General features: G+C 48.1%; 3 protein-coding genes across 5 annotated transcripts; 2 read left to right on the forward strand and 1 right to left on the reverse strand.

Moving 5' to 3' along the window:
* The first annotated feature begins 2,225 nt into the window (after positions 1–2,225).
* LOC128726149 (uncharacterized) lies at positions 2,226–3,802 on the forward strand. The gene is made up of 4 exons (XM_053819939.1): positions 2,226–2,784; positions 2,876–3,146; positions 3,218–3,364; positions 3,445–3,802. Exons 1-4 carry the CDS (start codon positions 2,226–2,228, stop codon positions 3,800–3,802), a joined length of 1,335 nt encoding a protein of 444 aa, XP_053675914.1.
* A 1,441-nt stretch (positions 3,803–5,243) lies between these two features.
* On the forward strand, positions 5,244–16,353 carry LOC128723145 (ceramide transfer protein). Of its 2 annotated transcripts, XM_053816860.1 has the most exons (8): positions 5,244–5,477; positions 5,798–6,096; positions 6,159–6,389; positions 6,472–6,532; positions 14,013–14,129; positions 14,216–14,773; positions 15,195–15,330; positions 15,405–16,353. In XM_053816860.1, exons 1-8 carry the CDS (start codon positions 5,244–5,246, stop codon positions 15,530–15,532), a joined length of 1,764 nt encoding a protein of 587 aa, XP_053672835.1. In that variant the 3' UTR covers positions 15,533–16,353. The 2 variants fall into 2 exon arrangements, with proteins under 2 accessions (XP_053672835.1, XP_053672836.1); XM_053816861.1 differs by lacking the exons at positions 5,244–5,477; positions 5,798–6,096; positions 6,159–6,389; positions 6,472–6,532 and adding an exon at positions 11,690–11,815.
* Positions 16,354–20,128: 3,775 nt separating this feature from the next.
* LOC128727204 (cell adhesion molecule Dscam2) lies at positions 20,129–28,852 on the reverse strand. Of its 2 annotated transcripts, XM_053821085.1 has the most exons (14): positions 28,429–28,852; positions 27,761–27,888; positions 27,510–27,646; positions 26,390–27,276; positions 25,230–26,309; positions 25,011–25,163; positions 23,796–24,941; positions 23,396–23,545; positions 23,147–23,317; positions 22,926–23,029; positions 21,542–21,620; positions 21,305–21,451; positions 20,429–20,603; positions 20,129–20,354 (listed from the first exon to the last, which is right to left on the reverse strand). In XM_053821085.1, the coding sequence occupies exons 1-14, from the start codon at positions 28,850–28,852 to the stop codon at positions 20,129–20,131; spliced, it is 5,007 nt and encodes a 1,668-aa protein (XP_053677060.1). The 2 variants fall into 2 exon arrangements, 1 of the variants encoding a protein (XP_053677060.1); XR_008410836.1 differs by lacking the exons at positions 20,129–20,354; positions 20,429–20,603; positions 22,926–23,029; ... (7 more) ...; positions 27,761–27,888; positions 28,429–28,852 and having other exon boundaries at positions 21,388–21,469; positions 21,542–21,969.
* Positions 28,853–70,882: the final 42,030 nt, after the last annotated feature.

Here is a 70,882-nt window from a genome sequence, read left to right on the forward strand (position 1 = left end):
GATGCAGTTGAATGCAATGTGCAATATGCTAGATAAAACGGTCTTTATTATATACTCATAAAACAATTCAACGTGTTTATTGCATTTTACCGTCAACAGACAGTAAAAATGTATTCCCCGGGAAGACACCATCCTCATTTTGCAGGCCTCATAAAACCACTCTGACATAAAAACGTGACCACAAAACGGTGTGTCCAAAAAGAAAAAGGAAACCAACAGCAAACCCATTCTTTAAATTCCGGTTATATTTTGTTTGCCCATTCATCGTCCTGATGCACGTCCACGTATACGCGATTTCGTGAGCCTTCCGCGATTTATCGTCTCATTTCATGCTCAATCGGATTAAATTGATATCGCCCTGGATGTGCGTTTCTCTTTTTTTGCCTTCCCCTTGGCTTCACTCGTGTGATGAGGGCCCTCCCCTACATGGATTTGGGGACGTGCTGGGCTGCATCCAGACGCCTGAAGGTCTGAAAACACTGGCCAACTGAAGGTGTTGTTTTCGATTATAATGCACCTCAAATTGTCCGTAATTCATGGGTTCGGGACGAAATTTATTGCACCGTAATAAAACAAGCAACGGTGAAACTGCAAGTGCATGGAAGTAGGTTACTTTTCGTACACGGTTTTTTTTTATAATAAAGTATTATCTTCCTGTCAGCATAATTATTGCTCGAGACGAGACCGCGGAAGAGGACAAGTACTGCTATATGGCAAATCTTTTGTCCTTCCTCTCTGTCAACTCAAGTTCAAGGTCGATGCACGTGTGTGTGTGACTGAAAGGAAGGTTTTTGATGGAGTTAATGAATTACCGTTGGTCGATTATTGCTTCGTGTGTCAAGTACCGCATGCAAGTGCAACGTGCAGTCAGTTATATGCACTTTATTCGCTCGGGACACCGCAGAGAGGTGAAATTGCAGACCCAAAATAAGGAGGTCATCCAAGGAGTTATTGACGACCCCGTTGTGGTGCCTTCGTCGTCATCGTTGTCATAGCAACGTACGGTTCGTCCTAAATTTGCGAATTTCACCTTCCTCGAGAAGCCTGCGGAAAGTGTGCCACTTTCAGGATGTGTTCAAGCGCGTCTGCGAGATAATTCTTCCGGTGGAGCCGGTTCGGTTGCCCCAGAAGTCCGCTTTTGGGGAGGATTTTTGGGAATTTTTTAAACGCTACCAATGAGCGATGTACGCGCTCACAGGTACACGAGAAAATGACCCTCGCCCCGTTCGTCCCTTTGACCCGGAAATCGAAAGTACCGACGGTGTCATAGATCCCATGAACTGGAACCGAAGCCAGAAGCGTGGAAACTTGCCTCGAGAGGACCCACGCCGATGGGAATATGGGATGTCTTTGGAAGATGAAAGCGCCATTCGTCGCCAGTACCGGAGTTTTGGTATGTTTTCCTGCCCTTACCATTCCACCGGGCGGTGGAAAAGAAACTTTCGTCTTCACTTCACCAACCCGGATCGTGGTAAAGACGAAAAAGAACACACGCCAACAGGCTATCGGTTTCTTCTTCACTCGGTCAGTGCCGTACTCGGTGCAGTGGACCCGGGAATGTAGGTTCTGGCCGACCGATCAGCGGCCGATCGTGACTGGAAAACTGGTTTTCCCGGACGTGTCCCCGCACATCTTTTCTTGTGACCCTTCGCAACCCGTTCTACGAGGCCCGTTGAAGATGCTGAATGAGTGTGAGGGTTTTTGCAGCGTCGAGGCGCATAAACCATCCGCTGCCAAACGGTTGATCGTATCGGGGCACGTTTGCAGCGCGAATTCAACCACGGTAGCAAGGAGTTAAGCTGTCCGGGAGGGCTGGGCTAGTTAGCTGCCAATAGTTAGCGCCGTACATGATCAACGAGCTGGGGCCGGCTCGAGGGCGGACAGCTGTGAGCTTTGCAGGGTAATAGGGTTCATAATTTACGGTTTATTACGTGAATACGTGAGAATGGGCCATAGAAAGTGAACCCAATGTAAGCTGATGTAAGGAGCGCTAATCCGGGGGTGTATTTGCGTTTAAATAACTATATTAACGGTTGACCTTGTTGGGACTTCAATTCGTTTCCATTAGCTGCAGAGCAGCTCTAAAAGATCCTTATCACGTTTAGGATATTTGAATGTTTCAACGGTTGTTTTTTTGCCATTGGATATAGTTCATTATATCTATTTTTAAATTCCTTTTTTCTCAGTCCTCCACCCGGTACTGTACCAGACATCAATCCTCAAACATGGAGATCCGGTGGACGCGAAATTCGCTATTATTTCTGCTTTTGGCCCTCGTCGCCATCCCTATCTCTAACGCGTCACCGAAAGAACAGCTGCTGGAGATAGAAAACAATGCCTCAGAGTCCGATCGAAGTCGGAGCACCACTATCGGGCTAGAAAGCGGCACGCAAACCGATTCCGGCCACACTCGATCAGTAGACGAGCTAATTATCGCGCGTGAGCCAACGGAGGCGGCCACGCACGCGGTAAAGAAGCGCCTGCTGGGCAAGGAAGGCAAAAAGTACCGGAAAAAGTACGTGTCCGGAGACGATTATCGAAAATCGATGCCACACGCCGGACAGACGGTGGATGCCGAGGGCAGCGAGGAGCCAGCGAGTGGAACGTCCAAATCCAACGAACCACACAGCAGAAAGAAGCGCCTGATCTGGGTTACGGATGATGGCCGGCTAGCGCTTCCACCCGGTACGTCACTGACGATCGCACCGACGATTGCGCTGCCGTTTGTGCGTTACCCACCGACCGGCTTTCTGTCCAACATTTCCATCAGCTTGCCCATAACGAGTGAGTACCCTTGGGCGGAAGCAGGATCCTGGTTTCTCCTGCGTGATATGGGCGTTTGTACGATGTACGAGTTTTTTCTCCCCCTTTTTAGTTGACTTCGATAAGCTGGGACTTACGGATAACCAGAATCCGCTAGGTGTGTTACCGCCGCTATTCGCGCGATCCATGGGACAGGCGGCCGGATCAGTGCTGGCGGACTACGTATCGGACTATATGAGGTTTCAGAGGCGCAAGCGTAGCATACCGAGTGCCTCGAACGATCACTTCAAGATCACCACCAACAGGTTGGATGAGGATGAGACGGAAAAACCTCTGCCGCAGCTGCCGACAGAGCATAAGCATGCGTTCCACGGTGGAGAACGGTAAGGATGAGCTTATGCGATGCGTATTTTGAAAGTATTTGGGCGAATTCTCACAACTCTCGTCCCCACAGAGCATTACTGTACGTGGTAGTTGAGGATTTCATAGCAAACTTTGGACTGGATGGGAAAGCATGCATGCTTCGTGCCATATGCGAGATCCACTCGAAATCGATCGAAAAGTTTGGTCTGATCGGAGAAATGTTGAAGCTGTTCTTTACGTGAGGATCACACTATCACTGGATGTTTTGTATGGCTACAGGACATGAAATGATTGTCGTTTGTTTACTCCTTATTGCAGAGCATCGTTATCGCCATATTCCGAGCATTTAGACGAGTACGTCACGGCAGAAAAGATCGGACGTGGTCAGGATGGTCCTGGCGAGTGCTTCCCGTATTACAAAGACTGCCCGAGGAGTTTGTTCCGATCGTCAAACAACTTCCAGCACATGTATCGGGAACAGCAGGAGCACCGAAGTGAAGCGGAAGATCGCAACCTCGACGAGGATCGCCATTTTGAGAATGAAATTCCAGTAGATACGGGCGAAGCTGAGTTCGCAGTGCGCGAGCCACGTGCCGCTAGCTCATGGAGCAGTAACACCAAAGAAAACACGATCGTGCAACTAGATCACCATGATCTGGCAGAGATGGCAATGTAGGAAGTTCAGCCAACATGTGGGCAACAATCTCGGGGGTTTGTAGCTTATGCTGCAGCGTTGTATCAATCTAGGGATGGAATGGTAAAAGTCCGACAAATGATTGGGTATTTAGTAGTTTCGATCGATAATCGAACAGGGTTGTTGTAAATCTTTGTGAGGTATAGTGAAGGGAACTTGTTATCGTTTATTTGTTGCTTAACGTAGGGGTAGACATTTCGATATATAGAACGATTAGTAATTTATTCTTTAGTATTAAGCACAAAACTGCATTGGCTAAAGTTAAGTGTTACGTTTGTTTGCAATCTCTCTGCCGCTACGCGGCAAAATACGGTCAGAGATGGTTGTTTTTATTCATTGTAGCTAATCGCAGCAAAAAGTGCTCATAGTTTTGTATTATCTTGGAAAAGAAATAAAACTAAGTCGTGTAAATATGATAAAGTCAAGTCTTTATTTAGTTGTGATTCGTTTCAGGGATAAATGATTGAATACGAACATTGAAAATATTCGTTCTACGAATAATCTTTTCACGTTGCGTAACTAGCTCGATGTGATTTGTAGCTTTCAACAAAAACTTTTCTTAAAATTTACACAAAAAGAATGAGTGGATTTCCGTGCATGTAATGAGCAGATGTGTATATTAAAATTAAAATAATTTAACGGATTTTTACACGATGGTGACGGAATTTGAAAAAAAAAAGAAGCTGTCAAATTGACGTCTCTCCTGCCTCTGTGGTATGGACATGCGTGTGCGTTTGTGCACGATTGTTTTGGTCGGTATTTTAGTTGGTGAAGAATTTTGTGATTTGTTGATATTAAATAAACTATAACCCTTAAGTTGTGTATAAAAATCGCTAGAAATTATCAACAGGCATTAGAATAAAAAGGAGTAATCCAAATATGGTACCTGTATTGGGTTCCTAGGAGGTTGCAACACATCATCCAAGAAGCAGAAGATGTGTTTTGGTGTGATAAGAAGCCGGAGAGAGAAGGAAGCAACTAAACAATAATAATACTGCAGAATCTAATCGTGGCCGTGAATCACTTGTTTGAAAAATACTCCCGATGACTTCGCCAGCGCGGCAAAACGTTTGGTAGTGTTCGAGCGCCTAAAAAAGAGAATTTTCGTCCGAGATAGAAATAGACCCTTCGCGTACGCGTACGCGCGCCTCATCCCAGTCGAACGGTTCGACTGAATCGGTTTTTGTTTTGCTTCCACAATTGCTCTCGCAACCATATCAGCAGCGACGGTGGCGACGGCACACAAGTGCATTTTGATAGCTGAACGCAGGGAGAAAGTTGTGGAAAGCTCATTCGGTTGTTTTGGGAAAGCGTGTGCATGGTTGTTGCGATAGCATCAGTTGACCGGGAGTGAATCAAATCGCGAACAAATTCGCCACCGTGCCAACGCCACAGAGCAGCGGCACCTCGATTCGGACGCGCAATGGCCGACGATTACTACGTGCAGAACAATTCGAACAGCGATGACTCAGAGATAGAACTCAACCTGAGCAGCCCGGAGTTGAAGGGATATCTGAGCAAGTGGACAAACTACATACACGGTTGGCAGCCGCGCTTCATCGTGCTGAAGGATGGCACACTATCGTACTATAAAAGCGAACAGGACAGCGATTTCGGATGCCGGGGAGCAATCAGTCTGCAGAAGGCAACGATAAAGGTGAGCCTTGCGCCCAGTCCAATCGCCGGTTAGGCAAAGTTCAATTAATCATACGATCGTTGCGACCTCGACCCCCCGGGCAATGATAAGTGCTATCGGTGAAGCTCTCAGGCGCGTGGTGATGTGTCGAAATTCCGTTCCATTTGCTACCCGCAGAAGAGTAAATTTATAGCCGATGCAATTGACACCATTAACCCTGGCGCCATGTGATGGTCCTGCGGCAGCTGCATATTTCCAGGCCGTATTAGAGAATGCAACGAATTGACGCACATTGTCTTACTTCATTTATGTTTATTTCATTTTCAATTTACTCCGAACAGTCGCACGAATTCGACGAATGCCGGTTCGATGTGGCGATCGGACAGAACGTGTGGTACCTGCGTGCCGAAACGCCCGAGGACAAACGGAACTGGATCGAGGTGCTGCAGTCGTACAAAACGGACATCCCAGAAACGGTTAGCTTGCGCCGGCATGGGAGCACCATTTCACTCCAGTCCACCACGCTATCGACGGCGAGCGGTAGCAGCCTGAAGCGGGTCAGTCGGGGATTGCGAGAAAAACTGCACGAAATAGAAACGTTTCGCGATATACTATACGGACAAATCGACACGCTCCAGCGGTAAGGTTACGCTGCCCAATCTCTCTGGTAGCTGAATAATGCAACTGACGCCCATTTTACAGCTATTTCGACGCACTACACGCCAGAAACGAAGACCAACCGCCGCTGGATCTGGGCGACGGGTTGAATCCGATCGACTTTAAAGGGGAAGCGATAACGTTCCGTGAAACGACGGCCGGTGTTATCATCACACTGCAACACTGCCTGGATATCATCTCACAAAAAGAGGAAAGTTTCAAGAAAAAGCTCGATCAGGAGCAGGAAAGGCGAAGAAAAGCGGAAGAGCTGTACAGGTTCGTATCTGTTTGGAGAAACGAATTGCCTCTAAACCGTAAGTGTACTTATGTATCCTTTTCTCTTTGCTATGTTCGGTAGAATTTGTAAAGATGAGCTGGCAAAGAACCGGAACTCTGTAATCCCTGGGCCTGATTTGGAGGTAAGTCTGATACGGATAACATTACGCATGAAACTGTTTCCAAGAATTCGAATGGCTTATGATGATAATACAATGTACCTGTCGTATGAACCAGGTAGACTATTAAATACCATTTAATCGATTTAAAACTTATCGGTTGATATCTGGCCATATGTCTATCTTAAGTAGCACTAGAGCATGATGGTTTGTTTGTCGTTAAACACTTTCGAGCGTAATGTTCGTTATCTCTAGAGAAATTCTACAGCTATCATTGGTGTTACGTTTATTTGAACTCCTATACGAATACCATTGATTGTTGCGGGCAGAGATAGTTTTGTATATTCCAATATGTTTTAATTTTTATCAGTTTATCATATAAACTGTGAGAGCTTTATTTAAACAGCTGTGCGAGGAACATATACGTGATTTATTATTTCAACGTAATAGAGGTTTCACGCCACAAAGCATTTGAAACCCTATCTTATGTGTTTCTCTGTGATGTGTAAGCGTACTTCCGACACAGTAGCTTATTGAAGAGTGCATTTACGCAAGTAAAGCATTTTCAATATCATTTGTCGCAAACAACACATCGTTTGAGTTCTCCGTTCTACCACCTCGTTGCATGTATCGTTAACGATTATTGGAGTTCAATAGCTAGATAAACAAGGTACCAGATAAACAGTGGTCGTTCGTCACTCACGGGGAACGAAAAAAATGCTTTACGACCAAATCAAACTAATCTTTCTTACAAAAACCTCTAGCTCTATGAAAAACCCCGTTGATGGGATGATAAGAACCGCTTCCGATGGCTGGACTTGACCTTACATTTGCCACTCGCCCCAAGGAAAGCACGAGCAGTAGTTAACAGTCCCTCCGACCTCGGGATTGTTTTCGTTTTTTAGCATAAATTTACCCACTTTTACGTGCTCCGTCACTGGGTACACCGGTGCTTGCGAACGCCTTTGGGACTTCCCGCGCCTTTTCGATGCCCTTCGGCGCAACCATGCTGACCATGCGGCGTGCCCTTGCGGAGAAGCTGCTGAACACTGCACGGCTACGGCTTAGCAGGCCCCCATCGCACGATAAGCGAAAAGGCAGCGCCACAAAAGCGAAGCGATAAAGCCGAATGAAATACACATGCGATTCACCGTGGGACTTACCAAAATTGTTTGTGAACAAACAATCGCGATGGAAACTGAATCTTAAAGTGTACGCGCGGTGGGCTTTGCGCAAGTTGAGCTTTTGTCACCCATGAGAAGGGGGAAAAACACACACACACACACACACACACACACACACACACTTTTGACCGTTGGTACTGCGGTCGGGGTGGGCATTATTTAGAGAGGCATCTTCGTATGCACCGTAGGGCGATGGCACGCGTCGGGAGAGCCAACGTAAGACGCAGCAAACGCTGGACTGTTCGTCGACCCGCGCAACCGAAGGAAACCAGTTCCAGGATTATAGGTCATGGTTCCCGTCGAAGCATAGGATGTCTGATTTGGGGGATTTTTTTTGTTTTGGCCAAATGAAAGGCCCAGTTTGGGTAACATTTTTTTTCCTATTTCTCACAACCCGATAATGCTCTCTCCGTCCTGCCGGGTGTTATGATGACGAACTGGAATGCTAGCATGCGGTCAAGTCAAGCGCACCGAATTTTCCCCGACTGCAGGTTCGACTCTCTTCCAAGCCGAAACTTGTTTAACGGTCGTGTCTCTTCGGTGTGAGATTCCGGACCATGATAGGCCGCTCGTGTCATACCGATCGTACGATCGTTCGACGATCGATGACCGTCAAATTTTAAATTCACTTAACGTTCCTCGTACCCTCGTTTCGCTTTCCAGCGTACGCGATCGAACGCATGGCCGCACGCATGGCCGGGTCTGTGCGTAATCAGAGTGGCGTGCGTGTCGCTGGTGTCTGTGTTGATTGGGGGTTGGTTCATCTCCGGTTCGTGAAGTCACTGGCACCTGATCTTTCGGTGGGACTACCGTTGAAATCGCACGCAGTCCCGCTTATGGGCGGTTCCCTCCCGATCCAGTTCGTTCGGTTTGAAAACGCTAATGCGTTTGCTTTTGTGGGGCCACTTGTGGTCTATTCTAGACCCTGGAAATTTTTCATCATTCACCGCCTGGCTGCCGTTGATGAGCTATGGTGGTTTCGCTGGGTAAATCTAGGCGTCGTCTGAGGGGTTACGTAAATGATGGAGCGAATACGAGATCAATCCCACGAGGGTGGGACAGAATATAATGTAAAGGTTTTCCGATCAACGACCGGTGAACCAGATTTCGCTGTCAGGGGTTCGTGTCTTATTAAATCTTTCTTATTTTCGGTTGCTCAGCGAAAGGCAATCGATAAGCTAGGCGTACAAATAAAGGCAATGCAAATTTTACGAGTTCAATTCGATAAAGCAGGGCTGTCCCTACATCTCCAACGCTCTGATTGTTGTGTGATTCAAAGTGAAAGGATGCCGGCACGACACACGACGAAGTAGGTTAACTCCCAGGGATGTTGGATAATTTTCGTATTTTGTTTTACTATTCGGCGAAATTCACGCAATGCTAATGGATGAAAATGAAATGATCTCGATTTGGGCGATCGTAGTGATTCTCTGTCAACATTACGTACAATATGTAGGGCATGAAAATGAGAATAAGGATGCTTCTTTTTTAATTTCGTTACCATTTTTTAACTACTCAACAATGTTTCCACAAAGCATGTCTGTAATGAATCTTCCAGGGTCAGTCCAGCTGGCTCCCAACAACATACAACACTCGTTTCACGGGGAAATCCAGCATATTCCCGTCTCTGCAACGGCCACATGTTGATGCAACCTTGAGCGAGATTTGAGCTGAAGTTCATTTATCTCACCGCTTGCCTCATTGTTGATTATTCCCCTTTGTTTGGATCTCTTTCTGGCGTCGTGTGATCGCTTCGTTCCTCTTTTCTCTATGGGCTATGCTATGCTACTTCGGACGCCTTTCTTAGCATCATTTTTCTCGAGTCCCCCAATTCCTCGCGCGGTCGCTACTTTCGAACGAAAACATTTCGTTTCTGCTGCGTTCGGGTTATAAACAGTTGTTATGTAATATTTGGCGAAATTCGCCGAAACAGCTGGAACCTTCTTTTTTTTCTTTGGTTTGTTAGTATGGATGGATTTTAAGCATGTGCTTTTGGAAGAGGTTGCGCGGCACGTTAGTAATGGGTGGTTGGCAGTTTTTTGGAGGGGCGAATCATGTCTCCACTAAAATGAGCTTTTGTAAGCTTTATGAGTAACCGAATGCAAATGAAGTTCTAGCTTCATTAGCATTCTCATCCGGTGTGGGCTTATTGATGTAATGGCTGATATATTCCTTGGCAAAATTCGCACTTTTTTTAAATTTCGAAACATTATAATACTCTTAAGTCGCGTATGTAACGTATTATTGAATAATTATTCAAAACATTCCCCGTTCGACGAAGTAATCGTCTGTCTGTTTAGTGAAGAGTTATGTCATGATCACTTGAGATAGCTCATGATATCATTCTCGGTGAGGAAGATAGCTATGTTCCGGTTTGTGAACAGGCCGGCTTAGATCAGGCTTAGAGATTAGAGTACTTTTTAGTGACAGTGAGTAAATAATGTGCTGTTGAAGTTTTGGGAAAAGTATCGATTAACGTATGTTACTTTTTATCCCCCCCGTTCGTTCGTTTCATTCCAAGTCGATCGGTAAAATTCGACTCGTTGGCGCTGATTGAAAGGAGCATACAAATAACACGGCTTCTACCCGCCATAATCGGAAGAGTATTAACTACGCCATACTGGCGCTCGAGCGTTCGAGATTGTATCGTAAAATTATTGTTGCATCTAGATGGAACTCGCTCGGTTCGAAAACGCCGCCACTCCCAAAGGAACACGTGGATAAAGGCGCATTTTGGTGGAACAATAACAGCGTGGCTGATGAATTCAAGCAACACGCCGGTACCTTCTGTACATCGAACTGCCGTAAATCTAATTAAACTCGTGGCTATGATTGAAATTTTTGTCATAAAACTCAGCACCCGGCTCGGGTGGAATTCCTACGATCGAGTCTAATTGCTTTATGACCCCACGTTCTACGCCGCGGCCATTCCAATTGGTCGGGGTGCTGGTATAGGTTAGCGTTGTAATGAAAGCGAAGCCAGCCGACCATTTGGTAAGATGCATATCGAATTGTGTACAATTGCCTTTGCATCGGCATCATGCTGTTGCAGCGGGTGCATGTGCAATGGAAATGTAATTATCAAAACCCATGCCTTTCTTGTGCCAGTGCGAGTGTCAGTACGAGACTTGATCTACAGATTGTACGATGAAATTTGAAATTAATTATACCAACGATATGTTACGACTTGCAGAAGTTATAGCTCTTGCAGGAAGAGCTGTCCACGTGTCCTTCTGATATTTCAAATCGACAAAATATTAGGTGATGAAGAGGAATCGATCGATCGTTTGATCCGCATTATGGATCATGATCATAACGCTTTGAGCGAGTGAATAATTGTTTTCCACCATTGCATTTTGCGCTGGAAATCGTAAATCAATAGCGGGCGGCGAGTTTGCTCGGATGTGACGCACTTTTGTAACCAGCCGTTACAACATAACGTCCGTAAAAGCAATCGGCAGCAACGCCTCCAAACCCTCCAAAGCACCGGGGACGACAATAAACGGCCAGCCTGTTGTGCCGTCGATCTCGCGAACAAACCCCCCGAAAGCTCGCGCTCTCTGGTGGCGTTGTTCGACGCAGTAAAGCACACAGGCCCAGGCATCGGTTTGGTCTCCCACTTGGGTGCCCACTGTCACTTTCCGTCGTGCCGTCGTTCGGATCAGATCGCGCTTCTCCAGTCCGTTATCCGCGCACACGGTGTTATCCAAATTGGATTGTGTGTTCTGTGGCCACTGCCACTTGTGTCTCTCTGTGTGTGGGCACGTCGTGAAGTGCAACACGGACGCTGGGTTTTAAAAAAAGAGTCGGTCACTCCCGTGTGCCCTCTGTCTCGCCGTTTATCGTGGCCCTTTCCCAATCCAAGGACATCGTTCCATGGTCACGCGTGTCGGAGAACTTTTACCGAAAAGCGAACCTCCACCGAACGCGGCTACGAGTGCAGTTTTCCGCAGCTAATGAAGCATCACTAATAAGAGAGTGTATCTTAGCAAGAAAAGTTTAATTGTGTGGCTGTGTAGCGGTTTGGTGATCTTACGAGTGAACGAAAAGAAAAGGACAATTTAGCAACATGCCCTCGCTGACGACGGCCCGATTTTTTAAAGGTCTTCTGCGGAAGGAAATAGTAGGTGTTTGAATCAAGTGCAACTTTTGCGTTAGTGTTCGTCAACTGCAGTGCGAATATCGTTTAATGCCGTGTCATACCGAGTTGGTCTTATCAGCACACGAGCTGCAAAATGTGTTTTTTTTTGAAAGAGCTTTCCATGTATTTACGTTAACATGTTTTTTTTTGCGATTTTTGTTTACAAGCCACCCTTAATATTGTTTCATCAGCATGCCAAGTGCATCGTCCGTGATGACAAATGGTGGTTCGAAATGGATCCAAAAACATGTTCTATGCAAACACGTTGCTCTGCGTTGCTCTTGCATTGCTTTGCTCCCCAGCCCGATGCCAGGAAAGCTTCCCGCGTTGGGTGCAGAATTAAAAGCATGCCTTGCAAAATGTAAACAATTATTTCGACACCTTCGACGACGACGCCACCCGGTTGTGTGTGTGTTTGAGCCGCGTAACCCTGGCCCAGTTCACCCGGTTTGGCGGTGGGGGACCATTTTCCACATTGCCAACCATCATCAAGTGCATTATGCTGGCTTTGGGGGGCGCCAATTTCGCCGTGTGCCATTGGCACACTGCTTGGTCCGGGTGTTCCGATAACGGAGCAAAGTTTGTTGGGTGCTTTCTACGTAGGCGAACATTTGGCCGGTTGAAATGTAAATTTCGATCGGGGGGCGCCTGAGAGTGGTTTCAAACGGGCGGGTTTTCCTGCGCTCGGTGAGGAATTAATGAAGAGTAATGAATGTAAATCATTTGTTGGGCTCTTGGTATCAGCGTAACTTATGTGTTAACATGTAATTTCCATTAAAATAGGTCAGTTTGTTGTTACAAAACTGTTTAGAAATCGGTTTCAATATGCAGCGTATTTTCTTATCTATTTTTTATTCGTATAAATCACTTTTGAACAACATTCAAAATTCATTCCATTATACCTCTTTTTTTGTAGAACTTAGAATCACAATTTATCCTTCAAAATAGGTCAAGAAAAAAAATATGCAAAAATCCTTATCACCAACGAGAGGAAACTAACAAAAACGCATCTCTTATGCAAAATCAAGCCAAGGCTAAGGTCATTCGGCTTTTTTTCTGTATGCATAGAAACTAGATGTGATCTTTTCCTGTGCGACATCGAAACCAGTCAAGCGCACTCGGAAACGCATCCGGAAAGCCAAGATTTCGCCTTCACCATCTTCGCGTAGGCCATCATTTGGCTTTGACCAGCGATCTTTTGCACACACGCGGTCTCGTTCCGTTCGAAACGCTTCAACGAGGCGGGGGGTTTAGATCCGTGACATCCCTGCGAGGCCGCACAAGGCTATCGGGCGAAAGCGTTGATTAATTAACAGCCGAAAAACGTGAACTTCACGAAGGTTCGCTTTGCATTTTGACCCGAAGGTTAGATCGCTAGTTTATTGCAGGCTTAGCTGCGCTTAGAGTCTTAGATGAATAACGAACCGATCGAGTGGCTAACGGAGTGGAAACCTTCGAGCACGTGATACGCACCCTAAAAGCCGCTACATCGCTGTGTCATTTCTCATCTCCCAGATGATGGCTTCAAAACGTCCAAATTCATAATTTGTTGTCTCACCGTAATCACTCGAATATCTCATCAAACACACGCACAAGGGAGGGAATCCTTTGGAGAGCTTGCGCGTGCGCTTAAGTATTAATATTCTGCGCAAGTTCCTCACTTGCTAATGGCGAACGCGTCCGCGACCCTGCCCATGCATGGTTCGAATGCCACCACCGCCCGGGAATCGATGCTGTCACCGGCGATTATGAAAGCGGCTGGCTTTGGGGACCTTTTTGTTTGAGTTAGGTTTCATTTTGCTTTTTTTTTAGGATGTTTCAGGCGGCGAAGATGGTGGAGAAGAAATTTAGTTTCGATTTTACAAAACAGGAATCATTCTTCTCTCGGCTGAGCAGCCAAACGTGAGCGTGTGCTGTGAATGCCAACTCGTGGTTTCATTTCTTCGATTTGCCATGGTTTTCGTAATGTAATGGAGTTGCAACGATTTGATTAATTATCGAGACACGCTTCCCTACACTTGCATGACGTTAAGTTCTGTTTTAGCGCTCACAAATTAGGGATGAGTCTGATCGATTGATCGGTTCATTGTTTGGAATGTGATTTTTTAAGCACAATGGAGACGGTTGTCGCATCACGCTTTACTAATGAGGTGTGTACTTTTCCCATTCGCACATTTAGGAAGGGCCCCACTCAACCATCCCGGAGGATGAATTCTTCGATGCCGTCGAAACGGGCCTGGATAAGATCGAGGAAGATCGCCAGCTACGGGTTAGGCTGAAATATCAATCGCAGCTGGTAAAATGAAGCGTGTTCTCACGCTCACTTTCATCATTCGAATAAGATGGAAAAATTGATACTAATGGAGCTTTTTCTTTGTGCAGTCGCAAATAAGCAATGCTGGTTCCGTGCACAGCCCCAATCCGGAGGCGGAGGATGAAATTCCACAGCTGGCGGAAGATTTCGGTACCGGTGCGCAAGCCAAGAGCCACAAGCTGTGGCCAGAGATTGACCGGATCTGCACCGAGCAGTTGACGCAGGCACGTCAGGGCGTCGGTGAGGACGGTAACGGTTGGCAGCTGTTCGCCGACGAGGGCGAAATGAAGATGTACCGGCGCGAGGAAGAGGTGGACGGGATGGTGATCGATCCGCTCAAATCCTGCCACGTGGTGAAGGGCGTCACGGCCCGCGAAATGTGCCATTATTTCTTCGATCCGGCCTACCGGAACGATTGGGAGACGACGCTCGAGGACGTGCAGATCGTGGACAACGTCGCACCGGACACGCTGGTCTTTCTGCAGACGTACAAACGCATTTGGCCCGCCAGCCAGCGGGATGCGCTGTTCTGGTCGCACATGCGCCGGATCACCGACAACGTGGACACGGGCGCCAACGACGTGTGGGTCGTGTGCAATCATTCCAATCAGAACGAAGAGTATCCGGTATGTTGGCACACATCGTCATTTTTAGCTGTCTCACATTTTTATTGGCACATTGCATGTCGATCACTGATCATCGTGGCACGACACACGGTGGTGCCATTTTTTTCTTATCTGGCATGCGTATCTTGTGCACTCTTCCGTGAATTTTGGGTTTATCGTCGCACATCCGTAGCCTCTTATATAAAGCAATACTTATTACGCGCGCTGCATTATGGAACGATGCGATCTCTTTGTGGTGGGGTGCACTTAATTATTGCGTGGTATAAAACGACGTGCTTGTGTGATTAGAAAATGCTGATAATATGTCTACGACACGTTACTAAATTTCCGCATAACGTTTTAAAATACTCTACTTTTTTACGCTTGTTGTTTAAACGTTTAAGGATGCTTTTTTAATCGATCGATTTCGTTTGTTTTCCAGCCCGCTAACCAAGGCAAATGTGTACGAATCTATCTGACGGTGATATTAGTTTGCCAGACCTACCTGACTCCGGGCAAGGACAGCAAAACCGCAACCCGAGACGATCTGACCTGTAAAATTACCTACTGCTCCACTGGTAAACATTACTAATGCCGCTTTCATAAGTAGATTCGCTTATGTTCTGTTTTTGTATTCTTTTTCCTGCCACAGTTAATCCCGGCGGTTGGGCTCCTGCAACCGTGCTACGCGCTATCTATAAGAAAGAATATCCAAAGTTCCTTAAGCGTTTCACCGGCTACGTTGTTGATCAATGTAAAGCAAAACCGATCATGTATTAGAAACGTCGGAGGTTAGGCTTTTGATTTATTTTGTTTTAGCTGTAAGCGATCTAGATGTTGTTATATATGTATACAAAAAAAACATAAACGCGCATGCATTATATTTTTACCCCCTTCTACCCGTATGGTATGTTGAACCGTACAGCTTTACAAGGATTCGAAAAGGGAAGGAGGCAGAGAGAGAGGGAGAGATAAATTGTATATTTAAGCAATGCGAATTGCCTCTGGAACGTATGAATGAAGGAGTTAGTCCTATTAGCAAACCTGTCGAACATATCTACGAGCGAGTCGTTAGGTGCGGCAACGAATAAAACGTATGCGCGCGTGTTTTAGAGTGGGTAGTGAAGCATAGCCACCACCAAAGGTGTTTATTTGTGCGAGTGAAAACCACAACGTGTGGGAGAATATATAGCCGGATTTTTGTTTCGTTATCAAAAAAGAATTTGTATAGGAACTGGCTTTCATGAGGTTCGTTATATCGTGGCTGCTTCTCGGGCGTGGTAGCAGAGACAGATAAAATAGGCAGACGCAGCTGGATAGGGCAATCGGAAGGGACACCGGGCATCGGAACCGGACGAGCGCAGGAGCCAGGTCTTCGCGATGTTTTTTCACAGTGAAACATTTCAATCGAACGAATGAGCTGAAAACGTTGGTGGGCTGATGGTGGTTGAAATATTTCATACTTCCTGCTAACAAATCAAAATCCATTGAGGTGTCGTCTACTCCTCTGAAAGCGCGGTAGATCTTCCTTCCAGTGAGCGAAACAGGTGTGCTAAGGGAAATAGGTTCATAAAATAAACAGCATATAAAGATCTGGTTTACAATCGACCGAATGTTGTGTGTTCTGTTTTTTTTTGTTGATAATTGATGATAAATCGAGACGAAAAGGGTGGTAAGTTGGCGAGTGATGTGGTTGCTTGGATGATAAGATTCAATAGATAGATATGGAGTTTAAATTTCCTTTGAGTTGATGAAAATCACCGAATAATAATTTAAATAATTTTCGAAATTTTTCTTATCGTTTGGAGTTGAAATTGACTTCCCAACGTAATTACGCCTATCTTTTAGTCAAAAAGTATGACGGATTCATTCTATGAAATATTTCAAGCGTTTGAAAATTGTAGTGTCGCCTATTCAATTTTCTAAAATTGATGCAGTTTATTTTAGAAAATTGCCTCCTCTTGGCTGGTATGCACTCCTGTTACTTTTGCTAAAATTTTCACTGTTTTGTCCATGCGAAAATTTATTTTCTCCTTCATTTTTTCCCATTCGTTATGAAAGATGCCAAGTTCATTTAGTTTTATTTCGGACACATCGACAGGACGAGACGAAAGCTTGCTCTTCGATGTGTTTTACCGTGCTTTATTTTATCGTCTTTTCTGTAGATTGATATTCATTCTATTGTTTCTTTGTAGGTTTGTTTGTTTTTCTTCTTTAATATTTCTTTCACAATAATACTTTAAAATTGTCTTTCATATCGTCATACTGCATTCAAAGTCCCACGCTTACGGCTCGTGATTTCGATTCTCTCCCCTCGATCATGCACTTTGTTATGCGATTTTTTTTTAAAGGATATCAACAAACACATCCGATTGATCGACTTCCATTTCACAGGTCTGCATCAAATTTGAGTTAATGCGGTAAAAGATATGATATCTTTCGATCATTTGGAATGATGCGTTACAATGTATGTTTGTTTAGCTTCTGAATGAGATTTTCCGTTCTAATGTTGATGCAAGCTGTGATGCCGGAAAGGATGAGTTTTCTCACATGTACCAATAGTTTCCCAAAGGGATATGCGTATGTGGTGTGGCCATTCTTTTTTTTGGGTTAGACTTGAGCGCGTTTGATGGTAAATCAAATAAAGTATTCAGTTTTCTGTTGAGTAACGTTCGTGTAACGCTTATCGTAAGAGCTTTTAACTCGTTTTCCCCTTTACACACGTTTTACATTTTGTATTAGTTTGGTGTAGAAGTCTCACCTTGAGGTTGGCAATCGCGTTTTCTTCTGTATCCCTTGCATGGTTTGGCTTCAGTGATATTCAGTGGAAAAAAGGGAAAAACCAAATCCCCACCACGCTTCACTCACGTACGTGAATGTTTCAGTTTAATGCTACCGTTTGGTTTTCCCAACCATTTTCCTGATCTTATCTACCCTTACCAGCCTGCCCGTTCAATAAATATGTATATACAAATATAACATGTGTCTTTCATTGTCATATAAAAGAAAATGTTCAGCAAACGCAACGAACAGATGGTTCAAAACAGTCGATCCTTCGTTTCATCGTTTATGCTACACATGGGTTCATTCGATATTGTCTCATTGTTTTATTTTTCATTGTTTTAACCTAAGGTTGTCGCGATCCTGGCCCTTCCGATGCTAGCATTTCAATCTCATTCGATCGTTCAGCTTTCCCACGGTTCATCGCCAATCGATCGCTTACATGCTAGCAGGATCAGCGAGGATCCTTTTCGTCCCAGGCTCCCAGTTCTCTTGAGTTTGGTTTCATAGGTGTATGAGTGTGTGCGTGTGTGCCTGGGAGGCTGAGAAATTACGATACCATGGTTTTTTTCTTCTTCTTTTGGCCTATTTATACGTTTCATTTCAGGTTGTTGGTTATTATGCTTCGCTAGTTTGATCCTTCCATCTGTGATCTGCGATGTGTCGGGAAGGAAGTGTCGGAGTGACATTAATGAATTTACAGCGTTTATCCTTAAAAGGGAACAAACAGAAAATAGAACTAATGGTTGTGTGTTGGAAAACATGCCGTTCCGGGTGTGGAAGAAACGATCAAATTTGGCTGTTACCGGTAAGTGGCTTTTCGCGACATGTACATTGTTTTTCGTTATCCCTTTTCTTTTTACTCTAAATGCATCTATTTCACAACTGTGTGCTTGTCCACACATCAGAGAGAGAGAAGGATATGTAAATTTTGGAAGTTGGGTAGTGTTTTTCTCGTGTTTTTGACTGATACAACGTGAGTGTAAGGTGTAGTTCATGTGTAGCTACGTCTAGAAGCTTCAGTTCGGGTTTTCCTTGTTTCTTTTTTTTTCATTTCTAAACAGATTTCATCCGGACATTCTCTAAAGTGGGTCACATTGATCCTCGATCCTGTCGCATCGGTGCAAAGGAAACAATTCATGTTAGCATCGAATTTTATTCGGCAATTTAGAGAAAGGAGTTTGTGAATTGAAATGACAGTTTTAACTAGCATTTTCTTTTTCGAATACAAATCAGCGCGCGTATGTGGGTTGTGTGTTACAAGGCACTGCTAAAAACGTGTAAGCAAAACCGTTTGGGGAGCTGAAACTGAGATAAGCCACCAATAAGGGAATGCTGCAAGAGGCTCTGTTGCATCCTTATCGTCATGAATTACGAGCAGCAACCATTTTGTAATGATACTCTTTCATCTGCTTAACGAGATGGAATGGCAATCGAATTCATTTTACAGTATTTTTTTTTACATTCGTACGGTAGCTAGATTGAATTTGAGAGAGATAATGAGCGAGCACGTGGGCTTAAATTCCAATTCGTAACGAGTGCTGTTCATAACAAGCGTGTCCCATATTGATACACCCAATAGCATGGGGAAACAATTTTAAACCATCACCATTTAACTAACAGATTGGGTTGGGTTCTAAGCACTTCCGTTCTGAGGACAGCCGGTTGGCTTTTCTTTTGTTTAACCAACGCTGGGGTAAAACTATTCCTTTTATGTTTTTTGGTCCAGTTTTTAATGGATGAGGGAGTCCGAGAAAGGAGACTCAAATGCACTAGAAACTCGAAGTAAACTATTCGAAGAGTTCATCAAACGTAACACTATAAACGGTTGTGGCTTCCCAGAAGAAAAAAAACACAATAAGGGCAAACGTTTACATGATCCACGATCAAGTACGATCGCTTTTAGATTACCCGTGGCAAAACGGGGGAACCGACTTGGGTCAAAACACGTCCGATGGGGCATTGTATTTCTTCACTAGTCTACGTCTCTTACAGAGTTTACATGAGAATGAGTGCTATTTTCTAATCCATTTGTTTACACTTCTGCTACCGCTCTTCCAACAGTACTATCTAGTGGGAGTGGGGGGGGTGGGGGGCTGGGGATGATGATAAGGAGGTTTGTCTTTTATGTTTTAATTTCACGTTCGCTATCGACTTTCCCGAGCCGCCCCGAGCACAACGGTCGATTTAAACGCCAACAAAAACAAATTCTTGGCCCTCTGTCCGAACGCTAGTCCTTGCTGCCTGGATTATTTTCTTTTCGTTAAGTTAACCTATCTCCTTATCGCGGTGTATATTCAATTCTCGTATTCATCGTTAGTGTTTGGCTTTGAGTTTGAGTGGTCTGTAAGCGAAATGCAAAACCTTGCCCGTGGCGTTTGTGCGCACTTTGAGTGGTGTGGTGAAGCCAAACTTCGTACTCTATAAAAATATACGCGTATAAAACATTTGCTCTCCATGATGATGCTAATGATGATGCCGAGGGGGAAGGTGAATCGAAGAGTGCCCCCACTGGCTGCCCAGCTCGAGGATCATCGAGGATCTAATCGGGGTGATCGTTGTAATGCGACCAGAGCAAAGCGACGATGCGCTGGCTTACACGTTGATCTGAAACGCTTCCCGTTGCAGTTTCTGATTGGCACGTGGTCGAGGCGAATGGTTGCTCGATTTCTTGCCCACGACGTTGCTACCGATCTCCGTTGCGCTTCCCAGACTGGAAGGATTAACGGAGGATACGGCGAGCGTTGCGTCCCGGCCGAGTAGGTCCGAAAAACGGGCCGGCGGTGTTATGTGATCGGAATAGTTGGGATAGTTCGATATGCTGAGCGGAAAACGAGCAGAAAACAGAGCGGTTAAACCGGCGTGGTGACCGTGATCGAGATGTGCTTCACTCACCTGAATGTAGTTTCTTCGTTGTGGCTAGAGTACCCGCTAGAGCTACGCACATGCCGCTTCGGTAGGTTTTGCGACTGTGCTTTGGCAGACTTTCTCGGTGGATAGGGTGGTTTGGATTTTCTCGATATGCTCGAGGGAGAGTTTTCGGAAGACGAAGACGTTTCGTCTTGCGTGTCTGTGCGGATAGATTGTGTTTCGGTTTTGTTTTGTTTCATCCACGAAGAAAGAATAACAGGAGGATGATAGAAAAGGAAGATGAAAAACAATAAAAACAAAAAACCAAATACAAGATAAAGAATAATATGAAGACACACATGAGTAAACATGAGGAAGTCAATGTAAAATGGAAAAGAAATTAAAAATTAGAAGAACAACAAAAACAAATCAAACATAATGTCAAGGATAATATAAAGAAACACATGAGTGAGAAGGTCAACGTAAAATTATATAAAATCATCAAAAATATAGCCAAGAGATAAAAAATATATTATGAGATAGATATGGAGAGAAAGAGAGAGAATAAGAGAAGAAGAGAAAGAGAGAGAGAGAGAGAGAGAGAGAGAGGGAGAGAGCGTGTTTGTGTGAGTAAAAAGCAGAAATGAAACGATTGCGCGATATCGTACATCAAACATTTAGTAAAGGATTTGAAACTCAGGAAACTGATAACCGTTTGCTTGATCAACCAAACTTTCGTCCTAAAAGGAAGGAACGTTTTCAGAAACAGAAAACACGAAGGATACTTTGGCCAATCGAAAAGCGCAGTACAAGCGACTAACACGCGCGCCAGAAAATTTTGAGCAAAACCTTAAAACGAAAACAAAAAACAAAACCAAACAAAAGAGATGAAAAGGGGCCGTGCAAGCTTGCTATACATACCACGATGGTGACGGTAGTTGGACTGATTGGAGCGCGAGGCAATATCGTTATCAGATTCGGAACCGAGTGTATCATATTCTGTAATCGGTATATGAAGTGTTAGTATCTTCCTAACTTCGGAATCTGTGGATCCGGGATTGTCTGATTCTATAAATTGATTTATATCTAGAAATGGTCGGCTTTATGGAGAAAGACAGCGAGCAAACATCAAACGGTTATCGGTGCGAGCGTACTCACCTATTGGTTCCGAGGTGGCCGGATCTCGGAGCCGAGATCCGCCCTTTCTGCGCACCTTCGTGTACTCGGGCTCTTTGTTCTACGGGTTTTTGTTTGATTTTTTTTTGTTATTGGTGTCATAATTGTCGTAAGTAAGGGCGGTTTTTTTTTTGTTTGGTTTTTGGTTGGCGCGGGATTTGATTTTGTTTGGTTTTCGGTCGATCAGGTTCAGGCCAGCAGACGAGACAGAGCGGAAACCGCAGGTTCGCGTCCAGCAAGGACCGAGTTTCAGGTTTGTCAGGCAACGCAAGCGCGACCGCAGGAGGCGATCGGTTAGAAGGCAAACACGGGACACGGGCCAGGATCAACGGGCGCGACAGCAACATGGTCATGTGATCATGAGACGTGGGGGTTTTTCGAAGGGGGTCGATTTTTGGTTCATTTAGTTTTTTTTTCATGGTCGATCATAGAGAAAAAAGAGAGAGAGAGAGAAAGAAAGAGAAGAGAAGAGAAGAGAGATAGAAAGAAAGAGAAAAGAACAAAAACACAACATTGGGACATTGATATTGCGATAATTTCGGTATTATTTTTCGACGATTTGCTCCTCGCATGGCGTGATAAGTGAACGAGTCGATGCTACAGGCTAGAGAGGCTCGAAAGTTGATCGCTAGATTGTGAATGATCGAAGATGACGAGGTGGTTGTCGAGATAGAGAGAGAGAGAGAGAGCGACAGAGAAAACAAAGGAAAAACAAAAAATGGCGACACAGCGAATGCGATGGAACCAATTTGGGGGTGGAATGATGACATGGAGGAGTTCTATGATCGCTTCATTCCAAGCGATAAGGATAAGATTTTATGAATGTCCTTAAAAGGCACCCTTTGGTTAGTATAGATCGATCAGGTTGTGATAGATCACTTATGTGAACGATCGTTTTAAACATAATTAATTGATAACTGTGTCGTTAGTGGGCAAAGAAAAACCAGCGCAGGAGGAAAATGTAACAACGACGATGTTGGTGAAGATGTGGCACGATCATGAGTGTATGGCGACGATCGTGCACACTAGGGGTGAAAGATAGATGTAGCGATACGATACACACAACAATGGCACAACTGGCTAGAAGATAGAATGAACACAGATGAATGACAGAGCGTAACGGAAAAACATGACGTGGGTGGTGTGGGCGGAATACGCCCACTGGGTGGGGGTGGATGGAGCGAAAGGGGTGACGGATGAGGGTGGATGGAATATTTGGTTTAGGATGGGTGAAAAAAGGGGGCGTTTTGTCACGCCTCAAATGAGAAATAAGTTAGAAGAGAGAGAGAGAGAGAGATGGCATAGAAATTAAACTTACATGATAGCTTTCGGTTTTAACATCATGATACACAAATGATCCTCTTACCGAGTGATATGGTCCACTGTAGACATTTCCACTGTATGAACTTTCGCTGTACGTTTGCTTGTTCAGCTGAAAGGTTGCATACGGGCAAATGTCTTCAATATACTCTGCAACGATAAGGGACGCGGTCAGTGTTTTGGCGCTAAACCAAACCGCATGCGGCTCGATGGGGTGGAACGAATAAAAAGGAGCAATAAAGATGAAATGATCGGAAAAGCGATTACCATTTCCCTCGGCTTTATAGCTGCCCGAGTCTACGGAGTTGCTGTTGCGGCTTGCCTGCTGTGCCCGCACGGCCAGGTACTGCTGATCCCGGTTGTGCTTGTTCTGGATGTTCGCGATCGACGGTGACTCCGACATCGACGTCGACGGGATGCGGTTCTGGTTGTTGAGTTCTGGGAAAGTGAATAGAAAAGACGTAATCTCTGAGAATCTCCGATCTCGCGCGGTGGTTGATCACATTTCAAACTTACTTCGTTTGCGTATTAGCAGTGCTGCGGCCACCAGGGCGAACAGTATCAGAATCGAGAGACAGAGCGGCAGGATGACCTTAAAGTTGGCATAGAATGGGTTTTCGCCCATGTGCGGTGACACTGGGTTCGCTAGTTCTGGGTATACCATCACTGGAAAGAAAAGGTACGGTTTTAATACCAGCCCAGCACTATAAGATCGTATGCCGAAGGTTAATTGCTGACAAGAAACCGGTACCGAATAAGGATCACAAAGATCAAAATGAAGCCATTTTTGCTAGTGCTCTCAGTTCTGTTTTTTATACTGGCTTCTCAGTACTGGCTGCATACATTTCATAAGGAAGTTCCTCGTTCTTTACCTCTGTCTTGTAACCACATAACATTAGCATAACATCGCTCTTACCTCCTTGCGTGGTGAGCGTGGTATAGTTGTAGATCGCCATCGTGGCACCCGCGTTGTTGTACGCCGTCACACGTAGCTGATACTTCGTCGCGGGTTGCAAATCCGTCACCGTGAAGATCCGTTCAGTCGCCTCCACGTGGCTCGCAACCATGTTCCACTGCGATCGCCCATACAACCTGTTCTCGATCGCAAAGTGCAGAATGCCACAGCCACCATCACCCCACGAATCAAGCCAACACGTCACACTCGTCGAGTTATTCGTGATCATCTGCGAGTGTTTCGGTTGCACTGGCGATAGACCTTTCGTGTGCGAATGTACAATGTCACAAGGCAACCCCGTACCGATCTTGTTATACGCTGTGATGTACAGCTGGTAGCGCGTACCACACCACAGATTCACCAGCAAGTGCGTGTTCGTCTTCGAGTCGATCTGCAACTCTTCCCAATCGCCGTTCTCACGCTTGTAATTGATCACGTACCCAAGCACCGGTGAACCACCATTACGATTATCAGCCCACTCGAGCAGCAGACTGTCGGTGTACGTGTTCACGATCGTCAGCGTCGGAGGATCAGGTGGCACACGGATGCGGATTCTGTACACGATCTCATCCCGACCCCAGGTGTTCTCGACACTGCACGTGTAGTTGCCTGCATCCGCGTGCTGACAGTCCTTGATGTAGAGCGTACCGTTCTTCGCGATCAGCTTGCGTGTGCCCGTATCCATCGGCTGATCATCCTGACGCCAGATCGTTACCGGAGCTGGAACTCCCACCTTCCGGCAAGGCAACACCAGTGTCTCCTTCCACGGGGTTACGATCTCCTGGCTGAAGGAGACGATCCTCGCTGGTACCTTGTTGTTTGGGGGAACTGTGATCACTTCGGACTTCTCGCCTTCACCGACCTTCGTTGAGGCCGTAAGCCAGAATTGGTAGGTGGCGTGTTCCTGTAACCGCACCGTTTCGTGACTCTCAGCGTACGGGACGAGTGAGCGTTTGTGTGTGCCTTCGTCGCGGCCACCATCCACGAGTGACATGTAGAAGGTGTACCCAGTGATGAGTCCGTTACGGTGCGTCGGTGGTAGCCAGGATATGATGATCTTCGTGCTGGATGATGGGACCGCTTTCATGGCACGTGGCGCACTCGGCACTGGAAGAGAAGATGGAGCAGCAGCAGGAATTTTAGTACCCTGTTTTTAGTGACCACCGCTCAACTTACCGTCTTCCTGGGTGATACAGTGAAACGGGTTCGTTCGTACGCCATCTCCAACCTTGGTGAAGGCCAACACCCAAAACGTGTAGTTGGTAAATTTCTTCAGGTTCTCGAGTGTGAGGTACTGGTTGTTGGTTTTCGATGTGTATGGTTCTTTTTCTGTGGATTCGACACAAAGCAACGACGTTAGTGATCCATCAACCATCAAAATCTCACCATACTCACCGTAGAGATCGTCCATTTCGATGTACGACACTTTGTAGCCACGGATCTTGCCATTCTGTCCATCCGCTGGTGGTGGCGACCAGGTGATATAGATCGAGGTCGAACTGAGCACGTCACACTTCGGGCTATCCGGGGCACTAGACGGTACGTCCTCGAGCGTTCCAAGTGAGATCTCCTTACTCGGTGGTCCACTACCCTGGCTCGTGTACGCTTGTACCACGATATTGTACGTCGTGCACTTGTTCAGGTTTTGCAGCGTCGTTTCACCCCCGAAATGGCTTCGTACCTCGACCGTTTTGAAGTTGAATCCTTGCGTTGGATTTATCTCACGCTCGTTCGCACTCGCAGCTATCTGATAACCGACGTAGTACCCCAGGAGGTTTCCGTTCCACTGATCCCGATCGGGAGCCTCCCAGGAGAGGAAAATTTCGGTTGAGCTTTTCGGTTCACCCTTGATGTTGAGTGGTGGCCCTGATGGGACTTCCTCCAGAGTCGTCACTTGAATCACCTCCGAATACTCAGATGCACCGAGTTTGTTCTCAGCTGAGATTCGCAAATGGTACGCCTTAGCCGGCTTGAGGTTCTGCAACGTGATCACCGTCTGCGTGCCAGCGACGGTAATATGTTCTGCCGACTGCCACGGTTCCGTCACCAGCTTGTACTCGACGTTGTACTTCTCGATCGGGCTGTTACCTGCGAATGGTTGGCTCCAGGAAAGCTGCAGCGTGCGAGACTGCTGCGAGTTGATGCGCAGGTTTTTAGGCGCTTCCGGGACCTCCTGGATCACTAGGTGGATCGACATCTCGTCCTGTCCGAATGCGTTTGACGCCTGGCAGACGTACACACCTGTATCTTGCCGGTAGGTGTGCGAGATGCCCAGCTCCGATACCATACCGTCGTCCAGTACCTGATCGCGGATGTTATACCGGTTGTCGAGCGATTCGTCCAAGTGCTGCTGTGAGCTCTGCATCTTCCACTTAATGTCGATCGGGTTGTCACCCTGCACGTTGCACTGGATGTGGATTTGTTTGTTGCGTGGTGATGTGATTTGTTTATTCTTCGTTGTAAAATGCGCTGGCACTGGGGAGAGGAAAGAAAAAATAGGACTTTCATCAGCAAAGCTACACCGATGATCCTTTGAGGCTAGTTTGTGCACATACCGTTCACTTTCAGGAAGATAACCTTACTAACACCCGTCCCGATGGAGTTCTTGGCTTCGCACAGGAAATGACCCTGCGAGTCCTTGGCGATTTTGCGGAACTGCAGCGTGCCATTAGGATGCAGCGACACATTCGGCTCGTACAGGAAGTCCTTGTACTCGCCGGGTGTGTTACCGATCGCTTTCTTCCACGTCACGATCGGTTGCGGATGCCCCCCAGCCTGGCAGTTTAGTGCTACGTCCTGTCCAGCCTGGGCACTCGAGTCCTTCGGTTCAAGGATCCATTTTGGTGGGACGTTCACCGTCAGTGGTACCGTGAAGCTCTCGCTTCCGGCCACATTGCTTGCAATGCATGTGTAGTTCCCCGAGTACTCGGACGTGATGTGTTCGATCACTAGACTCGTGCTGTATTCGTCCAATCGGCGGATCACTTCATTGCCCGTTCCGAGCACCGGTTTGCCGTTGCGTTCCCATCGGAAGTTAACTGGTAAATCACCTTCCAGGATCTGGCAGGAGATGGCCGCTCGCATGCCCTCACGCAGCATGTTCGTCATCGCCTGGATGGGCATGATCTTGGGCGGTACGATCACCTGAATCTCGACGTTCCGGCGGGCCGTTTGCTTCTGCTTGTTTTGCGCCATGCAGGTGTACGTGCCGGCGTCTTCGGCAAGTTGCAGTTGTTCGATGATTAGCGTCCCGTTGTTGTACGCTCGCTGGCGTCGATTGATGGGGAGTGTTTGGCCATCCCGTTCCCAGTGGATCTTGTCGATCGGGTAGCCCGCAACTGGGCACTTGATGATGAGATCGTGCCCCGAGATGCCCGTGATTTTTGGCATCTCGCGGATGTATGGAAGCCCGTAGATGTTCACTTTGGCACTGTGCGAAACCCTACAGTGGGTGTGAAAGAGAAAAAAGGGCGCCCAGTATTAGCCTCAGGGAAAGCGACAAATGGCACGTGGAAAATGGGTCACGCGCCCCCGTAATCCTTGTTAGTGTCCACGCATCTCCTAAGAACAGCTCCTGAGAAGAGCACAACGAGCCGTTCGGTCCAATTGGAGCATGCCGATTTGATTGCAATGCATTTTTCATCATTCATGGCCCCCAGGGCGTTTGCTACTTACTTCCCAATGCTGTTCTGTGCCACGCACATGTACTCGCCCCCATCCTCTTCCTTCACGTTCGAGATGTTCACGTGACTGATGACGTCGTCGTGGATGGTGACGTACTGGCCGACGACAAACCGGGGGCTGTCGGGGATCTGTGGGTGCAAAGCGCGATGGATGCGTGTGTGTTTGCTTTAGTTCCGGTTGTGGCCCTATTTAAAACGCCCTTTTGCTACGCAAGCACGACAATCTGGTCGGCGTGTACTTACCGGAAAGCCATCCAGCTTCCAAGTGAACTGCGGCGGAGGGTTCCCGGTACCGACGCACTTCAGCGACACGGTCGGGCCTGGTTGTAGCGTTTGCTCCGAGAACCAGTACAGCAGCTCCGGTGTTGCATCTGCTTGCGTGGAAAGCAAACGGGAAGAACATACTTTTGCTGTAACGGGCGGCTTCGCTCATCAAACAAACGCGGTCCTTTTGTTGCTCTATTTAGTGTATGCCCCGTTTTCTGAGGCCGTTGTATGTGTGTGCGGGGCTTCTGTCTTGTGGGTAGTTGAGGGATTGCAGGAGTCGTCGTGGAAAAGGAACAGGCAAAGGACGCAACCAAGAAGGAAGCGTGGAAATAATTTACCCCGTCCCAATTATGGATGCTGCGTGGTGAACACTCGCTTCCGTAGTGCACTTTTTGCTGCGGTTATGCTACAGCGGATGAAACAAGAAAAGCCCCGAGAGAGCACTTCCGGTTGGAAGATGAAAGCGGACCCTTAAACGTGAGCGTCCGACGGAAGGGATGTCTTGTTTTATCATCGCAGTAGCCTTGTTCTATGGTGGCTGTTTATAGTGATATGATTCGGTACTGTCGTGACGTGAGTTTAGTCGTTAGTGTCCTTCCGTAGTAGGCGTGCAACAAAAATGGACGCTACACATATGCACTTACCACCCAGCTGCAACTCAGCCGTCGACTGGATCTGCTCCCACGCGTTCGCCACAAAGCACTGATACATGCCCTGGTCCTCCTTCTGCACGCTCTTGATCACGATCCTTGGCGTGTCGGTGTAAATCTCGATGCGACTGTCCCGCACGATCGGCTTACCGTTGTGCATCCACAGGACCTCGTGCGCTGGAAAGCCAGAAATGATGCACTGGAACTGCGCATCCTTACCAACGTCAACCGTCTGCACCTGGGGCTGCAAATGAGCCGTCAGAGGGGCCGTCACCGTCAACGACACCTGAATCGTCTCCTCACCAGCCGTATTGTTCACCCAGCACAGATACTTCCCACTGTCTTCGAGTCGAGCTTTCGCGATCTTCAGCAAACCCGCCGATACGATGCTGACGCGTTCGTTCAGCGGTAGCGGCATGATTTGATCCTTGACTTCCTTAAACCACCGGTACGTTGGCACTGGGTGACCTTGGGCGACACATGGCAGCGTAACGGGCGCATTTACTACCACGTGCTTGAGCGAGTGCTTCTCCACGTTGATCCGGGGCTGTACCAACCCCTTCGGTTCGGTCACTATCACTCGACCTGGATATTTGGAAATTTGTATTTCACCTGTGGGCAGGGCAAAAAGAGAGTGCAACAAACCGGCACGGGTTAGTGGAACGACGGGACGAGAGCGCAATTAGCGCGTTACTACCGGGCGTGTTTAATTTGCTTTGATGTTTGCGCACCGTTTCGGTGTCATCTCGTGGAGTTTTAATTGAAGATTGAAATAACATTTGAAGAGCGTACGGCAAACCAGCTACCAGCCACCAGCGCCAGGTAAATTGCTTCTAAATTAATCCAAACACACACGTACCCGTCCGTCGTGCGAGCTGCTCGAAAAACTGCTCGACTAAAGCTGAAACGCAATTTCACCACGATTAAACCGGCTCCTTCACCGGCACCAGTCTAGCTCGTGCTGCACGTCGCAACGGACATTCCCGTCGTGGAAATGAAATTCCATTTACCACTCAGGATGCAGTGTTGCTGGGTTGCGCGTTGCTTTTTAAGCAACAATTCAACCACTTCGGCACTTGCGGGTTCGCCAGTACCACCGCTGGAATGCCGTTTGCCAGGATGGCGCTTAAAAAGAAATAACCCAGTACCGCTCGCGTGGGTTTACGCGCAAGCCAGACCACGTTGTAGAGCCCCCTTTGCAGGAGAGCAGATCTTAAAGGATTGTGCGATTGTAGTAACCGGTCCCTTCGGTTCAGCACTTGCCGCACAGTATGCGCGTTACGCCATATTGTTTTCGCAATGGGAATGGCACTAGGGGAAAAGCTTTTCTTTCACACCATTCCGCTCGCGGGTGCTTCTGTGCACGCGTCCTGACGCTCCGCGTTCGAGTGAGCGGACATTGTTCCGTTTGTTGCACACCGCTCCTTCCCACACGAGGGGCCATACGTAGTGGCTTTTTCGCAGATCGATTTCTGCCTGGCTTGCGGCGGTAATTACTGCTGCCACGGTAATGGACGCTACGTGACTGCAATGCTCGAACGGCCCACCATCCGCAGTAGTCGTGCTCGGAAAAAAGGACGCAAACGTGCAAGTTATGCATATCAAGCAGCGGTGGTGTGGTCGCGAGGACTAGCGAGGACGACGAAGGGACAAAGGATTCCTTCGCGAGAAATAAGATATTTTTATCTCCATGCACGCTGGCAACGTACGAATGCATGCATACGATCGTGCTTTTATTGCTCGTGTGTGTGTGGGAGATATGTGTGCCTTTTTTTAGCTCTTTTTGTTCCTGCACTCGTCCTGCCGCGTTGTCGTGCTGTCGTCGAACCGAAATACCGGGCAACGCATATTTACCTACTGGCCCGTTAAGCGGTGCAACGGAAAGTTTCAGTGAAATTCACACGCGTTACCATGGAGGCACGCGCTCCGGCACCGGGCGCGTGTGTGGATTTCCCGCGTTAACAACGGAATTAATTTCTGCGAAATTTTCTGCTGCCCCTCTGCGAAACTCATGCCGATGACGGTGGCATGAATACGGGTGTACGCTTGATATTACCGGAGTTCCCTTTTTTTGCGCTATGAAACAAATAAGCAAACGCATCCTTCTACGAAAGAAGGCAGGAGGGTTCGCGTTGGGGCCACGGGAAAACAAATGAACAAAACCCACTGCCCGCTGCTGCTACTGCTGCTGCTGGTGATCGTTGAAGCACGGAATTTCGGAGGCATTCGTATGAAATGCAGTTTGCGACAATTACAAGCTCAAGTGAGTTAGCGTGAAAAACAACCTGCAAATGCGAACGCTGGGGATGGTGTCGGCAGGGAAGTTAATTTAAGCAAACAGCATCCGGAGAAAACCGGAGCTGTAGCGCTCAACCGAACCCGATTTCACCTACCTGTGAGTCTATTTACAGTTCTGCATGAGTACGTTTTGTACGCGTCGTTTGCACCGGCGTTGTTGATGTACAGGTCACCGTTCGACAGGACGATGTACTTGCCGCCGATGTCCGCGTTCGGGTAGAGATGGACGCCCGAGTCCTGCACCCATGCTGTGACCACCACGTAGTCCTGTATGTAGCTGGGCACCTGTAAATCGAAGTAAAGCCGGGGAGCGAAAACAGAAATGGATGAAAAAAGTGGAGCTCGAGGCGAACGCACCGGTTGGAGACGATTACTAATGGCAAGCGGCACATTCCGTGCTAGCCTTTGGGCAATAGAGATGATGCGTTTTTGTAGGAAGTTGGAGCGCGATAAGGGATAAAACAGGATGATACGTTTACCCATAAAGTGGGGAAATACGTACCATAACAAGCAACAACGTTTTTTTATGTAAAATAATCTACTCAACAGAGTTTCTTTCTTATGAAATGCGTTTGGTATTGTTTTGTAATAAGCTTAAATAACGAACACCTTCAGAACAACAAAATAGACACACCGTTTCTAACCATTACAATCCATCATTTCGAGGTACTCGAAACAGGTCCTTCGCCACGCAGCTCACCGACTCCTTCAGCATAATCGGTGTGATCGAAACCCGGGCTCATTCGCTGCGCAAACATTGCAAATGGCGAATTGCTGAGGGAGATGGAAGAAAACTTAATTTCCCTATCCCTGGCAAAAACAATCACGCAACGGTTCACCCGTTTCTAACGCAGCGCAGTTGCCGCGACACGTACGCGTGCGAGACGTTTTACCTGCCGCTGTGGGGGATGGTGTTTTTCCGGGAAAAACGTGCACTCCACCCAAACACGTGTCGCAGGCTGTTGCGTAGCTGGCGGTGGTGCGGGCTTTTGCGGTTAAAGGTGTAATGTGGGCCTCTTTATCCCTTCGAGTTGCTTTGCGCTTAATACCGTGGGGATTTGCTCGTGTGCTGCCGGTTTCAGGTGGGTTTAGATAATTTAAGAAGCGCGGCGTTTTCAGTGTAAGCAGAAAGTTCATTACTTTCATGGGTGCTCATTCCGATCCATAAAACAATTTAAACGCAGTTAAATAAGGACCTAAGGGCTTTACTAAAGCAAACAAAAAAAACCATAGCTTGAAAGACAGCATCCTTTTGGTACTGAAGGGTTGACAAGCGAAGGTTCGATCGTGTGGTGGCCCTCAACATGGCTCCTGCGGGTCTTGGTGCCAGCTGTCGAAGGATATTCGCTCCGTTTCCGTGGCGCGCTCGAAAACGCACCAACTCGAAACCAACTGCCGAAGGGGGGTTGAAAAATGGATAATTGCTGTAATTGCGTTTCGCGAACACGAGATTTTACCGCTCCTTAATGGGTTTTGCGGTCATCTTGGAGCGGGCTTCCGGGCTTCTGTGCAACGAGGCGCGCTCGCAAACCAAGCCGCTAGCTCGGACCGGGTGTTCGATAGTAAATCGATGCGTTCCGAGAACCCGTGGGCGGTGCTATCGAGCTAACCTGCATCCTGCACCAGCCCGATGCTGTTGCTGGCTGGGTGGTATATGAACATTGCAGCTGCGAAAGCGTGTTTCGGGGGAAATTTAATTATGAAGCAATTTTGCGGTGAGCGCGTCACTTCCGGCTGCTGATGGGAATGTCGTCACGGGTTGGGCGACAAAAATCGGACCCATCTAGCTAACTAGCAATGTTCCACACGCTGTTGACCATTACTCGTGTCGACCGCAACCCCTGGTTTTGGCTCGGGGTAATCGATTCGCGCGGTCGCGTGGACTGCCAGACGAGTCCTTAGGGGCCGATGACACACAGGGTGATGTGCTACTGAAACCGCTAAAAACGCGAATGGGGCGCATTGCTTTGCGGCAAATGAAACGAAATCGCGGAATTTCATATGAACACAATTCGATGAAAGCTCGCCGAATCAATCCCCACGTTATCAATGGGCCGCTTAATCGTCAATTATCGATAATTAGATGTGAATTTAAAATGCCGAACCTTTTCTTGCGAACTCACCACACCGAGGAAAGACACAAACGGTAGCATTCCACCGCCGGGCGGACGATAAAACCAGTGCAAACGGCACGGAAGCCATAATTCATCCCCATCATTGGCATGCCGCTATCAATCTCCGCTAATGGCCGCTACCTTTTGCCACGGGGTTTCGCTGGAAAATGTGGCGGTGCGATGGTGCTTCGAGGAGCCGATTCGATCTTGCCACACGAGCGTGGTGCGAGCTGGAAATTTAATATTCAATTGGTTCCGTTCGTCGGCGGGCGGGCTTATCGCGCGGTTCGGAATGTGCCATTTTCACAATTTATGAAGCAACCCAATGGTGGGTGGGGATGGTCGTGGTCGAAATAATAATTAGACCTCACCGGAAAAGTAAGGATTCCGGGTAAATTTGGTTGCGCTCCGTTGGGTGCCGCGGGGAAAACGGTCCGCTTAATAATAATCGTCTTCGACGCCGAATGAAGATTGTTTGAGCTGTTTTTCTGGTTTAAGACCGCTTTCCTATGAAAATGGATGGGCACACCGTTGCGTTTTCGGGGCGCGCACCATTTAAACAGCAAAAACATAACGTTCCGCATTTGCCCACAAATCGATTAATTAATTTGCTAAACCGGGGCCCCATTACGGGCTTCTTTGATGGGGGCATTTTCGTTGCCATAGTTACGCCGGTCGAAATGGACGCTGGGTGGTGTCAAAACGATTCTCATTTTCCCCTGGACGGCACGGTAAAGGAGGCCGGTGCGTGCTTGGTCCACTGGAATTCCACCCCAACCGGCAGTTGACAGGTTTGTGATGAAATTTATATTACCTATCTCGGCACGTGATGAAATTATGTAAATTACAGCATTATGAAACGTGACACCCGGGCACCGGGGCGCACGTGCTGACGGTTTGGATCGACGGAGTAGCAAGAGAAAAGCTAGAAAAAGGAGCAAAAAATGCTCACCAATTGCGCTACCCGTGACAGAACCTGCAAGGTCCTAGGAGGCGCATTCCGAAACGTCACTCATAAACTTGGCAGCTTTTTGTTTTCGGTGTTGGGGCCGAAACCCGATGCAGCAGCAACACCCATGATGACCGTGGTGGAGTCCGACAACTTGCAGATTCACACGATTGGCAACAAACCCCCGGAGTGCCAGAGTGCGGAGTTTGTCACAACAAATGTCAAACGGACCCGGGGAAGGCCTCGACTGTCGAATGACAACGAACGGTGTGTTGGGTTTTTGGGAAAGGCGCAACCCGGAGATCGACCGGACAGGCAGGTTGTCCCCGGTTCGTCGGATGGATGGCCGGCAGCTGCTGGCGATGAATATTTATTTCGCCAAGACATTACGACCATCCGAGAGCGGGAGATAGACGTGCGGATCGCACCATAAATCATCGCGCATCGTACACTTCGTAAACTGTCGCACTGTCCATCCCGGGGAAGGACTGCAAGTTGGTCGGGTTTTCCAGAACTCGGAACCCGTCAACGCCGGCCGCGCACCGACACCGGGAGCCGGAAAGGGCACGGTGAAAATGATGAATGGTTCTCAGTTTTCATTCAATTTCCTACACATTCGGCACTCCGAGCGGCCGGCCGTATTTCCCCGTGGAGCTGTAAACGCGGCCCAGTTCGGGGCCCTCGTTAGCAACTGTGGCGGAGGTCCGTGTCGTGTAGCGCGCCGAAAAGTGCTCGCCGAGCTGGATGGGAAAGCCACTGGAAAGTTGCTAATTTCTGCTGCTCGGTCCTTTTTTCATGCCCGCTTCCTCCGGGAGTTGGCGAGGATGGCCGCGGTTCGGGAAGATCTTGATATTCCGAGAAATATTGAGAGTTGTCATGGGATGAAGAATAAATTAAAACCACTAGACGATGAAAAATATGCTTCCTGGTAGGCTTGTCGGTCCGTCGATCGATGGGTTTTCCCGAGCACCGTAACGAAGCGGATGCCGAACGGGGTTTTTGATTAATATTATCAACTCCATCGAGACCGCGCGATTCCGGAACGACTTCCAGCAAGCTGCCACGTGGCAATACTGCTTAGAGGATGTTGAAAAATAAATTACAATAAATAAGTGCCTCCTGGCGCGGTGAGTTATTTCTCAATATTCGTCGTCATCGGTCATTTCTGGCGCGATTGGCCATCCCAAATGGCCCTGATTCCGTTGTTGGCCATCTTCAGTCAATCGACTTCAACGAAACTCTGTTCTCAAAGCGTCCAAAAGTGTAAGAAGTTTGTGTGGAAACCTTATTTGCTTCCGCTATTTGTGATATTCCTGTGAATCCGTTTTCAATTAGCCGCCGCTTCTCAGAGTAGCTTTGATAGCATAACGAAGTTTTATGCGCCAAAGTGAGAATATGGTTTTTTTTTTCATTAATTTAGTAAAGGCCCCTCATCAAATTATCTGCGGAAGTGAGCAGAAGGAATAGATTGAAGCAAATTGGTAATTTATCCCCGGCGACCCGCAATTTATCGAGCCTTCTACGAAGCTATTAATTTTTCACAAAAAAAAACTTCACGCTCACCCACAGCATTCGATTGACTTCCTTCGGGGAAGCACTCAACAACCTGCCCGCGGCAGAACCATAACTGGGGAGCTTTGATGGCAAATACCTGCCGAACGGGCAGCAGTTGTAATATGTACCGAGCGTAGATCGTATTTTTTAACGCTTGCTGCACAGCCCACGATGGAGCGAAGTGATTGAATACCGGAGAGAAAGAGTGACGAATCGATTTGTTTGACGGAAGCAAAAAGTTAACGTTCAATTTGTTCAATTTGTCGTGCTGTGAACACTCACCTGGCATTTCAGGACGGCCGTGTTGCCCGACATGACATACTCGTCGTGCACCTGTACGTTGTATTTTTGGTTCACAACTGCGGAAAGAGAGTAGAGAGAAGGTAGAAAATATGTTTTAAAAATAAAAACCAAAGCTTCTATGGTCAATTTTCCCACGCTGCAATTGGTGCCATTTTCCTCGCGTAACAGCGCATCAAAGCGAACGTAACGATAATGTGCCATCTGGCAATGATACTCGCCTTCTAAAGGATACATGAAAGCACGTAGACAAAGCTGCAACGCACCGACAACCGTTGGCTCAACTCAATTCAAGCTAACACTTCCGCCAATTAAACGTGGCAGAATATTTGCTACCCGAGTCGGTCGCCATCGCACGGTCACAGGGACTAATAAGTGCACCCAGCCTGCTATGTTGAATGTGCTCAAACGATCCGAACTCCCTGACCCGAGCTCGTAACCACGCCGGCGCGCTACGTAAACGTAATTTTATTTCGAAACACAAATCACACCATTAACCTACTCAAATCGAGTGTGAAATTAAATTTTCCCCAGCAACGGTTCGTGCTCGGCTAGCCAGGAGCTTTCGAGGACCTCCGGGTGACCCGTTCGGCCACTCGTGCGCTATCTCGCTTCACGGACGACCCTCGAGGGAATAGCAATCCCTGCACGAGACGCCGGCGCGCCGATGGTGTATCACTTCATCGAATTCACTCGCCGGGTCTCTCGAACTTCGGAGCTATTTTAAAATTGCCCATCTTACAGCGCCGAGCGAGTCCTTTAAGCGCGAGGCATTTTGCCAGCCGATGACTGAACGAAGGACGAATGGTGCAAAGTGGCAACAAAAGCTCGTCACCATGGTAACGGTATTTGCATGCTCGAGCGAGTGAAATTATACGCCTTTTGACGTTTTTGAAAACTGTTTGGAGTTGCCACTCGACCGATCCACGACCGGTTGACGCAAATCAAGTGCAATAGCGCGCGCGTTTGAGCGTAAAGAATAATTTCTGCGCTTAATTTCGCCCACTACTACTAGAGGACAACGCGCACTCAAACCAGGGCCCTGGCTGGCACTTTATGAAGTCTAAGTTATCCAATTCACTTAGCCACAGCCGGTTCCATGAACGAGCGTAAAGCTGGGAGGTTTCATTCGAACCGCACTGCACAATGTAACGGGCTCAACGGTGGGATCAACATTAGATGCACACACTCGAAACGGCACGTTCAAGACAGAGCGGCCATTTCTGCTGGCCATTTGAATGCCAAACCAACCCTCCGCTGAGGCGATCGGTCGGAAAACTTTCCATCCGGAACTTCTGTTGCCCTTTACGGTGCACCCGTTAGCTAGCGACAAGCGTATGCGGCCGGATCCGTAAGTCCCACTTCCACGTTGCCGATGGTAAGCCCAATGGTAAGCCGCAATGAACCGATTTATGCCGTCGGTTCGTTGCCTTTGATTGGTGCCGTATTCACGAAAACTTTAAACTAAGCCCATGCACGGATGGTGTCTCCGAGATGCGTCTTCCTTTCATCCGGTATCAAGGGTGTCCGGTGTAATCAGTGGAGCTTTATGCACTACTACGGCTGCAGAGTAATTGATGGAAGTGAGGGAGCACGCCGGGTGTGATGGGATATTTAAGGGAACCCTTTCAGACGATCCTTGATGATGCCAGGATAACAAGTGCTTAAGCTTTCGAGTTCACTATCAGGTTCATAAATGAACTTCCCCATGGAAGCTGTTTTTCTTCGTTTATACGTTTATACGTTTGTTGGAATTATAAACTCTTTTGATTATTTATGCCTTTTAAAAAGTGTTTTTATTAGTTTTCACCTATAAGATCGATGAAAATTTAGGTGAATTCTATAACATGAAACATTTCTCCAATTCTTCCATTTCTTTACCTATTCTAGGATCTGCTCGACTCGAATACAAACGCTCGTCAAATGGCGCGAAAGCATTCCCACTCAACGGCCCACTTAATTCCGCCTGCACGTGTTCAATTACGTCCCAACCGGAGCATGTTTGTGCGACCTCCGGAAAAGCGCACATAGGACGAGCTGCTATTTTCGCCGACGATTAAACAAACGCTGCGAATGCAATCAGCAGGAACAACAAAGTGCCGCCGTACATCCGGATCCTGCTCTCCGTCTCTGGCAGGTGCGTCGGGAAAATCGGTAGCCACGTGGTGCCCTTTTTCCCGAACCATACTCTACCAATAGAAGAAGAGCTACAAATTATAACCATCCTACTAGTCAGCTTCCGCTCAGCCTCCAGTGATGGTCATGGGTCACCAACGAAAGCCCGAAGGGGAGTCTTAAATGAATTAGTTTATCGCTTAATCAGAGATACCATCAATAAAAACGGTTAATGCCTATCCGATTACGGGTGCGGCGAGCGTGGAAAAAACTTTCCTTCCCCGAAACGGCCTGATGGATCTTTTTCGTTGCCTTTTCTGTTTTGTTTCCTTTTCACCATCGCACATCCTAGCAAGTGGACGTGAGTCCGGCTACTTGGAAGGATTCCAACCGAAGCAGGCGAGCGAGAAAGATAGAAAAGATAATCGGAAAACCGAGGGAAAACCGGCCCACTAGATCATCATCATTACTAGACGCGGATGAGCCACGGTGAACTACCGAATCGGTGGACCCTTTCACCAGTCGTCTGCAAATGGTGTACGCGTGTGTATACACATGTGTGTGTGTGCATGTTTTTCTACATCAAACACTTTGTCAACAAACCTTAATCTGATAAGCGTTTGTACGACCGACTGCTGGGCTCCGAATGCGAAACTCAAACGTAGCACGACCAACAAATCCGTACGTCCGCGCAAACGGCCTGCGGGTGATCGTCCCGCTTAGGGTGTGGTCCGGTTGGTCCCCGACTCCGTTCCATTTTCTTTCGTGCCCCGTCCCACCGCGTGAAGGAAAACAAATTCAAGCTCAAGCTTCGTTTCGGATTCTGATCCAACGAACCGGCCGCTGTGTGCAACAAGGCGCACAAGCACGAACGGCCGGTTTCCGGACGTCTGGCTAATGATACCGATCTGCGAAGGCTCTGCGAAGGCTCCGGGGATGATTTCACCCGCGCATGAGGCTCTGTTTGTCACCCGAGCAGTTGACGCAAAGTGCAAACAGCCATCTCCCACAGCCAAGTGGTGCGTTGGCCCACTGCGACACCCATCCTGGGAACGGTACCGGGTTTTTGGACGGCTTGAGAGAGAGAGAGCTGTAGGGTGAATTTGTACTTCCGGATTAAAATTTAATTATTCAACTCATGTAAAACGCAGGGCGACAGCTTTGAAGAAAACTTTCCCCCTTTGCGCTGGTGGGTGCCGACCGAGTGGCAGCTATATCGGCAGCTTTCTCGAAGCGACGTTTGTTGGCCTGGGGTGGCCGAGGAGATAAGTTCCAACCACAGGGTGAGAGGGTGATGGACCGACGGTAGATTGGAGATCTCGGAGAAGGGTATGAGCGACGTATAAAACATCAAACCCAAGCACCGACCGGTCCGGTTCCAGCGTAAAGACTCACTTCACTTTGTTTATTCAGTTTTACAGAGCAAATTTATGGTCCGCGTAACATCGCCCAGTGCTCGCTCAGCTCCAACGGGGACCGCCTGAGCAGCCATACTGCGGAGTTCTTGCCGTCGGTAAACTTTCCCCGGTGTATCCTTGGCATGACCGGGAAAAGGAAGGACCGCAAGACAGACGAGAAGGTGTGTGTGTGTGAGAGAGAGAGAGGAGAAAAATGGCGGTGCAAACTTTCACCATCTCGAAACCAGGAGCAAACGGCGGTGTGTGTGCGTGTTGCGGAGGGAAAACACCGAGGACAACGTGGAGGAAAGCAACGAGAAAGGATAAAATATGTCCTTGCCCACGTGTAGCGGTCGGAACCTTACAAATGTTACGTCGGTGGAACCTTACACGGGCATTTCCCGGGTGCAGTGGTTGCTGCGATGGGCGAAACAGGAAGCCTCACACGGGTTCCTCTGATCTAGCTCTGAACAAACTCTCTGTGTGAAAGTGGTGTTGGTGGTAGCTAAGCCAGACCGAAACACGCAGATAAGACACAGGACACAGGAGCGTGGTGAAAGCGAGGTGGGCACTCGAGTAAATATCTTCAACACCATCATCTTCAGGTCTGCCGGGCTCTTCTCGTCCTTCGCGCAGATCGAGCATCTCCGTCAGCGGAGGATGTTGCCAGTGACAGAGAAGCCACGGAACTATGACAAACTTTATCCATTTTGACTATCGCCACCCCTTCGCAGGACATCCTCATGCCACCGGTCGACGCTGTCATCGTAATCACGGTGGCGAACATCGGTGGCGTAACTTCGACGTTGCTCCGAAGGCTCTACAATGCTGGTGCTGACGGCCCTGCCTGAAGCAAAGAGACAACCACTCTTTCTCTCTCTCTTTTTATCTGCCATCGCAACTCTTTGATTACGGCAGACGATTATGGGAGCTAGGCTTAATATTGCCGCCTCCACCGCGTGGACTATGGGCTTCGGTGAGAAAACTTGAACAACTTCATCAAACGGGACCAAACTTGTGCCATCTTTCAACGGTGGGCTTTACCGTAGATTGCACGAAGCTCCGAAGCTCAAAGCGTGGCTGGGATTAACAGTTGCCTGGAAGTGCGGGAAGTTGTCGAAAGTGCTAATGTTCCGCACCCTGTCCCTTGTTTTGGGCATTCGTCATTTCGTCAACCAACGCCTGAAAAGTCCCCGAAAGATGGCTGCCAACGTTTGACGACGGCACGACGGAGCGCTTAATCCGGACCATCGAGAGAGCGTCCTCCCGCGGGAAAGCCGTTGGGAAATCGTCCACACGCCCACAGTCGTTCGGCACCGGGACCTGAGCGTCCGTCGAGCTCGAGTTTTTAACTTATTGCGAATGCTAATGAATGGAAAATCCGTGTACGACACACCGTATTCCTCGCGTGCTATTGCCTCCTGCTAACTGTCCCTTAAAACGGTGACACTTTGCAGCAGAAAGAAACGCTCTATTCCATCGGAAAGCTGCCATCGAAGTACGGAGGGAGGAACAACAACAAGCGAAAAAAGGTTCGGCTTGGGTTTTTCCATCCACCCAATGAGATGTAAAATTTCAGTATGTTACATTTTTCCGTTACTCCGGCTGCAGCTTGTTTGCCGCCCACTTCTAATCCCACTGTGGCCGGCCGCTGTGCCCATAACCGAAACCAAACAATCAACTTCAAACAACTTCCGCCCTGCGCCTGGTACGATGGCACTCGAATTTCCGGCCCGCCTTTGTCTCCCGAGAACGGTTCTCCCCGAGGCGGCCGGTGGTAGAATTTTGTCACTTGATGATGCCGGACAACGACATTGAAACGAATGCAGGGCGGAGAGGCCAAATGAATGAAAAAAAAAATAGCACAAGAACAAACTCCTCGACTCCTCGACTTCGGCGTGGAAAACTTTCTCTCTGGCGACCGTCCAGGATGGTCCACACCGTCACCCAGGACTAGGATCGGTTCGCTGGGTGGTGCAAAATTTATATGTAAATTGTTTATAATGTATTCATGAAGCAAATTGCGTTACTTTCGCTACTTTTCGCGGATTCACGCTAAGCCGCCCGGGACCCAGCCGCTCGGCGATCGGTTTGCAGCATCCTAATAGGAACTTATTTTACGCGCTTCCCTGGCCCGCTGCCAGCTCAGCCCCGTGGATGTGTCCTTTTGGGAGGGGTGGCGCAAACATTCCGATTTCAAAAGAAATCGTTCGGTGCCGGACTGGAATCGTGCACGAAGCCGGATGATTTCGGACGACCATTTCACGGTCAATATGACCGGATTGGCATCGCTTTTCGGTGGTGGTGGTTTTTTTTGTTGGTTCTCTCTCAATACGATTGCCTCCGGCGACTTTCGGTGGGAACGAACCACCTAGTGCACCAAATGCGAGCAGTTGATTAGGAATTTAGAGCAGCCGCTTTGCATAAAGTTCTGTTTCGTCCTCGAATTGAACCGTTCCGTTGCGTAACAGATGGTTTTTTTTTGCGCACACATTTGAATCCAATCTGCTCTTTTCAGCTAGAGAGTAGGCCAAAAATTCGTACAAAAATTAAAAATTATTAAATGGGGAAGATGAATCTCTTTCTGTATCGAAAAAAATTACATTCAGGATATAAATACAAACGAAGTGCGGTGCTATTAGCGTGTAACGAGCTTATCTATATGGGGTGCATTCTTAAGCTGCTGATTTTATTTTCTTCATGGCGCTAGGAAGGTTACACTCCAATTCGGGGAAATACCCGCCGCTTATGACCACAAAACGGAGGCAATCCACAGCCAGCATAAACAGGTACATAAGTAATTAACTTGCTAAGAGGTTATTGAGATAATCATTCATCATTCGCCTCCCTGGAGCATTAATATGCATACGCCGGTTGCTGCGAAGTGGGGGATTGAGTTTTGAGAAGATTTTAATCCAAAGCCTACTTTGTTTCGTTTCATTCGAACGCGCCGCACCGGCGTGCTGCGATGGTTTAATGCGTTCGCAGAACCATCTAAATTTACTGGCCCTGGCGCAGAGAGGTGTTTTGGAGAATTCGTAATTAATGAAGCGCAAGCGAAAAGACACGCAAAACAGCACGAACGCTATAGAGACGTTTGCGTCACGTTCGCGCTGGGAGCATTTATTTCTTTATCGCCGTTCGGTTGTGCTAACGGCGGGTGGATGGAGTTTTCCCATTCACCCGTCCCGAGGGAAACATTATGCGTCAATTATGCTCGCGGACCCGAACCACGCCACCGGGACAGGTCGACACTTCACAACTAACGACAGGCGCTAAAGGAGAGATTTACCGCTCGGCCGTGGCCGTACCTGGCCGTGCGCGAACCATTAATCATCTGTTTTTATCCTTTCGCCTCGGTTTCCGTTCCCGGTTTGGAGGTCTTTTATTTTTTCGTTTGTTTGTTTGTCCAAAACCTCCCTTTTTCCCAAAAACCTCCACCGGAAGCCGGTGTTACGTATTGTTGATCCCCACGGTGACACTTTGTCCGGTGACCAGCCCAACCACGTGCCGAGCTTCCGGGAAAAAGCTTTATTAACCTCCCCCAGAAGCCCCAAGGCCGCAGCGCGTGGGTCGGCCGCTGGGTGCGTGAATACTTTTCCCGCTTGCCTTGCCTATCCGAGGGGCCACAGTTGACACCCTGGAACCCTTTTCGGAATACTTTATCATCCTTCCGTACCCTTCGGCAAACGCACCTGTTTCCGGTCTATTTACCGCGGGACACCGAGTGACGGTGGGTGGGTTTTGTTTTGCCGTCCGGTTCACTTTCCCGGAAGATCGCCGGTCCCATTATGATCGCTTTTCCGGCGCATCAGACGAGTGGTTTGTCATCTCGCAAATAGCTCTCCCCTGGTCTCCTCTGGTCTGGCTTGGAGAAAACGGATCCCGAGAAAGGGAGCTTATGCAAACAGAGAAACAATGAAACTCATTTTGAACGTTTGTTTTCCAGCCTGATTTTTCCCACCCCGTTTATCCCTTTCACTTTAAGCCCAATAACGCTGTTGCACGCTGTGGGTGTGCGTTTGCGTACACACAACTTTCGGTGGGTAAGAATTTTCCCCAAAATGGAACCGCTTACACCTACCTCTTTCGAGGGTTCTACACACTCGAAATCCAACGGCTCATCGCCCTAGGCCTGCGAAGGTTTAGGAATAAAAAACGGAGAAAAAAAATCCCCAACCCACTTTCAACGCCCGAAACTTTTATCTCACGCTCCCACATCTACGGGCCATTTGACGGGATGTTGCCGATGGATTTTTTTTGTTCATCTGCCTCCTTCAGCGCTTCCTGCTATGCGGCAAACGAACGCCGAGATAATCAGCGGCGTGCGCCCTGATTCGCGCCAAAATCTGTTGTCGCATCTTGTTTATCAAATTGTTCCGAGAAATCGATGCCGAAAGACGACCTCCTGGGTCGGGTATTGAAGTGCGAGCTCAAGCATTTATGCCCAAAGTTTGACTTTGCAACGTCCTGCCTGCAGATCGCTTCTCCACGTCGCTGTTGCAGACCTATCCGACCTTAATTGACGTACGCATTAGAGGTTTGTGTGAGGAAACGCGGCACCAGCTGACCGAAAGGCACGGCCTCTTGGATCCTTCGAGGTGCTTTCTAACCTTAAACGATCACCAAACAAACCATCTAATGGCACTTTTTAAAGCTCGCTTTCGCTGCTCTCGGCGACCATCGCGGGCCAAACACCACACGCCCTCTTCCGCTGCTGGAGGCATTCGTTTAAATTGGGAACGTGTGTGTGTGTGTGTGGGGGTGGGTTTCGTTATTTCGTTTCCTGCGGATATTTTGTACGTGTTTGCTGCCTTCTCAGCAAAAGCGAATGGATCCGAAAAAAAAAAACGCAAACTTACAGGCACAAGAATGTGTCCGGAAATGAGGTGCAGGCGTGATGGAGAGAGAGAAAAAAAGCTGCGCCAAACAAAATACCATTTCCAGCACTTTACGGTCGGTGCTGGACCGAACCTGGAAGCGCTTTAAAGGACCCCCGGGAAGCATCAGCGCTTTCAATTCGCGATATGGAGGCTCATTGCGCACCGTTGCGCGGAAAGTTGTTTTAAGTAGCTCCACGAACCTGATGTGGTATTTTTTTTTTCTATAATGAATACGTCATAAAGGTTAAGAGGATTAAAAGATGCTTTAAATTTATTTCTAAGCAATAAAAGCTCTCATTCATTCCCCCCACGAGACTCTTTTTTCAAGTGGTGTTTGTCCTCCACGTGACCAGGCCAATGTCGAGGTCCTAGCTTACTAGGATTGACATGCGCGCATAAACAAAAAGGTCTTTTTCAATGGCTACTGTGTAAACGCTGCTACACCGGCTGCTAATCAGTGGAAGAAAAACTTGCCAATTGCTTCACTAACCTATTCCCATTTGTCTCCTTTCACCTGTAATGGTTGTTATCTTTCAACGCCCTTCCACAAAGACAACCAATCGAACTAGTCAACTTGTTGATTTGTTAACGTCAAGCAAGCAGAGTGGAACAAAAAAGACATCCACCCAGAGACCGGAACACACCGCGGGTGCTCACGTGAAGGAAAATTAGATCTCCCACGGGAGTTCACCGGGGTTAAATTAATCGATGGGTGGCTTAACACGCACGACGGCGGAACGAGAACGGTGGCGTGCACGTGATTTATTCGTTCGCTGCATTGGTCCGCTTTTCCGACTACCGCACGCGAGAGCAACCGGCTGAGAGTGGGACGTGTTTCGTTGCCGTTTCCGCCGTTAATCACGGGCTTTTGGGAGCGCTTTCGCAGTTGCTCAGCAGCCACGAGTTTCCCAGAAGAAAGCAGGTCTTCCGGTCGAGTCATCACGGCGGGCCAGATGGAAAGATTGTTCACACCACCGAGCCCGTAACGCTCGAGGGGTTATTTTTAAAGGAAGCCAAAGCACAATGCTACCCGGCTATTTTTTGTGGCGCTCGTGCTGCGCCATCGTTTTCAGTAGCTGTCGCAAAAACTCCATAATCCCACTCGATCAAACATAGCTGCGTGCAGAAGAAACGCTGCAGAGCTGAGGATATATATATATATTTTTTGTTGCAGGGAAAAACAAAGCCCAACCGACCCGGAGCGGGAAAATTCCCCGGCGTGAAAAGCCCTCACCGTACCGCGTTCGGCGTGGTGGAGACACAAGAATAAAACGGAGATGACAGCAACATTTCTCAAATGATCCGTTAGAGCGCTTCCTCAACCGGTCCCTCGGGGTCGCTGCACTTCCGACGCCTCCCAAGCCGGGTGGAAAAGCAAATGAATGTGGACAGGCGACTGAATGTCACCGGGACAGGCGGCCGGGTGCAGATCCTTGTGCTGTCTTTTTTTTTCAGCAGTTATTTTTTCCTCTTCCTCCTGGCCACGGTGATGGAAAGCGAAACCGAAACAGTTCGTTAGGTAATTCGAGCGAAATTACTTAGGCGGAATCACAAAGCGCTTTAATTAATCATCCAGCCCAGGATGGTCGCTACACGCGTAACACGACCCGTGGTAATCGCGTGAGCGAAACTCGACCCGATCTCGGAACGGAACTGGAATTAAAACATAAAAGCACCCGCTCTCGATAACGCCACGGTTCCGGTTCCGCTGGTGGAGGGGTTCCTGCAGAAACCAGGAATGAATTGGCAGTTTCGACGCACGGTTCGATAGCACGGTGTCGCAGAAAGGATACAAATGATTCGCCATTTTTCACCCACCGATGGTACAGGGGGCCACCCCGTAATTGCACCCGCCTTGTCACGGGATTAATGAACCATCTATTCGGGGTTGGTATGATAATGGGGAGCAGAAGAAAAAACACGACGAAAAATACGGCAAACGGTTCTGCGGAAGCCCAACTCTTGTTCCGGCGTCGTAATCTCGCTTTTTCGATCCGCTCACGGTAAGGTTAACTTCTTTCAGCACATACTTCACCCGAATGTGCCCTTTTGGGCAGCTGCGCTCCCGTAAGCAGCGACAATATCAATTACAGTAGAGATTGCTTCCAGCTCGTCCCGTAGTTCACGTGGCCGATGACAGTAATGCTAACAAAAGTGGAAAAAGTTGGCGCTAAAAGCTGGAGCGAATGTGTACGGCTGCAACAATTTTGCTGGAAAATTAACAACCCCCTCCGGGGAATGCGCTTGTCGGTGGGAATTCATTTTCTCTGTCTTTTTGTTTGAGCTTCTCATTGCGGGGTGTGTCCTTGTAGGATCACCGTTGCACCACTGCTGTCCGGCTCAGCCACTAGCAGCAGTAGCAGCAGCAGCAGCAACAGAAGTAGCGACAGCTGGATGAGCTGAAAAACGAACGAAACATTAGCCACGGGGGACCACCCGGTACGGTGGCCAGACATTTGTCGTCGTTGTGCAACGGGCACAAATAAACCACCGTAGGGAGAGCGAAAAAAAAAGACTCAAAAAAAAAAGCCCCCGACACTGTATTTACACTGTCCAGCGAAAGAAACCGGCAAGAGCCCATGGCAGAGCATATGACCGGTCTCGTGAACGAGGCACTCGCAAACGAAGCGTCAAAAGCGGGCACAGAAACAGCCATCAGCAAAGCATGCAAATATTTCACGGACCCACTTGCAATGCGATGCAGAAACGGACATCACATCCACTCCACCGTTGATGTCCTGGGATGAGGAAAAAAGAAGGAACAAAAAAAAAGAAAGACCACCCGATCAAGGAGAGACCACCCGCCCAGTAATGGTTTGTCCTGTGGGTGATGATAGAACCGCCTGGCTGAGCTTTCTCACACGAGCTGGTGGAGCTCGAATGTTGTGAAGCAAATCGCAATTAGGCGGTGCATCAAGGCGTGCCATGAATGATCTTTTGCATGAAGAAAACGACACTCGCGACGGCCGGCAGAGTACAATGCACCGCCATGGCAACGCGCTTTCAAAGGCAATGCGTTTTTCTTTTCGGTTTCTCTCTCTTTCTCTCGCTCGTTAGAGCCGGGAGTCGGAGAAAAGTTACGCAATTGTGCAATCCTGGTTGGGAGAATGGGCGCTGGTGACGTCCTAAATGGATTTCTTTCTGCTGACTTCCACCCAGAGCAGGAAATGCAGGGATAATGAAGTATGGATTTAACATCGCGCGATAATCAAACCATACTCGTCATGGGTAAATGCGTGCTTAAATATTCATTTCATTGCACTCGTTGTGTGTGTGTTTTTTTTTTGCTATACAATTTACCCACCCCCATACCAATCCAAACGGGCGTTAAGGATCGTGAAAACTCACAGCGCACTTCACGCGCCTTCCGTCTATTTATGCAAAATAATAGTTTTTGTACTCTCCCTGCCCCCCCTATTCGTTAACAACTCCCTAATGATTTCTTACGATTCGGATCTCTCTCTCCACCCGCAGCACTAGTGTGCCGGCAAAAGGGCGCCAAAAAGCAGAAGCCACCAAAGGACTCCCGCAGCACCGGGAGCCGGTCCGAACCGAGCTGCTAAAGGCGGTCGCTCAACTCTTTCGCGCCTAATGAGATCATTATTGGGGAATGAATGGGGCGATGATTAAACAACTTCCAGCGAGATGAGAATTCGTGCTTGGTTGCGTCCGCTTTCACCGAAACAATGCCCGGATCGGGTGGCCCTGATGGGGTGGGAGTGGAAGCGCGCAGGGATTGTCACCGCCAGCGAGATCCGGCCACGAGGATAAGAAAATCCTTTCAGACTTTCGCCCTGACGGGTGGCTGCGTATTTTTATCTCCACTGCGTTTCGTTGCTTTCGCTCCGCACCAATCTCGGTCCGGGCTACTGTGGATGTCTTCGGGAAAGCCCATTCTTGGCTGGCTTCAATTATTTGCCGTCACTTGTGTCTCATCCATCCTACCTCCCGGTACACTGTCGTCCACCCGTTGTGCAGGATGGTTGGTGAAATATTCATCATCCTTGGCGAACGAGCTTCCCTGATTCGGTGCTATTCTTTCGCTAGTTTTCGGACACAAACAGTGCAGACAGCGACAAGCCACATCCGGCACAGCGAGCACAGCGTTGCCATAGGTAACGGTGTGTCTCGCAAATCAAACCACCGATCCGAACGGTGCGCCTTTTGAAAGCACGAGTGAAAGCACAATCCTCGTGAGGATGGAAAAAATCAACGGGCCCGAGCCAAGAGAGTGAGAGAAAAAAAACCCACCCAAAAGTGAAACCTCACCGTCCGATGCCTTGAGACTTCGGCGAAAAAAAAATTGTTCTTTGATAATACAACCGAGTGAAGAGAAAAAAAAAACAGCCCTCACTCTTGTGCTGCAGGTTGCTGCGATTTGTTGGCGAGGGCTTGGTGTCATCTGGAGGCGTTTGGGAGCCACGTCTGTCACCACGTGGTGCGGTCCTTTTTGCTTCCATGTCGTGCATTCCTTTCCACGAGCAACCCACTGGGTGGGTGGCGTTTTGTTGCAAGGAGGTTTTGTGAGCGTATTTATCGCCACCGAACCGAATCGCGCTCGTAATAGCGCAAACAGCACCGTTCAACCGCACCGAAGCCAAAGATCGCAATCGCTCCCGGCAGCTGTATTGGTGTGGCTGTTTGAGTGTGGGGTGTGTATGGGGCGAAAATTTCCAGGACACCCGCCAAGGCAACCCGGTTCGCCAAAGCACGGCACATCAATCGGGAACTGTGTGTGCCCACGGAAAGTCATCGTCAAGGCGCGAGATGTCAGCGGAGTTTTCTTCTCACGTATTTTTTTCTTCTGCTTCTCTTTTTTTTGCGTCCAACCAGTGACGTGAATAAAGCCGTACGCCTGGTGAAGCCAGTAGCTGTCAAACGGGGCGCACTTGCAACGTCAACCGGCTGGGGTGTTTGCGTTTTTTGTAACTTTACGACACACAATGGCCGCCGGGTCTGGCCGCTGGCGTACGGATTCCCGCGTGGCAACGGCATGCCGCACGCGTCTATAAAGAATGGCGGTTTATATGAAGGGAGTGGGATTGAAATTTATGACACACTACGGCTGGCTGTGTGCGGCAATTTCGGGGGCCCATCCCAGAGCATAATAATATGATAAAAGTAAATATTTCGCAGACCCCAGCTCGGGGTTGCTCGGGGTAATATTTATGCGCTCGGTGAGAAGGGTCGGGATGTGGTCATTCCGTTCCACCGCTGGAGCATGTGGAGCCTGTGCTACCTGCCGACCGAACCGGCAGCCAAGCTAAGCTAATTATGTCTTTCAAATTTCCTGCGGAAACGTTTAATTTCGAAGGCATTACGGGGGTGCCCAACCACAGATGTTTTATGTTACACTGAACGGTTGGCGGTAATTCGATATAAAGTTCATTTTTCAACTAGTGCGCCTACTCGCGTGTATTTATTCTCGGTATGGATCGGTTCAATAAAGGCGTCCAATTCAATAAAGGCGTCCAAAAATCGGGGATCGCATTATTCTGCGAAAAACGCTGACGAAGCTTATCTTGTCGTGCGTTATCGAAAAAATGCTCCATTGCCTATATCCAAGTCGTAGTCCGTTCTGCTTGGAATTTAATCCGACGTGGTCGTTGGCATGGAAACTGTTGTGGTTCTCTATAGCGATGACATCGATCGAGCAGAGTACCGTGTAATTTGACCGCAAATTGCTGTTGTAAAACGTATTTGCTCTTCCGGTCACTTTGATGACGAAATTTGGATTGTGTTATCCAAGTGGCCTTTTATTCTCGTGCTGTTTTGTTCGAAAGTGAAGATGATTCTTTTCGTACAGAGTAGAGCCTTTCCCATACTTTCTTGTGTTGGTAAGCATAAACACAATCATTTTTGTTTAAAAGGTTTAATCTTATTTCAGAAAAAAACAAGAAGTTCATTTAATTTATTAAATTTTTTACTACATCAAAGTTAAGCGTACGAGCCATCGCAAAAAACGTGATAAAATGAAGATACAGTCTTAATTCCACCTTCCGTGGTTACATCATTTTCGTATATCTCGTAAATGGCAATTTAAAATGCAGTTACAAATGCAGTCAAACCCGTGACGGGAACCTCCCATCCCCGGCCCTCGTGGGCCAGTACCATTGGCGGAATAACTAATGCCGATCGTCTGTACCATTTGATGGTTATTTTATATCCCGAGGTATCCCGGCCAGAGCACAGCAAGAAAAAAAGGAAGTAAAAGATTATTCCATTGTGCAAGTATCCGCTTCAATGCGCCCAGCGAAGGAGAAGAAATCGCGCTCGAGCGGATCTTTTATATTTCTTCTTTGAGGTAATTTTTCCCGCCGGTTGCGGATGCTTTTTCTCCCCGGGAATGGTTTGCTAGTATGTGGGTGGGTACCCGCAAATAGGCAATGGATCGTTCCGGCGCGCTTTTTGTGCGATACAGCCCAATGCAGGGAATGGAATGCCGCCCAGATCGGATTGTGGTCGGATGGGAAACGCACCGCGTCCATTTGCCCCAGTTTCCGTGTCTTCCGTGGACCATTTCTTTCTAGTGAGCTCTATTTTTTTCGTTTTCTTCTTTTCGGAATAATTCTCTCCAGGCTTTTCCCGGACCACCCCCGATTGTTTGCCGTTGGTTGCGGTGGAGCTTTCCGGTCGGGGCGCTCACGTCGCCGTCACCGTCGTCGTTCGGTGGCATTTTAATGCCAAGCTCACGGCATTCGAATTCATTACGCCGAGGAAATCCGTCCTGTTATCCCTTGCCTCAACCGTGGTACCCCTCGATTCCGTTGCTGCGTGTGAAATCCGGTGAATAAAATCCAACCCGCACACGTACGCCACGGTGGCCACGACGACACGGAAGACGAGCCGTAAGTGCGGTCGCAAAAGGCTTGCTAAATAATTCCGTTTTATTTCCCCGAAACTCACCGCCCTGACACACCCCTATGCACAAGCGGGACACCACAGAGGCACAGCGTTCTTTAAATACAGTATAACAAATTAAACACCGGGAACTGCCGGTTAGTGCCGCTGCTGACGTGGTTTTATGCGTCCCCCCCGTAAAGCCAACCGAGACGTTCGTTGGCTGGCCGAAGCACTGCCTCGGGAAGCGATGCAATAAATTGCACCGGAGAATTGCATTCTCCGGGTAGATAATGGTGAACCAAAGGCATCCGCTTCGTTTCTTGCTTCGATCTCGGTGTGCACCGCACAACCCGGGAACCAGGGTGCAGTGAGCCAATTAATTTTATGAATATTTTCATTTAATTAGCTTCCGAAGGGACGTGAAACGCCCCTGCCAGCCCGAGACGACGGGAGACCGGAGACGGGATACTTTATTGGACGATTCGATAACTAAGCGATAGTTTTAGCCGGTCCCGGCTGGAGCTTCCGCTCGGGCGGAGACGGCAGTAATAGAAAAACCGACGCAAATTGGAAACGAATTTTCGCCTTGTCGTAATTTTAATTGCCTTACAAAAACGTGCGCCGCAGCAACATGTCCGTGGGTCGAATGGGTGGTTCTGGGTTGGCTACGCGGTGGATTGTAGGGGAACCGGTGGCAAGTAATTAGTTCTTGGATTGAGTGGGCTTGGATTGGGAGGGAGGAAATATCACGCGGCTTTACGCACACAGCTGGAGACGTTCGTGCGGTTAGCAACATTTCCAAGCTCAAGGCACGACGTTCTGAGAAGGACGCACAGAAGGAAACTCCCTTGTGGACGTGTGCGAAGGATTCCGCTTGAGTGGCAGGTATGGCAATAGAAATCGTGCGTTGCGAAACCACGCACAAAGTGATTAATGCTTTAATTACCGGCTTTTTTGCATTAAATTTGCATACGCTTCTACAAACACTGTACGTCGTTATTTTTCTGGCACACTGGATTTTTTTGCTGTAAACGTACTTTTTTGAAAGCAATATAAAATGTTAAACATTCACATAGACAACTTGACTTTGGTGGTTTAAATATTATGGAAACAGATAGGATAGCAAATTTCCAACTGTCCGTTATAAGATCTTAGTTTTGAAAGTAAAGATTGAGAACTATTTTTCATCTCATCGTTCGAAAATTAAGACTGATAGCTCTTTTTTTATCTTAACTGATAAAAAGTTACTACTTTTTTTTTCTCATAAGCAGCATAAATTAGTATCACAACACAAATAAGTGTTCAGAATATGTTATGTCTAATAATATATATATATATATATTATTGCTTACACTATTGCACACCGAAAAAAAAGAGAGTAGTAGTGATATATACAACAAAGAGGACATCATCCCAACGAACATTGACACCATGTGCTGCTCGGTCGCCAAACATGCAACAGGATACGGGCGGCGCAATCGCCCAGAAAAACGACACCACCGAATGGTGGTAATTACTGCATTAGGACAAAGCTCGGGCACCAACAAAGCCACCGATTGGTCGGACGTCTGCCGTGGCCGCTAAAGGGCAATCCACCAGAACCACACCGGTGAGATATGACCAGAATGGGATGCCGTATGTATGGTCTGCGTTCATTAGCGTCTCAGCATCAAGGGTCGAATTGCAACACTTGTCATGTCGCCGACGGGAGCGAAAGCTAATAACGATGTGATCCTAATTTAGACGCACAATGTAGCGCACACAAAGTTGATTGTTGGGATTTCGACACCTAAACATAGCGAGAACGGTACGATCGAAATGCAAAGTCCATAAGCGAAGCTCACTACCATCGATACTAACGCATCGTCACGATGGAACCGACATAGTATCCAGTACGTCACGCACGCAAAACTTTATGCGTCATGAAAATGAGTGTAAAATTCAATCAAACGACGATTTGGGTCGACCATTTTCGATGGAATTTAGCACGACTCACAAACCCCACTCAGTACCAATTTGTGCTAATTAACTTCGGCACTTTTCCATTCGCCGCCTGATGGCCATTTGATGGCCATCATTTTGACTTTCCCGGTCGCATTTTGGCAGCCCGCAACACGCAAACCCATCGCACGTTGCCGTAATGGAGGGTGAAGAAACGCAGATAAGTAATACCCGAAAAAGGCACTTTCTGCCTCCCACTCGGGGAAGGTGGAGGACTAGCGAAGCCAAGAAAAAATTACGCCGGTCATCATTATTTGGTGTTGTTCATTACATCGGCAACCTTTTGCTTCTTCCGAGACCACGGTAGGACGTTTTTTGCTTGCTTCTTTCAAAAGGACGACGCTACCATTCGACGCAGGCCGGCACCTGATCTCAAATTCAATTTAAAAGAACGATTTTACTATCCCCATCGCTGGCCGGGACCGATTTCCGTTTTGCATCAACCTACCGCCGCTGGGACCGGAACGGAGCGTTTCGTCGATCATAAAACCAGCAAGGACAGAAGGGACGGAACTCGAGGAAGAGAGACATATTGTCAACCTTTCATAGATACGGCAGTTTACCTGGAGCCGTTTCGGTTTCGGCGCGCAACCCTGGGACTGGAACAACAAAATAGCGAATGGAACAAAAAATTGAACGAAACGTCGGTTCTTATTTTCATTCCCAGATTCTATGCCAATTTTTGTGTCCTCTTTTTGTGCCATTCTGTCAGCAAAGGAAAAAGGCACTTTCAGACGTTATTTACAAATGACACACGCGTGCTCAAACACACACTAGGGTTCCGGGAAGAGTGAATGAAGTTCACCATGAAGAGCCACCCCCAAGAGAGAAAGGAACAGTTTTCATTTCTTTGTCGAATTTTTCCTTTTTCTCCTTATCTTCTCCTTCGTTTCACCGTTTTTCGCCGAAGAACTTTTGGCTGAAGCGTAAAATTTAGTCGTCAAACATTCCAAACAATAAATTATGCACGTTTACACAAGTGAGCAGGAACGCACACCCAACGGATTCGCCGCAAATAGGGCCGAAACAAGAACGCGTTGCCCTGCGCCGTGCATTTGGAAGGGGCTTGTTTTTTTTTTCACCACCATTTCAACGAAATGGTAACATTTTACGCTTCTTTATGTGGAGAGTTTTCTTTCCGGTTTGTCTCCGCTCTTTGCTACCTGCCTAAACGGGAGCAAGAGGATGAGATACTCTGGAAAGTTTTCGCACTGTCGTGTTCCGGTGCGCATATTTTATCGAAGATAATCTCTTGATGCTCTCGCGCGTGGCAGGTAAGCGTAAAATAATGATCCCGAAAGTGGTACCGAAACGAGCAAAGTCGTATATTTTCAGGTATTGTTTGAATAAGAGTTTATTCTAGCTTGTATACATTTTAGAATGTATTCAAGAACAAACTAATTATATTTCCCTCTTACTTGTACAAAAGACCATGCGCCTCCATCATGATGAACATAAACATGTGATGAACATAAGCATTCGATTTGTACAAAAGACCATGCGTCTCCATCATAATGAACACATGCATGTATTTCTATCTGATTTGTACAAATGACCATACGTTTCCATCATTCGATGCGTCTCCATCGAAATGAAATATTCTCTAATGAAAATTAAAAAAAGTTAAAACTACTATTCTACATGCATGCGTCAAGTTGTTCCGAAGAAGTACCTAACTCAAGTACTTTATTCACTTGCTTTATTTTACCCTCCTGTTCCCGGGATGCGTCCTAAACAGAGCAAAAGGGTCGAGGGTGCTTTTATAAAAAAAGGGACCCAAAATAAATGCCAATTTGGTACGCCTCAGGGCGAGTTATCTATTGTGCGTGTTTGTAGAGGCGCTTTCTGTGACATTCCCATTTCACCCGCACCCGTAACAAACTTCATCGTGAAGCTAATTAGAACGATGATGGTGCCCCGCGTCAACCCGTCCAGTCGGATGTGGCTGCTTGAAATCTGCCACCACCACGTGGCGTGAAATGGCGGCAAACCTTCCACCACACACACTCACCGCGTAACGCGGCGTTCGCAACCCGTAACAGCCCTACCCACGTCCCGGTCGGAGCTGTGGAGTTAATTTCGCTGTGGTTTGTGGGTGTGCCGGCGTTCCAACGCGTTGCGCCTACCCATTTTCCACTACATTTCCACGAACCGCCCAAGCTTCCTCGCGATAGACGGGACTCCATCTTTTACCGACCGGCAAGCGGAGTAAAAGAGCTAATAACAGCGATGCGGACTGTCTTTTTCGTGCGACCGCTCGGCGTTAAGTGGGTCTGGTTGGAATTGTGTGCCACACAAAACGCCGAGTAAATGTAACCGTTGTGAAAATGGGGGCCCTTCTACGGCTCCATCGGGTTCTAATCGAAAACGCTGCTTCGCCATTGCCATCTCGAGCGCTACGAACCCATTGTTGAGTGTGTCACATTGGAAAACGGAATTTTGGTGCTGCGGATGGCTAAAACTACCCGGGCTACAAGGACGAACGGACCAGTGCCCATTCCCATTCATCTAGTGACCATCGCCTGTTGGAAGATGGTTCGCATCCTAGCGTGCCGCAGCCTACTCCGTTACAATTGACATTCATTGGCCGACGCCGGCTGTTGCCACAGCCCCGCCGGTCGCATTCAACTGACGGAGGAAATGTTGTGCGAAAATTAATTAAATTCTGACTCTCACTATATCGCTGGCGTATGCGGCACAGTGGTCGAGAAATATCAAAAAGAAAACGACGCAACCGAGCGCTGGTTGCAGCTTCGTGGAAAAATTGGAAGCACACTTGCCTTCTACGAAGCGTGAAACCGATTTTCCCCAGGCCTCGATTGCGAGTGGTAAAATGTATCACCAAAAACTAGCCTCCCTTCTGGAGGTGGACCGTTTTTCCAGCCATTTTTTGTTTGCTTGCCTTTCGCGTGCGCTTCTCCACTCTCTCCGCTTCTTTGAGACCGTAAACGATCTGAACCGGGTATAGCGGGTGGCGGCCGGCGCCCAAATCCCTGTCCGGACCGGTTCTTCACTGTCAACGTCGTCGACAATCGGGACGATGGTGGGTGAACCTTCCGCTCGTTAGGGAATATGTGCTGTCATCTGCACTGACAGCGACCAGGCCGCGTGATATCTCGCAAGAGCGAACGGGATGGGAGAGAATAATAACGAAAGAAAAAAAACTCCCAACCGATGTATTTTGTCACCACGCGCAAAAAACCATTAGCATATTGCAGCATCGTTTGCCGCCGTGGAAAGAAAGCCTGCTCGCAGCCGACAACGGGCAAAGAAAACCCACAAGTGGGCCGGAAGGGCACGAGCGCGAGCAAGATGGTGAAGATTCCTTTCAGTTCCGTCGCCGAAACATCGCAACCGTTTCAAACTTGTCGAAAGGCTGCACCGAACATTGCGGGCCACGAGGGAGAGATAGAAGTGGTGATTATGTTTAAGCTGCATGTTTTGCTCGAACCGGTTCGGGCAGTTCCCGGAACAAATTGCCAACGAGATCAGCTTCATTAGGACGAAGCCGAAAGATTTGCTGTTGACGTTTTGATGTTCCACGCTGCAATTGACGTACGAGTTTGAGTATAAAAGGTGTGATACAAAACACGATTGCTATCATGCGGTGGGAAAAGCTGCTTCAATTGGGCTTGAAATTAGCTTCGTACTACCTATGAGACTCTATTTTACAAGCTCATCGGTTGTGCGTAATTGTTAAAACAATGGTTGGTAGTGGAACCTGAAAACTGTTTTGATCTTAATCAATCTTAAAAAGAGGAATATTGGAGAATCTAATCTAATGCATCTTGCAATTTATTATTGATTTTAAATTAAACATAAAATTATTAAGCTACCTTAGTGACTGCATTGTTTTTAAATCCTACTCAACAGCAAATACTTTAAAATAAACTGAACAACAGAATTATTTGAGCATGCTTTATGCTCACACGATCGTTTCCTTTCGAAAATTAAATCTAAATGAACAAACGTTTTCAAACACTCTCATTTTCTGCTCACTCGTTCCATAAACATTCCGTTTTGTTTTCTATCAGGGTTTCAATCTCTCACCACCAAAACCGGGCAGGTTCACGTCACGGCATCAAGTCCGTTGCTCCAACAAACCTCCTCGTTAGTTAACGTTAGCACCACCGTAAATTACGGATCGTCTGATCTGCTCATTCGAATGTTTTTTTTTACTTTCCTTCTCTCGTCGAAGTGTTTTTAGTGTTTTTCATCATCCTCACGGTGTGCTACGGGGTGGCTGTGTTTCATGAAAACACACCCGAATGAAGAAAAAACACCACCCACTCGCCGAAGAAGCGTACGTGTCCAAGCGAAATTCGTTATCTCAACGAACGTGCCCTGTCCGGAGCGTCACTTTTGATATTCCTTCCCGTGCGACCTGACACGAGAGGACTCAGGCATTCGAAATTCGACCCCGAACGATGCCTTGTAATTCGTTCAAACCGAAGCAATCAGGGCGCACCCATGTTGGAGGGCGATGGCAGGATTGATCTTGATATTCATCCTCCATTTGTTTTTTTTTTTGTTTTTGTGTTATCATCGGAACGGAACGTTCATTCAGGTGTGTTGCCGCCGGGACGATGATGTTTGGTGAGCGTTGCGTGCACTACGTAGCAGTACATGTTTACGTTGGCGTAACATCCTTACGAGGCGAGTCGGGGGGGGGCACGCAGTCAATCACAAATCGAATTGGTGGGATTTTCCGTTCAAATAATCAATTCCTAATGATTGAGACAGTTGTAAAACATGTTCAATCAGCTGTTTTACATCCATTGGATCGCGAAAAAAAAGGACAAAACAAAGACAATGTATCGCCAATAGCTTATCCAAATAGAAGCCGATTGCTGGAGACCGCAATTTGAAGAAGTTTGATTGCAATTTACTTGCTTGTTTTTTCTTCATCTTCTGAGGTGATAGGTTTCACAACTGCATGGCAAACAAACACCAACGCCCACCCTCTTATCAATCGTCGGCTCTTGAAGATGCACACCCGTCAGATCCGACAATTTCATGGTCTCTAGCCATCGGAGCCCGAGTGTCCGCGTGCTAAAAGTGAGCACAAACCCAACCCAACACCCGGACACTTTTATCGCGCGCTTTATTTGCTGACGGCATCAAAACGCCACATGGCCAGCGATCGGCGCGCTCGCAGGGTTACTGACGCCGCACTCATCCGACCCCATCCGGTAACGTGTCAGATCTCGGTTCCGTCGCGTAAGTACGTGTTTTATTCGTACGACCACGCTAGAAGTGATCCGGCGGGTTTTTGTTCCCATTCCCCGGCGTTAGGAGGGGTTTTATTTCACACACACACCCTCCTGCCACACATATGCTCGCAACATCCGCCCCCATGGTTTGGCGCACTTATAAAGTGTGCAATTTTTATGACCAAAACAAGTGTCACCGGTTTCGCTCGTCTTCCCGCCCGCTCGCGGGGCCGGAAAGGTCGCGTAGAAGTCGCGGGTGTCGTTCGTTACTTTATTACGACAAATAAACGATGATGACTTCGGTGCCGCAACCGTGAAATGGTGCATACATCGACGAGACGAAGCCTGGAAGGTTCGACAAGAGCGCGATGAAATCCGCGCCGTGATTGGAAAATAAATGTACGCCATAGCGCTAGCGGTGCTCGAGCGGTTGAGCGCGTTTTGGGGGGCGAATTTCATAGAATAAAATTCGATTGATCGCTCCGTCAGCTAACGTCCATCCATCCATCCGTCCGTCCGCTCGTGTTAAGCTTGCTAGCAGAGAAAAAAAAGCTCCCATTTGCCAGCAGGATACTGGCCTCCCATCAGCATTCGTGTGCACGTGCGGCTTTTGGGGCTACTTGTCACGCGGAAGAGCGAGCATAATTCGAAACTTCCGAAGCATTTGCATAATTCTCGTCCCGACGACAGCCAGCATCGGTGGGTGGAAGGCGTTAAAATTTCGCTTTTATGCCGATAGCAACTTCTCCGACAGGGTGGAATCCTTGCCCACCCATTGTTTCCCGGTGGTGGGCACTAAAAAAGATAAAGCAATAATCCGGCAGCTTCAGTCTTCACGAGCAAGAAATTTGAGTGTAAAATTTTTAAAAGCCTCCTCCAAGGCCACTCTGCACCAAAACCACCCACGCTCGTAGCCGGTCGGCTTGAATTCGGTCACAGCCATTTCGACCAGTGCCATTCGTTTGGTTCCCTATTTTTTTTTTTGGTGCTCGCTTTGCTTCACTTCCGGTTCTCCCACCCACCGGTGACATATAAATATAAACCACCATCGGAACTACCACCAGCTGGCCTCCTCTGGCATCGAGGTGTTCTCAGGCCAGCGAATAAGTCATCCGACCGGCATGAAATCCAGCCGCTCCGACATTCTGCACCAAGCACTCAGTTTCGCTTTCAACCGTTGGCATCGTGACCGCGCCGTGTTGGAGAACTTTCACAATAAAAGTCAATTCCGGCGTCCGAACCAGCGGCACAAAATGGGTGGGCTTCTTTTCTCGGGCCCGGCCGGGCAGCCAGCCATTCGAGGCCGAGCGTTTTGCGTCGCCTAACGATGGCCATCCAGCGGCACCGCGATAGCGAACGGTTCCGTACCATCGCTCCCTCGAGGGGGTTCAGAATCCGCCCCGGGGCCAACGTGGGGCACTAAATCGAAAGCTCGATGGAGACGCCCGGTACTTCGTGGACCGTATTGCATTACACGGCGTGCTGGGGCGCGAACGGGCGGAGTAGCCATTTTGTAGCATCTTCGCCAACTCTCGTCAACTTGACTTTAGTGTGCTGTGCATTATACGAGCATTCTGTTTGAGTTCGTTTGTGGCTGTGTCTTGCGTTTGCGGGTGGGTGGAGCGAGTATGACTTGACGCGCGCGCGCGCGCGGTTCGAGTTAGTGTTTAACTTCGCTTTTGTCGGGCTTTGGGTTTATTTTATCCTCCTCCGTATAATTCTTCTTTCGTGCTCGCCACGATACAGCTGCCAGCAGCAGCAGCAGCAGCAGTACCATTACAGATACCGGGCACACTTTCACGATGCGATGCTTTTAAAAGTACGTAAACCATAATAAACACATAAAAAGGCATAATTTATGGTGAAATGCTATCATAAAAAATCGTTACACGTCGTCTCCCGGCTGCTCTGGGGTTGCCGGGCTTCAAGCGTTGCCGGTTCGGCGCCTGCCGAGGACACTTCGGATCTGCTAGCAGTGGTCGTGGATTTAGCGGCCGGAGTTAAGGCGGAATGGACGGGACGACGAAATAAATGTACCCGATGGCGTGGCGCAGTGGCCACTGCGGGCGACGATGATGATGGCGAAGTTTCGGGTAGCCTTAAAGTTTCACCAGCATCCGTCGAAAGCTGGTGGCTTCAGCCAGCGAACCAAACGGAAGCCGGTTGCCTTTGGTTATTTCATTTCCACACCAACTCATCCTAACACTCGTGGTGCTGTAGGGTTTCAACGAAAAAAAAAACATCCGCTAAGGCGTTTCCCACATGCCTGGAAAACGCACAAAAGGGTTTTGTATTTTTTTTCTTCTCTCCGCTCTGCTTGCTCTGCTTAGAAAAGATGAAACTCGTCCGAAAAGCAATGCCGGCCTTTTAAACGCACCGTAGGGATTCTTTACGCCGAAGTAGATTTGATAAAACCGAATCAACAAACCCGACGCTATTTGACGGAAAGATTGCGCCCTTTTTCGAAAGCCCAAATTTTATCGCTTTGTTTGGCGATATTGAACGGACGCTTTGAATATTTGCAGCCCAAGAGCAATTCGATGCTTTTGCTTGGAGAATAAAAAAAAACCTCTTGCCTCCTTTTTGTTTTGTTATTACACGAAGAAACGCTTGAAGGATTGTTTGTGTTTGAGAAAAAGTAAAATGTTTCAAAAACCTAATGAAGCAGCTGTTTTGATATTCATTTGAAAGCAATCATTGAATCAATGCACAACAATGATTTACCACACCGAAAGAGTTAATAAGGTCATACGGCCCGTTTTGAGAGCCTTCAAAAACAAGCGAATTATTTTTGGGTGCATGAATTGCGGCAACTCAGCTACAGCAGCGATAATTAAGCACACTCGTCGATTGGTCAGCCCTGCTTCAACCGTGCGCTTTCCCGCATGGACTCCGGTCGCCGACAGCTCGAGATGAAAAATCGATACATCGTAGAACATGGATTTCAACTATCCTGCTTTCAAGTTCGCCCGTACCCGGTGTACCGGTCCCGCCTGTGGCGCAACCCATTAGACAGCTCGTTACACAATCCGGCCTCCATCTGTGCCGTAACTAGTCGCCATTAGCCCTAATGGAAGCCTATCAATCCATCCCGCATCCAGCCGGGCCGGTACGCTGCCCGGATTGAAGAGCGACCCGGATCGAATCGTCAAATCAACCACCGGCCCTTCGGGACGGTCGCGACGCACTCCCGATAAGGGCTGAATGGTGTATTTGGTCGTGAATGAGAATTGCCGTAGTTTCAGCGAAACGGCTGTTGTCTCAGGCCGATGAGAGCTGAAGCGATGGGGCTCGTAAAAACGAATTTTCTCACTCCCGCTTCCCCAACACAACGGCAGGTAACGAGGTTCCGACGTTAAGATACTCTCACCAAACGCGCACTTTGCACACGTACCGTCGTGGGGACACGGCGTGACAATTTGGTCCCGCGAAAACTGTTTTCTTTGCGCGATAAGGTGCGCTGCTGCTTTTTCCACCTCCACCGGGGCTAATCTTCATCAACAGATTAGAGAAACATTTTCCATTATATTACGCACACATACTCGGCTCGGATAAGCGAGCGCTTGGTTGCTTCGGGGCTCGGGTCTGTGTAAAATAATTACGCTACCCAGCGGTAGCGAGGAAAGTATATGATACGGACATTGCCCTGGATCCGGACCAAAGGCACCGACATCGAGCGGTGTGGGAGGACATTTTAATGCGTCCAAGGGAGCATTCAGGGAAAGTTTCGCCTCGCGTGTGTCGCGTTTGGAAAGTGAATTTTCCACCTACTCGACTCTGCGGCTCTCCCGCCGAGAAGGTGGGCAGTTAGGTGACCTACGATGCTTTTGCCATTCCATTCGACTTCCCCAGTTTTTTTTCTCTCTCTCTCGCGTTGCTTTCCCGACGGAAAGCGGACACACCGACCGACCGGAGCGGAAATGGCACTTGGGTGCTTTCGCACCTGCCACCGGAGGACGCCTTTTGTGCTGGCCCGACGTGGGCTTTGGTGAGCATAAATCTCGCCCCAGTGCCCAGGTGCGTCGTTTTGTGGACGAAGCAACCGAAACGGCACAAAACGAGGCACGTTCCGCACATATATTCACATCATTGTCACGTTCTCTTACGTGCCCCCCACTCCCCGTAAGTGGGGTGGTTGGGAAGGCGTAGGGGGTGTGAAACCGTCCACACCAAACGCCTCCACACGGATGTGGAGCTTTTTCAGCTTTACAGCTTAAGTAAACACATTCCGCCAGCCGACGGAGCCTGTACAGGCAAATGCAGGCAGACGCAGGCTCTCGGGCATAATGAACAGCAATTACGATAATCGGAACGCTTTTGAGCGCGAAAGCCCTTTGAAAGGGCCCAGCGCCCAACACTCGGACGTAAAACCGACATAAAGGGTGCACATAAAAGTACCACAATCGGCCCTCGACGGCGTTTAAAAATAGAAAAGGAAATTCTGAAAGGAATAAAGCATTCGAGTCGACGCGCATAGTGATAACCGTGGTGCTTGCAGAGAAATGGCCGCTTGCGATGTGCAATTATGTTCACCTTCTGCTGTCTAACCGCACGCACGAACCGATAAGGGCTTAGCTGGGGCAGCTTTTATGCAGCTTCATCATTAAAAAGACGCTTCCCGGTGTGAGATATCTTCCCGTTCGCAGGATCTATTCATTCCATTTCACAAATGCGTTTTTCTAGCGCTTCATGGCCTACTGCGAGTGAATGCGCAGAAATGAACTGCCGCCAGAAAATGAACGCACCGCATGAACGCATCAACGATTCGCTGTTCGGTCGAGCTGATTATCACAGCAAAATACGCGTGGCACAGCTGTGTTTGGGCTGTGCTTTGTTGGTTGTGTTGTTATTATTCCAACCATTGTTGTTGCTGTGCCTGTCGCGCGATGGGCCAGCACGGCCGGGTGCCGGTGGAATAGCAATTTTCATTCATTCCCTTTCATCCACAGCGGACGCCCGCACCTCCGGCTCGTGAATTATTCAGCACCGTGGGAATGTTTCCTTCGCAATTTCGTTTCCTGCCCTTGCACCATCGTCGACTTCCTTTAGGGCCACCCAGCCCCACCCTACCAGACACTACGCTCGAGCACGCTCGGGGCGAAGTTTCTTACCGCCCGCGCTGACTGAACTGGTTACGATAATTAAATAAGAAACTGATAGAAAAGGATTTGCCCGCAATCGCTCGACCAGTGCGCTCGTTAGCGTCGATGTTGTGGCGTACGGATTACGCTTCGTTTTTTAGGTTCCCCCGACACAACGGACGCGGAAGGGGAGAAGGTAGTGTTGGTGGTCGGAAATCGGATTCGTCCGCGACTGCACAGACCGGTGATGCAGTGGTGGCGGAACGCGGTGGGCATTATTTGCGCGCTGTTGTTTCTGTGACGATTATTTTCGCGTAAGAGGATAACGCTTTTAAGCCAACCGCGTGCTTGTTACTTTGGTGCAGCTTTTGTGGTATTTTTAAGCTTGTTTTAACGAACTATAATTAATTTCGCAAAGCAAACTAGTGCGCTTTAGCTTCACGAGTGAGGCACAGCAAATGAATTTAATGCTTTGTTGGGTTTGAAGTTGTTTTTTAAAACCAGTCGCGAAACAAAAACATGGTTCACGTATGTATCTCTTCTGTAAAAGCTTCTGCCAATGAAAGGCACATTCAAAAGCTATTAGAAAAGTTTCCGCTGCACGTTTTTAAATCAGCACTATAGGATCAGCCTCTCATGACGATTTCAACAGCCTTATCATCAACCCGGAGAGGATTGAGAAAAGTTGAATGGTTGAATTTAAAATAACATTCACGAGTACTGCATACATTTCCGGGACGCAACGATTGAAAAACTACTCCACAAGTTCCGCTACATGGCAACTCCCATTATGTTCCGTTGTACGAGTACGTGAGTAGTGCGCGTTTTATTCCCCGGGTTTGGTTTAATTCAGCCTTAAACATACTCACCGCACAGGGACTTTCGAAAGTTAATCACTCAACGATCTCCCGTCAAACGAAACTTCCATCCAATTAGCATATCGCATAAGCGACGAGTGCTGTTGGCCAGCTCCGTTCGCTCGAAACGAAACCGTTTCCGTGAAAATTGTGTCCCTTCTTTGTTTGCAGCGGTTCACCGACATCAGATGGCCCCCTCCCTAGCCGAGTACTTCTCGTTCCTACCCCTCTTCGGGATGGTAATAAATTTTGCTAATAATCCCCCGCAGCTCGCCAGCAGCAATGCTTCACCGAAACTATGCACAGCGAGACGTCAGTGGAAAGTGCCGGAGTGCCTCGCAGGAGGAAACTTTCGACAGAAACGATGAACAAAAAAATACACATCGCTCTCCAAAAAACCCACAACCGACAAAGTAACGAAACGAAAACGATTCGGTGGGTTTGGTGTGAATGAAAGGGACGCGGAAAAGCGTAACGGAAGGGAGAAAAACAGTTAGCCGCTGAAAATTGTTTGCCAACTCTCGACTCGCCCGCGCTAATGAAGCCGTCCCTTAATTAGGTAAAAGTTTGCTGCATCGAGCCGACACACAAAAAAACCCTCGCTCTCCAAAGTAGGAACATAAAACACAGCGCGGATGAAAATCAGCTCGTCAAAAGTGTCCGCAGTGAGCGAAAAAGGCCCGAAGCCGCGCCCTGCGAGGTTAAAAATGTTCGTAATTCACCGTCACGCTGCCATATCGACATCCTGCCATCGGTTCAGAAGTGAACCGTTACTAAAAATGCGCTCGAATGTTGATCCGTGCAATGCCTGAGAGTCCTTGCGCTTGTTTCCAGCAAAGCGATGGCGCTGTTACATTGCAACTGCACGCGACGATATGAAGTGGCACAACCACAGCGATAATTCTTCCGTTGCCCGGTCACCCGTGGTCCCTGTACTTACCTCCTTTGACGTGCACTTCCCGGCTCAAGATAGTACCGACTAAGTTTTTTAATTTACATCTGTGAAAGAGAGAAACAGGCAGAAGATGGATTACTTCCAGTTAACAGTGTGGGGCTAGAAGAAGGCTCTCCGGCAGGTACGAACAAACGGTATGAAAAGAATGAAAAGAAGACCAAAAAAAAAACGAAACACCAGCACAACTTCTGGCAGCAAGATGTAAAACTACAAAAGTACAATCAGTTATCGGATCGGATGGAATTTAATTAAAAACTTTAAAGTATCTTCCGCCAACGGCCGTCCAGTGGGCTGTGGGTTTTCTCGCTGGCTCTTGCTTTCCTTTGATCCAACCGCAAAAGGTTAACAATATGCTTCCCAGTTCTGCAGCTTTATTTATGCGGTCGGTCAATGCGGTACATGCAGGTGAAGCGACCAGCAGGAAGATGAAATGGCTGGCAGGAGATGCTCGATTGTTCCCATGCTCCCCTTCAGACACTCAAGCCGGTTCGTTTCCGTGTGAACAATGCCTGTCTGTTTGCTTCGAGATATGATGAAGGAATTTCTGTGCTTCTAAAGAAGCCACCTTTTTATCGATGAACATCGGTTTTGGCTTTCAGCGAGGAGTTTGAACATGTTTTTCAAAATGTATTGAAAACTGCAAACACTACCATCGCTTCCGGTGGAGATGCTTTGAGCGAACAGCAAATAAAAACGTGTCTAAACTTCCTTTCCCAGCGGCGGCATAAGGATCAAGGAGGCTGCTTTCACAACAGGTTGCCTACCTTCAGGGGTATTTCGCCAGAAGATAACGTCACGTGGTGCAATAAATAACCGGACGGCGTTTAATTAAAAATTACATAACGGCCATACAAAGCCCTCCCCTCCAGAGGTTTGGAACATTTTTATCCCTGCCGTGGCTTTTCTTACTCTGAATCTTCGAATGCGCCTTCAACAACCGAAAAAGGTCTGAAGTGGATTTCGTGATGGCGTTCCGACTCTTGCCGGTCTGCTCCTTGGTGGGGTTCCTTGCGCAAACCTCCACGAGATATTTCAGCACCAAAGGTGACCAACCGTTCCGTACTTCGAATTGATTATAATGCCGATCGTACTCCCCATCTCACCAGTGCTATTTGTATTCCGTATCGATGGTTGCCTTTATCACTAGCAAAGCATTAGCAGCCTTCCCTAATCCTTAATGCATCCAGCGAAACAATTTACAACCGACAGTTGTAGCTTGTAGCTGCTGTGTTTTGGGGAGTGCTGGGTTGTTTTGTTTTACTTTCGCACAGCGAGCTTTGGCGGGCCGCTGTGGACCCGTCGTAAATCTGTGGATTTGCTAAATCTCTTCGCTGCCTCTCTCGGGGTGGCATTAGGCAGGAACAAAAAAAAAGAAAGAAAAAAAAACATATCGCAGTGTACACAGCCTTCGACCGGGACGGCTGTAAATGCCCTTGCCCCGTGCTGGAAGTGAAGGAAGCAAACACACACAAAAAAAAAACACATAACAAATGACGATAATGATGGCGAATCAGACAAAGGAATCCGCCTTTATTTTTTGCCCAGTGTTGGTGCACCGGTACGATTGTATGCGTGAACCGCTGGGCTGCGAAATACCGCATAAATCCTTGAGCAAGAGGAATTTACGAAAGAATCCAACCGTCCGACCATGAATGCAGTGCTCCGAAAGGGCACCGGAACGACCGCGGAAAGTCAACGGCAGCTCGTGGTGGGTGGGGATGGGGGTCGTATGGGGGGGGGAGGGAACAAAGAAAACCGTCTTTCCCTCCATGACTCTCGGATTGTCATTTTCAGGTGACGCACCCGGGATTCTTTTGAAGAGGGCTTCGATGGCATTCTTTTTTTCATTTACCGCTTGTGCTGGCGTATTTCTTTCTTCTTCATCTGTTTTCTTTTCCGATCTCATTTCGTGCCCATTTTGTTTGCCCATTGCTCCATGAAATCCATGACCGGGAGCAAGTCCACAGGAAGTACGCGCCTCCTTTTTAAGGGTTTCCCTGTTTCCGCTCCCGATAGCCACCGGGACCGGGTCAACCCATACAATATGGGCACGTTTTGTGACGGTCCACGATACCATCGCTATCATCATTGTCATCATCGTCATCATCATCGCTATGGCAACCGCTGGTACCAGGGAAGCTGGTCTTATGCAGCTGACATTTGCATATTGCGATCGTAAGGGAAAATAAAGGCACCCAAAACCCAACGTTGAACCGGAATGAGGATGCAAAAGAGAAAAAGAGAGAGAGAGAGAGAGAGAGAGAGAGAGAGAGAGAAACAAAAAAAACACGAAAGCATAATTGTAATAGCCTCCAAAGGCGGAAAACCCGGCTCGAAAAGGGGAGGTGGAAAACAAAGCGGGTGTAAAATAACGCCGACGAGTGGGGAGACTCTGATTCCGCCTGGAGTGGATTCAATGTCGCCTAAACTGCACAATGAAACGAAAACTGAAAGCAAGCAAAAGACACGAAATGAAGCCGAACAACAAAGCGAACGAAAAAAAAAAGTACAATCCCCAACGAAATGGAAAACGCCGCACATCTACTTACCTATACACGGCGGAGTGAACTTCGTGCCGAAATTTGTCCGCAGAAAATGGGTAAAAAATCAGACTTCCGTTCGGTAGCGTGTAGACCAGCTCGTGGTTGGTGGTCGCTACCGACCACTCGACCTGGAATGGATGGGAAAGAAAAAATGGATGTGCGAAAAATGTTTGCCGTTAGTTCGTCAGCTGCAAAGTGAAAAATTGATCGCCCCACCCAACCAGCTGGCTTGGAGCTGGGCTGGAGCCTTCGAGAGTGGCCACCGGAAAAGCGGATTAGAAAGCGAACGAATTTCGGTGGGCAACGGGGCGAACGTTTTCAAATTTATCATTTGCTATTTTGCTGGGGCTAGACAAGCATTAGCTGAATTTGATAGCGGCATAAATGGAGCGTGTCGTTTATTTTCCTTCCATTTGTTGTACGTGGGAGACAACAGCTTAAGCTGCTTTTGATGCAGAAGTGGCCGGTGAGAGATCGTCTAGACATTAGGGCGCTTTCAGACGCCAAGCTGGAAAAGTGAAAGTGGTACAAAATAGAAATCGTAGATGCTATGTTAGCAGGCTACAAATTATTTATTTAAAAATTTATTCCTATTCCTAGTCTTTTTCACCCTTCGCTTCGATGTTGAAGAACTGAAGCTCATACTTATTTACTCACAACTCACAAGCGTATGAGTGTGTGAAATATTTACTTTTCCTAAATGAAAGATTCTCTACCCTCATATCGCCACCCGCTAAATTTCATTTTACCAAATTCTGCCAAAACCTCCAGCGTTAATTTACCCGAACCGCTTCCTTACCGGAAACGCATGCGATCGAACGAAACTCTCCGGCACGTCACGCTCGAACGCGCAACCATTTCTAATTCCCTTCTCATTGGGCCGATTATTGCGCCGCCGCACGAAACACCCGGCACGGGATGGGACGATTTCGGTGATCCTTCCGGCGCATTAACGACGCCACGACAGCCGCTAATGATTTCTAATCCGGCACGTTTCGAATAAGATTAATCAGAATTGCCAATCGTGTTGGCAAACTTGTACCGAAGCCGTCAACATGGGCCGCCTCTCCCGCGAGCGCCCCGAGTCTCGAGTATGTATTTCGCGCTCTTTGGGAAGCACCGCAAAACGGGCAGGAATGCCGGGTTTCCTTTCGGCCTTTCTTCACCCACCGTTCGTCCTTGTGGAAACGTCTCGTGTCCCGAGCAAAAGGATGGAAAGCGATCCGAAACCCATTACGGCCGGTTGGACTTTCGGCGTGACTCGGTTTTGGTGGTGAAAGCAACAACAACAAAAAAACGAATCCTGCCCACCACCTTCTCGAAGCCACCATGAAGCCCCACCGTACATGATCGTTTATGGTTATGATGATATCTCGAGGAAGCGAACCGGAATTCGACTTCGTCCTTGCGTTGCCAGCCACAAAAAAGGGGAGTGGGGGGCCATGATTGCGTGACCGAAATCCGTTTGCCCGGCTGCACGTAACCCGGGGCGTCCGTTTAATCGTTTCGGCACATGTTGCGCCCCCGAGGCCATGTGTGTGTGTGTGTGTGTGTGTGTGTGTGTGTGTGGAGCGGGCAAACGAGATGAAACGGAAGATTTACACGCTACGGTACCTCCCGGAAGGAGGACATCCTTGCATCGTTGATCCAACGTCGTTGTTTTCGCGGCGTATCGTATCGTCTTAACCCTTCGACCGAATGAAATGAAATAATCCTTCGCCACCAGGAGAAGATTTCGTGGGAATGAAATGAGAAGAAAAAAACCAAACAAAAAAAAACGAGAAGAAACCTTTCCCTATCAGCTATAAAACGGACGCGACGTTATGAGAACGTGCACAAACGAACGGAAACGATGGGAAATTCCATTCCAACAATTACGCAACGCCCGGCCCTCGTTGTGCTTCCAGCTCACGGCCTCGTGAAAGCAAAATGGAAGTTTTCCCTCGTCGTCTCTTTCACGCTCCCAAACGGGTTCGCCCTTAAGCTGGTACAACCGAGCCGGCTTTCAATGAACGTCAGCCGGGGGTTTCATCTTGCGGTCGCCTCCCGAGAAGCACCATTTTCCATCGCTTACATCACTTCCGGGCCCGGTCAGGGGGTTGGCGTTGCCTCTCCCCGGTCCGGAATCGATTTCCTTCCAGCTCCATCAGCCGACGACGACGAGTGCCGGGTGCAGGAAGTGTTGCTGCTCGTGCCCATCGAGAATAAATCACGGAACGGCAAAGCAAGAGGCAGCGAGTCACCCGATTCCAGCCCATTCCTTCTTCTTCCGTTCATTCGGCCGCATACAGCCCAAGCTTCACGAAGGGCTTCAGGGGAAGGCGAGCAAAAAGAGGACGCTAGCGGAACCAACGGGTACGGCACGTACGGCGAAAACGATGAGAAGAAAATTAATAGGAAATTATTGTCGTCAATCAATCGAAGGATTAAAAGGATGTGCAGGCTCGGGGATTTTTTTTTCTTCCACCGCTTCGTCCTGCCAACCACGTCGGCAGGAGAAAAGCGATTTTCCTCACGTCAAACAACCACCCAGGCCATGCCCAACCCCTCAGCAGTCATTTGCACTGACGTGTCTTACGAGAGCGCCAGCACCGGCACGCGGTACGACGGTGCGGCTCGAATACGTCCGGTTGTGATCGAGCCAAAGAGAGGTGGTGGTGGGCTTTTTCTTTGTCCTGCGACCGTCGTTACGCACGCCGGATGGGGAGAAAATTAGATCCCGGCGTAAAGTTGGCCATGACTTTTTCATTCTTCTAAAATCCTTTTTCGAACTATTTCCTTCTCAGCGCCGCGTGCTCGGTGACCGAGCGGGTGGCTTAAGCGTTGGCGCTTTTTGTGCATTTTAATTGGAATACTTAATAAGTTTTAATCTGCTGGATTGGGCATTTTTTTTTTCTTTTTCTACTATTCGTTTTCCTTCAGAGCCAGAGCCACTTCGCAACCACATGATGCAGCTGTTAGTGCTGATGGAGACGCATGATTTTCGTTCATAGATATCAACTTATTTGCACAATACCTTGTGGAATTTATTAAGGATGGTAAGCTACTACACGTTTCCATTAATTTGCGTTTGCTCTATTGCTACTCTTCGCCCAGTATAACACACCGCCACTAAAAGCGTTGGCTTGAAAATCAAACATCCCGGCCGGAAAATATCCTTTCGCTAGGGCCGTTTATTTGATGTCGTCTAACATTTCACTATGACATCAGACGTAGCTGCACGCGAGCGCGTAGGCACATTCTCCAACCCTTCGAGCACATCAAAGGGTATCGTTTCCATTTACGTGCGAGCAGCACGTTTCTCGGAAAACCGCCTGTAACGGACAACCCCTTCTGGGCGCTCGA

The sequence above is a fragment of the Anopheles nili genome, chromosome 3 (assembly GCF_943737925.1).
Source record: "Anopheles nili chromosome 3, idAnoNiliSN_F5_01, whole genome shotgun sequence".
Taxonomy (NCBI): Eukaryota; Metazoa; Arthropoda; class Insecta; order Diptera; family Culicidae; genus Anopheles; species Anopheles nili.

Excerpts from the sequence above, each read along its gene's own strand:
- LOC128726149 (XM_053819939.1), top strand. The coding sequence starts at position 2,226 with ATGGAGATCCGGTGGACGCGAAATTCGCTATTATTTCTGCTTTTGGCC. Across the intron at positions 3,147-3,217 it reads GCGTTCCACGGTGGAGAACG|AGCATTACTGTACGTGGTAG; the intron begins GTAAGGATGAGC and ends TCGTCCCCACAG. Across the intron at positions 3,365-3,444 it reads ATGTTGAAGCTGTTCTTTAC|AGCATCGTTATCGCCATATT; the intron begins GTGAGGATCACA and ends TCCTTATTGCAG.
- LOC128727204 (XM_053821085.1), bottom strand. The coding sequence starts at position 28,852 with ATGCCGCTACCGCTGAACGAACGCGTCAGCATCGTATCGGCGGGTTTG. Across the intron at positions 23,318-23,395 it reads ACTGCTAATACGCAAACGAA|AACTCAACAACCAGAACCGC; the intron begins GTAAGTTTGAAA and ends TCACTTTCCCAG. Across the intron at positions 20,355-20,428 it reads AACGAAGAAACTACATTCAG|CATATCGAACTATCCCAACT; the intron begins GTGAGTGAAGCA and ends TTTTCCGCTCAG.
- LOC128723145 (XM_053816860.1), top strand. The coding sequence starts at position 5,244 with ATGGCCGACGATTACTACGTGCAGAACAATTCGAACAGCGATGACTCA. Across the intron at positions 14,130-14,215 it reads TGAAATATCAATCGCAGCTG|TCGCAAATAAGCAATGCTGG; the intron begins GTAAAATGAAGC and ends TTCTTTGTGCAG. Across the intron at positions 15,331-15,404 it reads AATTACCTACTGCTCCACTG|TTAATCCCGGCGGTTGGGCT; the intron begins GTAAACATTACT and ends TTCCTGCCACAG.